Source organism: Rhinoderma darwinii, chromosome 5 (assembly GCF_050947455.1).
Source record: "Rhinoderma darwinii isolate aRhiDar2 chromosome 5, aRhiDar2.hap1, whole genome shotgun sequence".
NCBI lineage: Eukaryota > Metazoa > Chordata > Amphibia > Anura > Rhinodermatidae > Rhinoderma > Rhinoderma darwinii.
Window position 1 is genome coordinate 115290609 of NC_134691.1, and position 72089 is coordinate 115362697.

General features: G+C 42.7%; 1 protein-coding gene across 1 annotated transcript; it reads left to right on the forward strand.

Moving 5' to 3' along the window:
• The first annotated feature begins 2707 nt into the window (after positions 1–2707).
• On the forward strand, positions 2708–48020 carry VAPA (VAMP associated protein A). Its single transcript, XM_075826431.1, has 6 exons — positions 2708–2827; positions 23455–23607; positions 26813–26916; positions 29140–29220; positions 32513–32659; positions 41548–48020. Exons 1-6 carry the CDS (start codon positions 2746–2748, stop codon positions 41662–41664), a joined length of 684 nt encoding a protein of 227 aa, XP_075682546.1. The 5' UTR covers positions 2708–2745; the 3' UTR covers positions 41665–48020.
• Positions 48021–72089: the final 24069 nt, after the last annotated feature.

Sequence of the window (72089 nt, forward strand, 5' to 3'; positions counted from 1 at the left end):
AAGAATCTCAAAGACCTCTTAACTAAAAGTCACTATGTACCCAAATATGTCAATCCCTTTAGTACGAGAGAACCCAAAGTTGGATGCTACCCATGTGGTGACTGCAGTGCCTGCTCCAACATCAGCAGAGCAAGTGATTTTGCAACTGTAGATGGAACACGTACCTTTAAGATCAGGGATTACATCTCCTGTAGTACTACGCATGTAGTATACTATGCACTCTGCGGTTGTCCTAAAGTCTACGTAGGTTTGACCTCTAGACAATTAAGGATACACACTAGAGAGCATGTTCGTGACATCGCTGGAGCCAACGCAATCAGCGATCCCACACTACTTAAAACACTGCCAAGACATTTTAAACAGTACCATGGATGTAATCCAAATTCCCTTAAAATTCGTGGAATAGAACGTATTCACTGTGGCATCAGAGGGGGAAATTTGAAGAAGACCTTGGCCCAAAAAGAGTGTATGTGGATCGTCAAATTGGGATCCCTGACTCCAAATGGCCTAAATGAGCAACTAAATTTTGCCTCTTTTCTTTAAAGTCTCCACTAATACATACCCTACCTCCATATGTTTTTATTTTTCTTTTAACCCTGTGTCTTTTGTTTATGGTATATAGGTGTTCGATGCACTATTTATATCCTCCCTCGAATAAACGTATGAATTGCAAGACTGGAATACCCCTGAAGTATCGAGAGAAGATGCATACATAGATAGATGTACATGATACATGTTGTTGCGTGTTAATTATCCTTTTTAGAAATTATGTATACATTGTCTTAATATATGCTTTTATTCTTTTAGTGTCACCCTTGTGTGTGTTTTTTACACAACTCATGTTCCATGATCTGTATTCGTAATGATTCTATGACGACATGGTACATGTTGTATCACCTTTGGGGTACTCATACTAGGCACCCCTGTTCTATTAAATGTGTTCAATCATATCTTTTTATGCACCTTGTTCGTCTTTGGGAGCTTATCCTCTCCCCTTATCTAATCTTGCGGTCTTGTACCGCGATATTAGTCATATTCTATGTTGTACTGTTTTTATTATTATTTGTTTTTTCACTTTCTGATATCAATAAATCGCCTTTATATATTTCCTGGCGTGTACCACACATTGTCATATTGGACCTTAATAACATAGATGTTTATTGTTTCCTGGCACGCACATCTTTGTTTAAATTCCTTGCTCTATCCCCCTTTTTAATATATGGATAATTTCTGTATATCAATATTGATTGCCGATCACTATGTACGCTACATGCCAAATACTTACCTTTGTGTATTCCTGTTTGCTCCATGCCCAATGAGGTGCGCGCCTCCTCTGTACGTCACCGATCTGTGCCTGGCCCGGTCCACGCGCTCTTTAGCGCACTGCGCATGCCCGGGATCCCTGTACGCGTCGGGGATCCTGGGTGTGCGCTACGGCGCTGGAGGCTGGAAGTGGGGCTTGCCACACTTACGGTTTTGACGGAAGATGCGCGCCAACAAACTCCTGGCATCTAACAAACACCTATGACAGCTGCTGCCTTGTGTATTATTTGACACTACAAACCCCTTGAGGAAGCACAACTGCGAAACGCGCGTTGGGGTCCTGTACACGATTGCCAGACTGTACTAGCAGCTATTTATGGGTAAGAGACTCTGTTTGTAATAGAGTATTGAAACGTTTTGGCTTGTTCTGATCACTTTCTTGACCTATTTACTCTGTAACATACTAGTTCTTTCCCTGCACACTGCTTTGCATTACTGGCATTTTGCCATGATTGGAAAACTAGAGCTGTTTATATGAATATCGGCCATTCTCTATAGTCACATCTTTGAAGTCTCTGATGTCACTTACTTGTACCATTATACAGTCTGCCAACACGTGCATTTTCAACTGTAATTGTAATAGTGTCCTCCAGTCCTTTTTGTACCTGTTTTTAATACATTGCGTGTAAGTGTTAATAAAGTTATATTTTATTGTATAGGCTCGTGTTCTCCTTTTCTTTCTTCTGTGTTTAAACATATTATTTATAGCGACCGGTAAACAACAAAAAAATAAATCCAAAAGGAACACTTGTCTTCCTTAAGAATGTTTATAAGAGTTATTCAATACATTATACTTACTCCAAAAGAGTGGCATTAAAAAAAAACACAACTCATTCCGCACAAAAATAAGCCCAATACGGCTACGCTGACAGAAAAATAAAAAAAGTCAGGCTTTCCTAATGCAGAGATGAAAAAAATTAACAAAATTGCTGTGTTCTTCAGGGGTTAAAATACCTTATAACGTGATTATGTATAATGCTGGTTATATCACAGTGATGTGTGGATTATTTTATTAAATAGTAATAAAGTTTTATAATAAAAAAAAAAAAAGTGACGTGTAAACTAGGGCGTGGTTCCATAGAGTAGGGCGGGGCTACAGGTGGGCAGTGAGGCTCTGAGTTACGTGCTGACGTCACGTGTTCCTGTCACTACCGGCGCTGACGTGCACTCTGCTACCATTGTGCGGTTGCCGCAACTGTGTTGTGTGTTGAGTCAGCGGTGACCTGGAGCGCAGGGGGTGGAGCAGCGAGCACCGACCCTGCTGTCTTTACAGCCCGCCAGCCCCCCTTCCTCGGTGTCTCACTTACCCACCCGGCCTGGTGGCGTTATCTGCCGGGCCTCGCTCCATTACCCCAAACCGGAGGCCTCTTCCCGCATCTCCTCTCCCCGCATCTCCTCTCCCGTGTCCCAGCTGCGAGGTGCATGTGTGCCGCCGGAGGAGCAAACATGTCCAAGCACGAGCAGATCCTGGTCCTCGACCCGCCACACGAGCTCAAATTTAAAGGTAACGCTAGCCGAGGCATGACTATTTCATATGGCTTGTGATGTGGCTGCGAGCAGGACACCGCAGTGCACTCCTCCCAGTGCCCGCTGCCTTCTCTGTCTTGTATGTAATCGGGCACATAAAGTCTTGTACCCGGGAGATGCCCGGTGTAGATCTGCTGTCACTGTGGATTGCATGTGCACGTAGTAGACGATCTGCTTGTATGTATGACATGGGGCAGTCACACAAATACGGCGATCTTCTGCTATAACTCTGGATGTATGTGATCTTTATTGACTGACGCACAACATGGAGACCCAAAGCAAAATGATCGGAGACATTGAATGTTTGCCAAAATTGTGCGTGCCCGAGTAAAAGCCTGGTGGAAATTGTCACATGTGCCATGCAGTGGTGTAACTACAAGGTGCAGACGGTGCGATTGCTATTCTTAGGGGTGTCCTAGAATGAATAAAGCACTGACAGGCGCAGTGACATCTTGTGTACCTCATTCACCCTACTCTGAAGTCATTGGAGAGATTTATGAAAAGGTGCAAAGGAAAGTGGTGCAAAGTGGTGTTTTTGCCTATAGCAACCAATCAGGTTACACCTTTTTATTTCTCAGAGGCCCTTTGAAAATTAAAAGCAGCCACCTAATTGGTTGCCATGAGCAACTACATTTGTTGTGATACATCTCACTCATTGTAAACAATGGCATGTGACTGGCAACAGGGCCCGGTTATGTAATATGCATTGTGGTACCAGAACTGCTGGCAATACATTTGGTGCCATGCACTAGTGCAAGCTGGCAGGCTACAATGTTGACAATGTGATTGAACAATCCTTAGACATTTTGCCTTTGGCACCTAATTTTTTGGCTTATTTTCTTTTGCGTCTATGGAAGTTGTTGTTGCTGGGGTGCTAGATAATCTAACCTGGTACCCGGCTCATGAAGTTCACACAATGATGGTGGTGTTGACATGTTGGTTGTGTGAGCGGCCTGGCATCACTGGACGCCACACGGAATGCAGATCTGTATTCAGCTTCTAGTAGTTCCGGCCCTGGTTGTGCTGAGCGCAGATCTGGGACAACACGCTCCGAGACTCTCCCTGTTTGCTTACATGTCTGTGTCCCTGTATATTGCACGTAGTATTTCCCCTTTAAGACCCTATGCATTTACTTTACATTTTTCTTGGATTTGCGGTACAAATCCCCTAATATCTTCTAGTAAATATTTTTTTCATGTCTGTTTGTTAATAATAATAATAATAATAATAATAATATTTATTTGGTCCCGAAGTCCTCAGTCCTAAAACACTTTTCAAATGGAATCAATTCTTGTTCCTTATATAGCACCAACATAGTCTGCAGCGCTGTACACAGGTCGTAATCTCTCCACAGCCCGTGTCCTCACAATCGCGTTTCTTTATGAACCACGCTTTTCGGTGAGTCGGAGTAAACCCATACAAGCGCAGAGAAAACATTCAACTTCCATGCAGATGTTGCCCCTGATTTTAGCCCTGAGCCCCATGATAAGAAGTAAGCCAGTGTAGTACCCGTTCTAATCATTTTGTATAATGGGCTAGTTTACAGCCTTGCCTCATGTGATAGGAGGTGGGCATGCCACATGATCACGCTGTAAGAGCTCCATTATAAGCCTGGGTTATACTGGGATATACGGTTGGTAACACTTCAATGATTGTGACAGACTGTCACTGGCGTCTCTTACGCTTGTAAGTGTTAACATCTTAAATGGTCATATAATATTTCATAGTATGATTTATAGCTTATAGTCTTTAGGTCTTATTCACACAAGCGTGTCTGATTTGCGTCTGCAAAAAAAATAAGTTTTTCATCCTTATGAATGTTCGTGGGGTTTCCGTGTGTCGTCCGTTTTTCTCGTCCATGTTTCTCCTCTGCGAGCACTTTCTGGTTTCGCTTTTTTTTTTTCTGCATTTCTTTTGCAAATGATCCATGAAAAACTAACAGCGCATGTATGTCGTCCATTTGCTGTTAGTTTTTCCATGCACCCATAGACTTTAAAGGGGTTTTCCCATGAAGGACATTTATGACATAGCCACAGGATTAGAGATGTCACGATACCAGAGTTTGGACTTAGATACCGATACTTCGTTTAGTATTGCGATTTCGATACTTTGCCAACAGTAATAAAAAAAAAAGAGAAAAGTTCTTCCATTTTCTGATGTGAGGCGCGTGGTGATGATGAATTTAACCTCCATGTGCCTCACATTAATAGTAATTAACCCCATGTTTCTCAGTCATAATTGGTTAATGTGTAAGGTACATGATGGGGTTAATTACTATTAGGCCCCATTCACACGACCGTGCCCGCAATCACGGCCTGCAATTGCGGGCACGACTGGTCGCCGACTGACAGACGCATTTTCGGGCCGTGCTCCCATACAAAGTATGGGAGCACGGCCCGCAAAATGCAAAAGAACGGACATGTTCCATAATTCCCGGAACATTTCCACGGCACGGACACCCTTCCGTAGTGCTACGGAAAGGTGTCCGCGTTCAATGAAAGTGAATGGGTACATTTTTGCCCACCGCAATTGCGGTCCACAAAAACGGAGGTTTTTTACGGTCGTGTGCATGGGGCCTTAATGTGAGGCACATGGAGGTTAAATTCATCACACCTCGCGCCTCACAATAAGTGATAGAAAGCAGTTTTTATTGTATTTTTTTTTTATAGCGTACACATCATAAATGATGCAAAAAAATAGTTGTGCAGGTTATTACGGCAGCGCCAATACCGGATGTGTGTATATTTTATGTGCTGAGACTTATTTATTGTAAAAAAGGTGTATGTGTATTTTTTTTATTTTTCTTTAACATTATTTATGTTTTTACTTTTTTAAACTTCAAATGTTCTGGCATATATCTATATTACAGTACATTAGTCTGTACTGGTAGTACACAGGCAGTTGTTAGGACATACCTAAGTATGCCCTAACAACAGGAAATATGGTAGGACAGCCCTGGGGTCCTTCAATGGACCCTGGGCTGTCTGCCCATATATGGTATGGCCCTCATTCACGTCACAGGAATTCCCTGTGACGCAATCCAAGGGGCATCTCCCCTTCTCACTTTTCTCCTGAATGCTGCAGTGGCGGTCAGCTTTGATTGCAGCATTCACGATAATAACGGCGGAGATGAGAGGTTTCTCTGATCTCCGTCAGTGGGTCTGCGGCTGTGCAATACAAACATTACCCAGTTCCTGACAGGAAGTGCGTGCGCGGTCAGCATGAGGAGATGCGGCGGTTCAGGCACGGAGGACATAACATGGGGGTGTTATGCAGTGCGCCCGCCATGTTCTGTTTTCATTGCCGCCACTCATTAGTGCAGCGCCGGCCGCATCGCATCACCCTGACCCCGCGCGGGCACTTGTCAGGACTCGGGATCGCAGCAATGACTGTATTACACAGCCGCAGCCCCGCTCTCATACATTTATATATTACTATACTGAGCTGTGCGGCCGCGCAGCTAAGTATCGAAATACATGAAATAACGGTATCGAACAGTTTGGGGATGCAGAGTATCGAAACAGTATCGAAGTTTCGATGCATCGTTCATCCCTACACAGGATATGTCATAAGTGTCAGATGGATGCGGGTCCCACCCCTGTGACCCGCACCCATCTCTAGAATGGGGCCCCATATTCCTCGTTCTAGCTTTTTGTGCTCACTCTGACTCCTGGCAACTTCCTAATTACATGGTCGGGAGTTATGGAAACAGCGTAACTCGCTGAGATATGCTGTTTCTGTAACTCCCATAGTAGGACTGAATGGCAGTTATGGAAACAGCGTAGCTCAGCGAGTTACGGAAACAGCATAACTCCCGACCATGTAATTAGGAAGTGGCCGGGAGTCAGTGAGCACAAAAAGCTAGAACGGGGTTTAGGGGACCCCATTCTAGAGATAGGTGGGACCTGCATCTATCTGACATTTATGACATATCCTGTGGGTGTGTCATAAATGTCCCTTATGGGAAAACCCCTTTAATGGACGTGTCTGGTCTGCAAAAATAGACCAGAATAGGGAAAGCTGTGTGTTTCTCGCAACGGACACACGGTCTGTGAGAAAACGGATGTGTGACTAGCCCCATTGAATTGCATGGGTCAGTAAAGAAACCCCACATGGGTGAGAAATGTTTGTGTGAATAAGGCCTTAGATGTAATGTCATGCCTTCACTTATGATTTCTTAACTTGTTTTTGCCATGTTGGGCCACTTGGAAACTAAGATTGTAGGAAAGGATGTAGATCCTGAGCGCACGTTTACATGCAGCGTTGTAGAAAATGGCGTCCACTGTGGGACGGGTAGTCTTCACACCACAGACAACCACTCGTGATATGAACTGGATGCAGCATAATGGTTCCTGGTCATTAGGGAGAAGGTGCAGGTATTTAATATATAGGGCTAGAAGTAATCTACTAACAGCACAGGTCAGCGCCCCGGGAGGAAGGCTTTAATACTGAGCGGTCTGCTGATGCCCTTCTGTTTCACAATGCAGCTGTACCTGTGGAGCCAGTTTATGCATAGCTTCACCTACAGGACAGAAACAACAAAGCACTCTGCGCTGTGAGTTCCTGCTTTCTGCGTGAATAAAGACCTCTCGAGCCTTGTTGTGACGGATCATTCATGTCTTCTGTAAGGTGTCAGTCACTTTCATTGCTGTGCAGGCGCTCATCAGGTGTATTCACGTCTAAGTTGGTAGCTCCGTTAGGAACCTCCAACGCAGATTGCATAAAAACTAAGACAAAATAGTGCAGCATGCAGAACGGTTTTGTCCAGTACAATGGCGTACATCATGACTGAAGCCCGAGAGACCCCATTATAGTCAATGGGATCCATATGGCGCCATTGGTATTTGTCAAGCGCAGAATCCATCACTGACATTTTCATTGTTCTACTCCTATGTCGGAACAGAACACTGGAAATGAAGAATGCCGATGTGAACAGAGCCTAATGTACCAGTCAGGGCCAGGAAAACTTCCATTTTAAATGGGTTGTTCCATTAGGACACTCCCTAGCCATATCGCCCTTTAGGGAAAAAGGACACCATAGAGGTGCTACCCTCCCAGGACTCCCCCCTACATGTTTTTCTGCAGGAGAACTGTATGTCCAGCTGCACATTGAGTTGTACCTGCTGCAGGGGAAATGTAGTATTAGATGGCGGACTTCAGCTGGCTCCATTGTTAGATGGGGTTTCCTGTTGAGACAAGCCCTTTGAAGAACCTGATCTCAGTAGCTTAAACATGTTCAATACTTGGCATTCCATGTATAACGTAAAAAGCGGCATCAAATGTGGGACCTTTTTATTGGTTTGGGACATTTTTATTTTTTTTCGTCTTTTATAATTGTCTAACCAGCACAGGTCTGATGTAAAGTGGACAATTTCCTGACCTTGTGACATCATGAAACAATCCTTAGGCGGGATTCACACGAACGGGTCGTTCCTGAGCCCGAGTGTCGGCCGGTAAAATCGGCCATTTTGCCCGGCCGGTTTGTATTAAGTTTTGCATCCGTGCCGGGCCGGGCAGATCCGGACAGTGACATCAGCGGCAACTCCTGAAGGGGAATCCCCATTTGTTCGGGGATTCCGCTTCAGGAGTTTCCCCTGATGTCACTGCCCAGATATGGACAGAGACATCAAGCCCTCTGTCCAGGAGCGGATTCCCCGCGGGGACACACGGGGATTCCGCTCCTTCAAGGAGCTAAAGTGCGGCTAGCACTACCTCCCCGCTCTGCTATATTGGCGTCGCTACAGTAGTAGCTGCAGCTGCTAGCGGCGCCATCGAAGGTGTCGCCGGGCCAGGGTGCTTTTCAAGCAGGGGAAGGGAGCCAGCGCAGCGCTCCCTTCCACCTGCTGTACACCCCGGCCCTGCCACACAGTGTACAGCGATGCCATTCGTCAGAATGGCATCAACTCCTCCTCCTCACATGCACTCTGCGCTGTGAGGAGGAGGAGATGGAGCGCAAGCTCCGGAAAACCCGGCCATCACTCGGGACACATCCCGGTGATGGCCGGGTATTACCCGGCCCCATAGACTGCTATGGGGGCCGGGTACCCGGGCGAAGATAGAGCATGTCCTATTTTTTGACGGCCGGTTTTCCCGGCCGTCAAGAAATCGGTCGTGTGAATAGCCCCATTAGGGGTCTATTATTCCTAATGCAGCCGGGTGCCGGCCGATTTATGAACGGCCGGGAAACCCTGCCGTGTGAATGAGGCCTTAGACTAAGGTCACTGCCACAGGGCCATATTTTCGTTTAGTATTTTGCATCAGTGTTTGGAAACCAAAACCAGGAGTGGGTCCAAAATACGGTAGAGGTACAAAATGATCCATTATACTACTTCTCTGTGTTTTGGACCTACTCTTGGTTTTGGTTTCCAAACACTGATGCAAAATACTAATGAAAATACTGCAGTATAAGGCTATGTTCACACTGAGTTTTTTTACGTGGAAACCGCGCCGCAAAACTCGTCAAAAACGGCCCGAAAATGCCTCCCATTGATTTCAATGGGAGCCGAAGGCGTCTTTTTTTCCCACGAGTGGTAAAACTGGCTCGCGGGAAAAAGGGGCATGTCCTATCTTCGGGCGTTTACGCCTCTGACCTCCCATTGACATCAATGGGAGGCAGAGAAAGCGTATTTCGGTGTTTTATGCCCGCGGCGCTCAATGGCCGTGGGCGGAAAAACCAGCGAAAATCGGCGTGCATGCAGAGGAAAATCTGCCTCAAACTTCCAAACGGAAGTTACGGTGTTCTGTTCCCACGAGCCTTAATTTTACGCTTCGCTGTCAAAATACGGTGCGAAAATGACGGCTCGTCAAAAGAAGTGCAGGACACTTCTTGGGACGTTTTTGGAGGCGTTTTTCATTGACTCCATTGAAAAACAGCTCCAAAAACGGCCGTGAAAACACGAGTAGTTACAAAAACGCCTGAAAACAGCGCCGTATTTTCAGACTTTTTTTAGTCACTGCGTGTGAACATAGCTTTAAGCTGTGCAAGTTTGTATTATTAGGGTGTTCTAGGCATCATTGCATCTATTTTGGTGTAAATGAGTTTCTATGGGCTAGCAATGAGCGACGATACAATCACACATGACTTTGTGTTTCACTGTCCTGACGTGCAGCTATATACCTTAGGACATAAAATATATTTTGGCTTCCGTGCGCCTCAACCCCTTACTGTGTACTCCAATCTTTCAAGGGACTGTTGCGCTTGGATGTATCTGTAGCGCACATATTCCAAATCCGACGCTGGTTATTGGTCCATAATGTATTTCCGCGTGCCTCCGATTTTACATCTCATGCCTTATTATGGAGTTATTCCACGAAAGAAAACGTTGCCTCATGAAGACGCCATGTGGCGTCACATTTGTATTCAGTGTTTGCATGCTTTCAACTATACATCTTCTAGTTTTGGATAAAAAAAAAGGTGCAAAAACAGTTTAGAAAAACAAAAATGCAATGTGTACTTGACCTAACAATGATAATTAGCAGGTTAATCATTTTCGTAAAATGTGTAATTATCTTACAATTGTGATGGGGGTACTTATTCCCCCTTAACCAGGGAAGCCTAACAGTACTACACAAGAGCTGTGCGACCAGTCCTCCCGCCATGTGTTTATACATTGAGTTTGGGTTTAGCTGCTGTTGTACGTGTGCCATACTGTCTATAGCACACGTCTAGATTGTTTTGGCCATATATACTGGTCTGTCTATCTTTGTACTTTTTTTTTTTTTTCTAATGTGGACAATGATCAAACATGCGGTGTATTTGAAATATGGACATATGAATAAATGCATTGACAAACATTAGCACTGTATTCAGGACCTCCAAGAGAATGGGGCTGTGTTGCGGTACCTGCGCAGGACATGCGTTTGAGGTCCACACTTCACTTTTATGTACATGACATCCAGTGAATATAGTTGGTGATTTCCTTTATTTCGTGCAGTATTGAAAACCTAGAGTTCCTCCAAGACCGCTGCACGAGGATGAACCCTGGACCCAGATGGAACTCGGCATATTCTATGTTCTATACATGTTGTATGGTGTCTAATAGCATTGATGATTGCCATGATACATGGGAATTGGTCAACCTTCCTTTACCAAGTAGACCTGAGGGTTGTGACCGTGGAGTACAATAGCAAATGATAGTGTGAGTTCCCGGCAGTGGGACCCCTGTAATCAGCTGATCATCAGGGGCGACCTTTCAGGTGAATGGAGGTTGTCTAAACCAGACAGCCCCATTAAGAAGCTGAGCACCTTTCTGAGTAGCATTTCATCAAGATTTAAACCTCTGAATGTAAACGAGAATTATTTCAGTCACAGACGGCAAGCAGAGATCTTGAAAACCGGAGGTGAATCACAAATTATATTAGGAGGTTTCCGAATTTTTTCAATATGCAATAAATAATTTATTTACGTATAAATGGAAAACCCCTTTGTTTGTTTTTTTTAAATTTTTGGGGGAATGTGCACGCTACAGCTCTTCCGATTTAGAACACTTGAATAATGTTTTTAGAAATCCTTTCACCTTGATGTGTTTTGTAGAAAAAAAACTGCCAAGATCCTGCACATGTGAATATGTTGTATTTCTATTTCTCTTCAGCAGCTTGCAGTGCGATGCTTTATTTTGTACGCCTTTTTTTTTTTTTACCCTTTCGTTAGTTTGACATTAGCCAGAGCTACAGGATGTCATTGGAACGGTATTTGGTGACATACGGATCACAGGAGTTTTGTTATGGAACATTCATGTTGATGTCTGGCTTTATTAGTGGTCTTAATTAGTCAGGAACATTTTAATTGCCTTAATTACAGCATATGATTAGTTACTGTTTTTGGCAAGTTTGTTCTGGTCTTGAAGAAGCGATGCAATAGCTTCAGCGCATCTTCGCTGTACACATAGCATTGCTGCAAATTGAGAAGGTTGCCTAATGGCTAAAATTAGATCACTGTAAAATGCTTCCTTGCAATCCTAGTTTGTTGCCAAAATTGGCTGAGACATTTGCCTCCCTATATGTGTGGGATGGCACTCCTTATATGAGATGTGGATCTGTTGCAGTAGTCCGGTCAGGTTTACGTTGGTCTGTTTATGGCCTCCACCCGTCCTGTTCTACAGCTTGAAGGGGGAAGTGGATTCAGGTTCTCTATCTTGTTTTGGAAATTTGAATATATCTCGTCCAAAAACTATATTTTTTCATATATATATATATATATATATATATATATATATAAATTTTGTGTTGAATTTATTTTTTTTATATAAATGAACGTGTAATTATTACCACTGCCATGACGTTGGCACTATACGATATAAGCGTGAAAACCAACCTATAGTGTCCTCATTATTTGGCAGAATTGTTGAAGCGAGGATACAAAGAATGAGTTCCATTAATTTTTATAATATAATTTAATAACAATTCTAGAACATATTTTCTGAGAACTCTGCACTGCGCCGTTCCTGTTATTTCTCTTAGCAGTTTATGAATAAATTGACAACTGGGTGTAACTGGTCAAAGGGGCGTGTCATTATACAGTCTCACTCTGTCAGCACTGATTGGACAGTCTCAGTCAGTATAGGAACACCTCCCCCAACTGGTAACACCCAATTGTCAATTTATTCATTCATTTCTAGGAGAAATTTTGCTCCAGAATTGTTTCATTGGGAATGAAAGTATTTACTAAAACAGATGTCAGGAGAGGTGACAGATCCTCCTTAATCGCTAATGTGCAGTATTTTTGCCATAACATTAAAACCACTGACCGGTGAAGTGAATAACATTAATGTTTTAGTTTACAGTTGCACCCGTCAAGAGTTGGGATATATTAGGCGGCAAGTGAACAGTCAGTTCTTGAAGTTAATGTGTTGTAAGCAGGAAAAATGGGCAAGTGTAAGGATTGGAACGACTGACAAGGGCCAAATTGTGATGGCTGGATGGTCAGGGCATCTCCAAAATGTCAGGTCTTGTGTGGTCGTCCTGGTATTCGTTATTTAGTATCTATCCACAGCGGTCCAATGAAGGACAATTGATGAACTAGTGACAGGGTCACAGGCACCCAAGGCTCATTGCATATGGGAAGCGAAGGCTATCCTGTCTGGTCCGATCCCACAGAAGTACTGTAGCGCATATTGCTGAAAAAGTTGTTGCTGGCTATGATAGAAAGGGGTCAGGACACAGTGCATTGTAGCTGTGTAGCCCATGCTGACTCCTGTCCACTGCCAAAAGCACCTTCAATGGGCACGTGAGCATCAGAACTGGCCATTGGAGCAGTGAAAGAAGGTGGCCTGGTCGTCTGAATCATGTTTTCTTTTACATCATGAGGATAGCCGTGTGCGTTGCTTACCTGGGGAAGAGATAGCACCTGAATGCACTGTGAACAAGACAAGCCAGCGAATGCAGTGTGATGCTCTGACCAATGTTAAGCTGGAAACTTTGGGTCCTGGCATTCATGTGGATGTTATTTTGACACGTACCACCTCCCTAAACATTGTTGCAGACCAAGTACACCTCTTCATGGCAATGGTATACCCTAATGGCATTGGCCTATTTAAGCAGGATATTGTGCCATGCCACACTGCAAGAATTGGTCAGGAATGGTTTGAGGAGCATGACAAGGAGTTCAAGATATTGACTTGGCCTCCAAATTTGAGCATCTGTGGGATGTTCTGGAAAAACATGCCCGATCCATGGAGACCCCACCTCACAAGATTTAAAGGGATCTGCTGCTAACATCTTAGAAGTTTTGTGGAGCCCATGCCACAAGCGGTCAGAGCTCTTTTGGAGGCATGAGGGGGATTTACACAATATTAAAGAGGCTCTGTCACCAGAATAAAAAGGCTCTATCTCCTACATCAGTTTATCGGCGCTGGAATGTAGTTACTAGCAATGTGTTTTTATTTTAAAAACGATGTTTTTTAACAAAGTTATGGCGTTTAGAACATTTATGCAAATGTGGTCCTTAATGCCCAACTGGGCGTTTTTGAATTTTCAACCAAGTGGGCGTATGACAAAGAGGTGTATGACGCTGGCCAATCCGCATCATACACCTCTTGCCTTACACCCAAGCTAGATTCACTGAGCAGCGTGATCTCGCGAGACCGCGCTGTGACGTCACTTCCGCCCACAGGTCCTTCATCCCTGCGTCTGAAGACATCTTTCGTCTCTCTCCAGGCCGATGAGAAGTCCCAGTCGTCGGATCGGTAGTAGCAGCAGCAGCCTGGAGGGAGACGAAAGATGTTGTCTTCAGACGCAGGGATGAAGGACCTGTGGGCGGAAGTGACATCACAGCGTGGTCTCGCGAGATCACGCTGCTCAGTGAATCTAGCTTGGGTGTAAGGCAGAGAGGTGTATGATGCAGATTGGCCAGCGTCATACACCTCTTTGTCATACGCCCACTTTGTTGAAAATTAAAAAACGCCCAGTTGGGCATTAAGGACCTAATTTGCATAAATGTTCTAAACGCCATAACTTTGTTAAATATCGTTTTTAAAATAAAAACACATTGCTAGTAACTACATTCCAGCGCCGATAAACTGATGTAGGAGATAGAGGCTCTGTCACCAGAATAAAAATGTTCTAAGTTGGAAAGGTGGTTTTAAAGAGGCTCTGTCACCAGATTTTCAAACCCCTATCTCGTATTGCAGCAGATCGGCGCTGCAATGTAGATTACAGTAACGTTTTTTTTTCAAAAACCAGCATTTTTGGCCAAGTTATAAGCATTTTTATATTTATGCAAATGAGCCTTAAGTACAACTGGGTGTGTATTGTGTGTACATCTGGGCGTTTTTACTTGTTTTACTAGCTGGGCGTTGTGAATAGAAGTGTATGATGCTGACGAATCAGCATCATCCACTTCTCCGTCAACACCCAGCTTCTGGCAGTGCACAGACACAGCGTGTTCTCGAGAGATCACGCTGTGACGTCACTTCCTGCCCCAGGTCCTGCATCGTGTCGGACGAGCGAGGACACATCGGCACCAGGCGACAGAGGCTACATCGACTTACCTGCAAACGCTGATGCTGCTGCAGAATCAACTGTAGCCTCTGGTGCCGATGTGTCCTCGCTCGTCCGACACGATGCAGGACCTGGGGCAGGAAGTGATGTCACAGCGTGATCTCTCGAGAACACGCTGTGTGTCTGTGCACTGCCAGAAGCTGGGTGTTGACGAAGAGAAGTGGATGATGCTGATTCGTCAGCATCATACACTTCTATTCACAACGCCCAGCTAGTAAAACAAGTAAAAACGCCCAGATGTACACACAATACACGCCCACTTGTACTTAACTTTAAACACGCCCAGTTGTACTTAAGAAAGGCTCATTTGCATAAATATAAAAATGCTTATAACTTGGCCAAAAATGCTCGTTTTTAAAAAAAAAACCAAAACGTTACTGTAATCTACATTTCAGCGCCGATCTGCTGCAATACGAGATAGGGGTTTTAAAATCTGGTGACAGAGCGTCTTTAAGAGAATCCGGCATGTCTAACGTGCAGTCCCATCTTCAGACTGCATATTAAAGAATGGGGAACGGAACAGACTAAAATATAGTTATGTGAGAAAAGCTAATTGATAACCTCTGATTTATGGTTTTAAATACCTGCTTACTCTAGGCTTAAGAGTCCAGTGGGCGGTCCTACTCCGTGATTGGCAGCTATGTCTGTATTCACACTCATTCTGGGAAGGTCTGTCAATGACTGAGACTCTAGCCCACAGTGAGCAGGGATTTAAATAAATAAATTACATCTTATCCTGAATCTTTTGTCACATAACTAGATAGAAGTCTGATCAGCTCCTCCTGCTCAATAACCTAATACCTGCAGATAGGACAGCGCGTTCAACATGACAAGTTCCCTTTCATTTTATGGCTGAATAGTGTAAGTTCAGTTCATCTGCCCTTACGACTGCCTAAAACTTAGGCAGAACAAACAAATGTGAACAAATTCAAATCACCACCTACGTCAATAATTATTTGGCTTGAATAATAGCTAAAATTTATGTGTACGGATTATTATGTGAAGGCTGGTTTGGATCCACACAAAATCTGACACTTGACAAATAGAAATCAGAACAGGAAACGTCTATGAAACCTAAGTGCAATCCTTAAAGGGGTCGTGCCATGATCGACATTTATCACCTATCCACGTGGTAGGTGATAAGTGTCTGATCGATGGGGCCCCCGAGTCCCCTGTTCTTCCTCCCCACAAGACTAAAGTGAAGTGGAGTTTGAATGCAGCAGCGGTCGAGCATGTGCACTGTGGCTCAATTCAAAATCTATAGGACTGACTGAGATAGTCGGCTATATGCCATAATACTCAGTTTTAGCTTAAGGCTATGTTCACACGGGGTATTTTGCCGAGTTTTTTGACGCGGAAACCGCGTCGCAAAACTCGGCAGAAACGGCCCGAGAACGCCTCCCATTGATTTCAATGGGAGGCGTCGGCGTCTTTTTCCCACGAGCAGTAAAACTGCCTCGCGGGAAAAAGAAGCGACATGCCCTATCTTCGGGCGCTTCTGCCTCCGACCTCCCATTGACTAAAATGGGAGGCAGGAGAAAGCGTATATCTCGCTGTTTTATGCCCGCGGCGCTCAATGGCCACGGGCGAAAAACGGCGCGATAATTGCCGCGAAAATCGGCGTGCAGGGGGAGGAATATCTGCCTCAAAGTTCCAAACGGAATTTTGAGGCAGATATTCCTCCCCCAAAATACTCAGTGTGAACATAGCCTAAGGCTATGTTCACACGGGGTCTTTTGCCGAGTTTTTTGACGCGGAAACCGCGTCGCAAAACTCTGCAGAAACGGCCCGAGAACGCCTCCCATTGATTTCAATTGGAGGCGTCGGCGTCTTTTTCCCGCGAGCAGTAAAACTGCCTCGCGGGAAAAAGAAGCGACATGCCCTATCTTCGGGCGCTTCCGCCTCCGACCTCCCATTGACTTCAATGGGAGGCAGGAGAAAGCGTGTTTTATGCCCGCGGCGCTCAATGGCCGCGGGCGAAAAACGGCGCGATAATTGCTGTTCACACGGAGTATTTTGGGGGAGGAATATCTGCCTCAAAATTCCGTTTGGAACTTTGAGGCAGATATTCCTCCCCCAAAATACTCCGTGTGAACACAGCCTAAAGGTTACATTTTCACAAGGACTATAGGAAAAAAAACACCACAATATTTGTAAAGCAATTTTTTTCAAGTACAACAATACTTCATATGTGATTATAAACTGCTGTTTGGACACACGGCAGAGCTCAGAAGTGAAGGAGCACCACTTGTCTTTTAGAGTGCAGACTTAGCTGGATTGGTTTCTGGGTGCCATGTTGCATTTGCAAAGCCCCTTAGGTACCAGTACAGTGGAAGTCCCCAGATGTGACCCCATTTTGGAAACATACTCGTCAAGGCATTCACCTAGAGGTTCAGTGAGCATTTTGACCCAACCGGTGTTTTATAGATTGTATTAGAATTGGGCCATGAAATTTTAAAAAAGCAAACGTTTTTTTTCCAATAATATGTAGTTTTAGCTACATTTTTCATTTTCACAAGGAATACAGAAGAAAAAGTAGCTAGGCGTGTAATACTATATTATATATTGAGAAGATTTGTAAAATTTAACTTGTTTCCTTTTAGAATCCTTGCAGGAACTTACCTGCTGTCACTATAAGGCTATGTTCACACAAGGCGGATACGCTGCGTAATCGCCCACAGCGTATCCGCCCTGGGCGTTGCAGGGAATTCCGGCCAAAAAAACGCAACAAATTGTGGTGCAGTTTTTCAGCTGGAATGTTCGTTGAGAAAAAAGAATAAAAAAAAAAAGGTTTGTTACTTACATAGCCATGGCGACGCGTCCATCTGCCGTCCTGCAGGGCGGCCTCCTGGGATGATGTTTTATCCCATGTGACCACTGCAGCCTGTGATTGGCTGCAGCGTTCACATGGGATGAAACGTCATCCCAGGAGGCCGGCTTGGATGAAGAAACACAGAATTGTGGGTAAGCTACTTTTCTGCCGCATAAAACGCAACATCTGCTGTTTGTTGTGGGTTTCAATAGGGAAAACCTGCAACAAATAAGCAGCGGTTACGCAAATACAATTGACGTGCTGTGGATTAAAAAACCCGCACCGCAAGTCAATTTCTGGGCGTTTCTTCCGTTCAACATTTACGCGGCTTGCGGGTGGATGAGATTTGTTCAAATTTCATCCATTGCTACTGTATTATGCTGCGGAGCTTCTACAGCAAAATCCATTGTGGCATATCTGCAGTATTTACGCTACGTGTGAAATGACCCTAGTACCTTTTGTGCTTCTATTGTAGTTATCCATTTAAAAACAATACACTGCTGTTTTGCAGAAACTACCACGCTTAAAATGCAAGATTCTCTTCTTAAAGAAATCAGAAAATGACAGTTTTTATCTTAAACCTATTTTTGATATATCCTATCCATCCTTTCGATCATCTCTGTGCACTGAGCCACATAATAGACTGATCGTTCCTCTTCTGTAAAGATCGCTTGTCATCTCATCACAGGCAGGATGGCAATGACCAGTAACACCTTTACTATTAGGGGGTATTGACACGGGGCAGGTTTTGTTCAGGGATTTTTTTTTAATGCAGCTTTTTAAGCCAAAAAAACCAGGAGTAGCTTCCAAAGGGGGATCTGTAGTATATGACCTTTAGGCTATGTTCACACGGAGTATTTTGACGAGTTATTTGACGCGGAAACCGCGCCCAAAAACTCGTCAAAAACGGCCCGAAAATTCCTCCCGTCGATTTCAATGGGAGGCGGGGCCTATCTTCGGGCGTTTCCGCCTCTGACCTCCCATTGACTTCAATGGGAGGCAGAGAAAGCGTATTTCGCGGCGTTTTATGCCGCAGTGCCCAATGACCTCGGGCGAAAAACGCCGCAAAAAACGCGGCGAAAATCGACGTGCAGGGAGAGGAAAATCTGCCTCAAACTTCCAAACTGAATTTTGAGGCAGAAATTCTGCCTGCAAAATACTCCGTGTGAACATAGCCTTATACTTTATCTCCCTTTTATGATCCACACCTGGTTTTGACTTCAAGAACTGCATTAAAAAATCTGACCAAAACCTGCACACAGGATGGAAAGGTCAGTGTTTAAGGGTATGTGCACACACACTAATTACGTCCGTAATTGACGGACGTATTTCGGCCGCAAGTACCGGACCGAACACAGTGCAGGGAGCCGGGCTCCTAGCATCATACTTATGTACGATGCTAGGAGTCCCTGCCTCTCCGTGGAACTACTGTCCCGTACTGAAAACATGATTACAGTAAGGGACAGTTGTCCTGCAGCGAGGCAGGGACTCCTAGCATCGTACATAAGTATGATGCTAGGAGCCCGGCTCCCTGCACTGTGTTCGGTCCGGGACTTGCGCCCGAAATACGTCCGTCAATTACGGACGTAATTAGTGTGTGTGCACATACCCTAACAGTGAAAATTGCCGCGCAGTGTGGATTCTAAATCTGTAGCACGTCCATTTAACCTGTTAGTGACCGGCCCATCGTGTTTCTACGTCGGTCACTAACGGGCCTTATTCCGATGCCATAGACTTTTTACGTCGCGGCATCTGAATAAGTAAACAGAGCAGGGAGCTGTCAAATCTCCCTGCTCTCAGCTGCTAGAGGCAGATGAGGGCTGGGAGCGTCCCTGCTCTGCCGGGTGGGATCGATATTAGTATCGATCTCACACGTTTAACCCCTCAGATGCGGTGCTCAATAGCGTGCATCGCATCTGAGTGGTTTTGGAGAGAGGGAGGGAGCTCCCTCTCTCTCCCACCGACACCCGGCGATACGATCGCCGAGTGTCTGTCTCTAATGGCAGCCGGGGGTCTAATAAAGGCCCCCAGGTCTGCCTGGAGTGAATGCCTGCTAGATCATGCCGCAGGCATGACCTAGCAGATGCCTGTCCGTGTTAAACGGACAGGCATAATACACTGCAATACAAAAGTATTGCAGTGTATTATAAATGCGATCGCAGAATCGCATATTATAGTCCCCTAGTGGGACTAGTAAAAAAGTGAAAAAAAAGTTTAATAAAGTTAATTAGAAAAAAATTTTAAAAAAATGAAAAGCCCAGCTTTTCCCCTTACAAACTGCTTTACTATTAAAAAAACCAAAATAAAGTTAAAAAGTTACACATATTTGGTATCGCCGCGTCCGTAACGACCCAGACTATAAATCTATTACATTCTTTAACCCGCACGGTGAACGCCGTAAAAACATTAATAAAAAACTATGGAAAAATTGCTGTTTTCTGTGAATCCTGACTTGAAAAAAATGTGATAAAAAGTGATCAAAAAGTCGCATCTACTCCAAAATGGTACCAATAAAAACTACAAGTCGCCCCGCAAAAAAAAGCCCTCACACAACCGCATCGGCGAAAAAATAAAAACGTTACGGCTCTTCAAATATGGAGACACAAAAACAAATCATTTAGAAAAAAAAGCGTTTTTACTTTGTAAAAGTAGTAAAACATACAAAAACGATACAAATTTGGTATCGTTGCAATCGTAACAACCCGCTGAATAAAGTTATTGTGTTATTTATACCACACGGTAAACGGCGTAGATTTAGGACGCAAAAAAGAGTGGCGAAATTTCAGATTTTTTTCTATTCCCCCCCCCCCCCCCCAAAACAAAGTTAATAAAAGTTATTCAATAAATAATATGTACCTAAAAATGGTGCTATTAAAAAATACAACTTGTCCCGCAAAAAACAAGACCTTTATACAGCTATGTCGACGCAAAAACAAAAAGGTTATAGCTCTTGGAATGCGACCATTGAAAAACGTAAAAAATAGCTTGGTCATTAAGGTCCAAAATAGGCTGGTCATTAACTAGCGTAAGTGTTGTGGAATTTCTGCATGGAAATTCCACCGCATTTCCGTCCCGTGTGCAGGAGGCAAACAATACCGGATCCACAATTGACTATAGGTGATGGACCTGCATAGTAACCTCTGCACACGTCGCTAAGCATGCCTCAAACTCCATTAACTTCTCCAGTCTACAAGTCCTATGGTCAATGTGATATAAAGCATATCTTATAAACTCTGTTAACTGCAGCTCAAGAAAAATTGCTCCCCCCTTAATACTGTACATATAAACGATACACTCCCTCCTAACCCATTCACGCAAGCGGCCGTTTAACCCTTATATACCGCGGTCAATGGTGACCTAACCTCATCCTCTGACCCTTTTAGTCAGAGTTTTTGACATCCACAGGGTCCCCTTTCGCTGGATGTTTTGCCTCGATCACGCTATTGTCATTATACTTTAGACACCGTTGCACAAAGCCCCATAATGGAATTTTTTTAAATACTGGCCCCGGCTAGTCTAGCACCGATAACATGCCTCGTTCAAAGTCACTCAGATTGCTCAATTTTACCATTCTAATGGGGATTTACACTGAAACTGATCCACGGACAACTTGCTCACTTGATTTATCCTGCACTCTGTGGTCAACAGGTCTAATTTCCATACAGGGAAGCACCAAACACGAGAGGGCAGGCGTCTCTAATAAAGTGCTGAGTGTAGGTTGACTGTCCATTTTAGGGTGTAATCGCACTATACGGTTTTGCTGTGTATTTTTGGTGCATGGCCGAAAACCGCACCAAAACCACGTAATTATGGAAAAGTAGTGATACATATTCATTGTATTCGTGCATTATCTATACCCACACGGTAAATGATGTCAATTTAAAACTCAAACAATAATAGAATTGCTGGATTGTCCTCGGACCCCCATCAATCCAAACTTCTGACATGTCAGAAGTTTGTCAAACGTTTAGCTACACTTTTAAATAGTCTTGATAATTCTTGCAATTATGAGGGCTTTCTATTCGTTTCGGTGAAAGATGCTACCAGGCAAATAATTTTTAAGTAATAGAAGCCTATGGGTGACATGTACCACTTTATATCTATACTGACCTATACCTCCAATGCCTCAAAAGTTCTGTAAACGGAGGTTTTTCTCCTAGTAAAGGTTTTTGTGAAATATACTACACCTGAAGAAATGATGGAATCCTCATTAATAATAATTTTTATTTGCTGATTCTTTATTGCAGAAATGAAAGATAAGCCTATTTTCAGATCTCTCTGCTCACTATTGGAAGTATGCCCAAATCTGTTAATCTGAGATTCATGGTTCCTGGTAAAAGCTTTAAATCCTCTTAATCTGCATTCCATTGTACCGGCCTAGCTAGTTCAGGGCACACAAAGGGGAAACGGCGTCATATCTTCCTTCTAGGTCAATTGCAGTAGACCTGACGGTATATTTGCCCCACTCCCAGCTCAGTTGTGGTGTAAGCACTTTGGTAACTACAACAAACCAATGACATTTACAGGGAACATTTAAATAAATGTTCCCGAATCCTTGAAAATCCCTAGAAACCGCCACCTGAATGTAATAGTTTGCATGCAAGAAAATGAGGTCGGGCACGATTGGGCTCTGTTCATTTGTTGCGGTCACAACACGTTTTTTTTTACCACGCTACCGTGGCACTTTTTTTAATAGCATTATGCGAATTCAGCCTAATGGCTTATACATACGAGCATTGTTAAACTAGTCTGGCTACATGCACAAAATCATTTGTATTTTGCATCCCGTAAACACCTGATCCATTTTTGCGGACCCTGTGTCATCAGTGTGTCCTCTTCATCTGTTTTGTATGTCCGCAAACACGGTCCGTACTGCATCGGTGTGTCATCAGTATTCACAGATCCGCAAAAAAAAGTCGGGACGAGCTATTGACAAGTTCCCAAGTCCCTGAGAAGATCACATGACCCTCGTCGCCTAGCACATCTCTGCAAAACACGGATGGCACGCTGCATCTGTTTCTTCTGCGATTGCCTTAAGTTTTTTTATGTCTGGATGGCATCAATTATCTCCATCCTCTGTTCACCCCCCACCCAGGATGGTCACATGGCCTCACAAACACCATTATCATAGAGCGCATTGTGAAATAAATTTTGTGAATCTTTTTGGCTTCCGACCATGTTTTTATTCAGGACCACACTTCTCTGGCTTTTTTTTTTTTAAGTTTAAGTGTCTCCAGGCAACCATCCGCGTGGCCTTTATCACGCAGAACCATTAACTTCTGTGGTCCGTGATAAAAAAAAACAACCTGACTTGTCAGTCGGCCCATTAACGATAATGGGTCAGTCTTCAGTCCAAGTGCTGTTCGTTCTACACCGGGACAGCACCCGGATGTGAAGATCGTTGCGACTATCAATCAACTTTTTTCAAGTTAAATTAATTCGGCTTTTGCTATACAGTAAAGTTTAGCATTTTCTTTTAAAATAACGAAGATCCGATCACTGGGAGAAAAGAACAAGTTCTGCTCTGTTCTTTTATCCAGTAACTCGGTTAATCCAGAAGCATACTAAAGAGATACGATATTAAACTGAATTACTTGTGATCAGTCATGTGGTAAACAATTTTTTGCTCTACTATTTTGATGTCTTATAATGTCATGCAATAATTTCTCTATAAACGGTCATATTCGCACCCACCTCCTCCTTCAGTTCACTCAAAAAAGAACATAGTGGGATTGTATTTTCTGAACATGGGTGTCCTCCATGGGACTTTAACTACTGTGCTTTTATATTTATAGGTCCATTTACAGATGTTGTCACCACAAACCTTAAACTGCGGAATCCGTCTGAAAAGAAAGTATGTTTTAAAGTTAAAACTACGGCACCGCGACGCTACTGCGTAAGGCCAAACAGCGGCACTATTGATCCTGGAGCCACAGTAACCGTTTCAGGTATTTGATTATAATGTGAATATAGATATATGGATATGCAGGCGTTTGGAAACAAGAGAGCATTTTATTTGTCTTTAACGTGTGTTCTGTACTTTTATATTAAGCAGGACAGTGGCAAACAAGTCAAATGCATAGAATAGGCTGCTTTTATCTATCCAGATGCAGATGTCTGATGGGCTTAGGCTATGTTCACATCACATTTTCTGGCCTATGTTTGATGTGTGTATGTCGGGAGCTTTCCTGGCATACACAATAAACGTAGGGGGGAAACGTCATCTGAACAGGGTGTTAGTAAGAGCATATATTAGTTGCTCTTACAGGAAATGTTATGGCACCCCTGAGTCGTCCTTTTTCAGGGTGCCGGTTTAATATGTCCGCTTCCTCACTGATAACTTGGGGCGCTGTACAACAGGTGTAATAGCATCCACTGATGTATATTTCCTATAGAACGTCTTATACCTGTACTTGTTATTTAAAGAGGCTCTGTCACCAGATTTTGCAACCCCTATCTGCTATTGCTACAGATCGGCGCTGCAATGTAGATTACAGTAACGTTTTGTTTTTTTTTTAAAACTAGCATTTTTGGCCAAGTTATGACCATTTTTATATTTATGCAAATGAGGCTTTCTAAAGTACAACTGGGCGTGTATTATGTGCGTACATCTGGGCGTTTTTACTTGTTTTACTAGCACTGCCAGAAGCTGGGTGTTAACGAAGAGAAGTGGATGATGCTGATTCGTCAGCATCATACACTCCCATTCACAACGCCCAGCTAGCAAAAGAAGTAAAAACGCCCCGATGTACGCACATAATACACGCCCACTTGTACTTTTACTTTAAACACGCCCAGTTGTACTTTAGAAAGCCTCATTTGCATAAATATATAAATGGTCATAACTTGGCCAAAAATGCTCGTTTTTTAAAAATAAAAAAAAACGTTACTGTAATCCACATTGCAGCGCCGATCTGCTGCAATAGCAGATAAGGGTTGCAAAATCTGGTGACAGAGCCTCTTTAAAGAAGTCCTTTATGGTGACCGATTCCCTTAAATGTTGTTCCTCTCCTAGGCACATTTTAATATGTAGACTTTGTGCTGTTGTAGAGTAGTTCGTTGAGTCACATGAAATTCATAAGGAAGGAAACTGCATTAATGCCATGAAATGTAATAACCTGCTGCATAAATTTACAGAGAAATGTCATGGGAAACAGATCATCTTCTAATAAAATAATTTGTCATCTTGCAGAACAATTTACCTTTCTGTGTAAATTTTACCCACTGACTGTTTTTTATTGTGTCTTTTTGTTTTGTTTTTTTCCTATGCCCACAATACTCACAATTCTCAGTTTAATTGCTTTAGATCAGAGTGTTATCTCGACACCGTGCCTTTTGTGGTTATTGTGCGTCTGTGCTTAGGGAGTAGACGTCATATATAAGGAATCAATTGACACATACAAGGCTCCATTTGTTCCAAAATTGATTCCGTAGTGTCAGGAGAAGTGTAGGCAGAATATCATTATAAGAAAACGTGACATGGGAAAGGAGATGTTCTTAGAAGTATGTATTTATGCCCTTTTGTTTGGCTTTACTTTGGACAAAAGCCACAAGAATGTTGCAAGATTTCCAGTCTCGGGGAAAGTCACCATCGGAGCAGAAGAAAACGTTCCAATAGTAGATTGCTCATGTTCCCTATCTCATTCTAAAATCTAAAGTTTGGATGAAAGTCTTTTTAGACTTGGTTACTTCTAACTTCCGCTTGTTGTTGCTCCCTGTTATTCAGGAACCTGTCAATGTAACAGCCCAGTTCCTTTATGGTAGCTCTTGCCGTAGACTGCTGACCAAAAAAAAACTTTGCTTCAGTGTCAAATGAATGTCCATGTGTGTAAAGTAGTTAACTTATGGCGCTCCATAATAATCTGATCACTGATGATTGCTCAGGGTTGGGAGTTTTACTTAAGCCTTAGTCACACAGTGCAGTTTCGGTGCAGGTTGTTATGTTAAAGCCGCATCCAGGAGGGGATTGTAAAGGGAAGGGAATTGTATAGAAAAGATTGTACTTCTCTTCCTTTTTTTTTTTTTTTTTTTTTTTTTAAATCCACTCCTGGTTGTGGCTTCAAAAACAGCACTGTCTGAATATACTCTAGAAAGAAGTTTAACCTAATTGTTATTTGTTTGGCTCTTAGTATTACGCTATTTTATCTATAATGTGCAAAGCACTGGCAAAATGCTTGGGTTTTAGAATGTGCTCATTTACAGGATACAATCTGTCCGCTAAAATCTGTGTACAAAGTGATAATGGGACATTTAAGAATGCACAGTCCATTATATTTTGTCGCGAGACCCGATCCACCCAGGTCAGATAAAGGCAAGGTCAGTGGTTGTCCGGTAAATAGTCAAATAGTTTTGGAAATTAAATTGCCCTGAGAGGTCAAAGTAGAATAGTTAGACGTTTTTGGAGCAGATTTTTGCAAGTGTTTTAGAGGTGTATTATCAAAGCATTTTTTTTTAAAGTGTCCGTAGGAAAGATCCACTTTCAAAACACCTCAAGAAGAGACGTCGCTTCTTTTTTACGAAGCATATTTTTACGAATAGTTTTTAAATTCAACCGCTTAAAAATACATATGAACTACACACCGTATTTCCCCCTGAAAACTTTTGGGTTCTATACAGCATTCTGCAGCGCTCTTTTGTTTAAGGGTATGTGCACACACACTAATTACGTCCGTAATTGACGGACGTATTTCGGCCGCAAGTCCCGGACCGAACACACTGCAGGGAGCCGGGCTCCTAGCATCATACATATGTACGATGCTAGGAGTCCCTGCCTCGCTGCAGGACAACTGTCCCGTACTGTAAACATGATTACAGTACGGGACAGTTGTCCTGCAGCGAGGCAGGGACTCCTAGCATCGTACATAACTATGATGCTAGGAGCCCGGCTCCCTGCACTGTGTTCGGTCCGGTACTTGCGGCCGAAATACGTCCGTCAATTACGGACGTAATTAGTGTGTGTGCACATACCCTAACAATCAACCTGGTGAACCATGGCCAATGGGACCCTGTTATGTCCTGGTGGCGGGTGAGAAGATATCATTCAAGAAAAAGAGCTATTTATTAATGAGATGCCATTTCTTTAATCACTAGTAGTAGAAATTTGTAATGGATTTTCTATAGTTAACTTGTGTTTTGTTTTTGGGTTTTTTACAGTTATGTTACAGCCATTTGACTATGATCCAAATGAAAAGAGTAAGCACAAGTTCATGGTGCAGACAATTTTTGCCCCATCAAATATAACAGACATGGAAACAGTGGTAAGTTTTAAAAAAAAATTATTGCAATATAAATACAAAAGGCTAGTCACAATTTAGGAAATTTTGTCTTAGAAGGTTGCAGTAATCCTACCTGCTTCTCTAGGACCTGGTGCTTTTTGCAAATTTTTTGTTCACAATTGTAAATCATGAGCCCTCAATAAGAATGCTTTGGGGCTTAGATTTACTAGTGAGATCAGTGAAATATCACTATCTTTTCAGGATCTGAAGAGCGTCAAAACGATGGCAGGCAAAATACGGTCCATCGTAAGGATACTGCCACCAATGGAACAGCTGTCATCCATATCCTCTTAAGTGTGGGAATCCTAGGGGTCAATTCCTCAGGGTTCGCCGCAATTGCAGCTTTGAGGGTTTCGAGGCACAATCCTATGATTTGGGAAAGATTTAAGGAGAGCGGTTTTCTCAAAAGGATACTAGATAGTGCACGCAAAGCTGTGAAAGGATCAGAGAGATCGGATTTACTGGTACTTAGGCTAAAAGAGGAGGCCAGTGCCACTAGCTTGATAGGCACTTTTGATTCCAAACAACCGGAGGTAATGGAGATTCTTACGAAGTATTGGTGTATCCTAAGTGCAGATAGGGAGATGGCAGATAGGATCACGAGGAAACCTTCTGTCACTTTTCAAAGGATATAAAATATTCTTGACATGGTGATCAGTAGCTGTTTAGACCCAATACCACATGTGTGAATATGGCTGGACCGTAAGCTGCCAGATATGCATAGATGTTGGAGCTGTAGAGCCTGCAACTTTATTGGAGAAAACAAAAGATTTTGAAGTGTGAACACAGGTAAAATACAATATTCGAGACTTTGTGAATTACTGAACGATGGGTGTTATATATTTGATTACCTGTCCATGCCCACTAAATTATGTGGGGAAAACAATCCGACAGTTTTGTAGCCGAATCAGAGACTGTGGGTGACATTGTAAAGAAAAGACTCCTATTTCCAAACATGTACACGAAGGGAAAGCAGAATGCTTACGTTTTCAAGCAATTGAATGGTTACGTCCACCAAAGAGGGGTGGTGACTGGGACAATTTGATCCTAGGAAACGAGGCACAGTGGATTTGTAGAATGGCCTGTATGCAGCCGGATGGTTTGAATGACCAGGTCAACTATACGTGCTTCATATGGGACTTTCCCCTGTGCCGGTTTGGACATGGCCATCTTTTTTATAAATACAATAATTCTCATTGTACTGAGTAGTAGCAGCTCTATGGAAATCCTGCAGCTCCTACATCTGTGTTTTATCGTTTTGCTGATGATCCAAATAAATGATTTAAATAAACCACTTGATTCTGCATTTATGCCAGGGTGGTACGGACTGGCAAGAAGTAACTCTAGTTATATAATGGGGTTGGTGTAGCCATTGCATACCACAGCTAATGGTTATAAAAGAGGGGAGGCGTGTCATCTATATGATCAGATGTGAGCACGACTCTGCATGTACAAACAAATGTACTTCAATGTATAGGGTGATATCCGCAGCAAGATCTGTGGTTGAAACTTTTCTGCTACATCTGGACGTAGCCTCCGGATCCTCTGTCAGGTTTACGTTGCGCTTTGTCGGCCAGAATAGCAGTCTTATGAGCTATTCTTTTCTGTAATAAGAAGCCTGACAAACACATTATAATTTATTGGGATCTGTTATGTCCATCATGGCTTTGGTAATAACGGAGTGCGCTAGTCTTGTAGGGAATATTTGGTTAAACTGATAACTTATTGCACGTTCCTAGGATATGCCATTACTCTTTGGTCCAACCGCTGGGACCCGTTAGGGGGGAGGGGAGGGGGGAATATATAAAGGCAATCTACGCTAGTTGTCTGGCGTAGAAAAAACGCTATATGCTCCCAAACTGAGTTTTTGAACAAATATTTTTCTACGCTTGCATTTTTATGCAGCTTCATGGGCAGGGTTAGCTGGAGGGAGTGGACCCATCCGTGGCCCGACATATAAACTATAATACACACCAGCAGCTGGCGTAAATGATAGCAGAACTCTACGCAAGCTCGTAGCTGGTATAGATTTCTCCTTCTGGTGCATTGACAGAGTAAAGTAGGTGCATTTTGCTCCAGCACTATTTATATGACGACTGGCGCGTAAAACTCCAGTCCTTCTGTTCTTTTAGAATGGTGGGGCTGTGGCCCCTTCTGCTTTTTCTATACAATTGGGTTTCTAATCTGCTTATTTTATTCTTGCAGTGGAAAGAAGCGAAACCTGATGATCTAATGGATTCTAAATTAAAATGTGTATTTGACATGCCACATGAACATGAGAAGCCGGTAAGTAAGCATCCGAAGTATTAACACATCTATGTTTCTATGTGTATCTCCTTGATTGTCACATAGAAATAAAGAGAGAATGTGCAGAAAGGCACAACACGGAGAAGAGTTTATCATGGAATGAGATTAGGATCCAATCGGTGGAATAGCTTCTCCAGCCTGCAGGCCTCTATGTTCAAGACTGCAAACTAACCAGCCAATGAGAGCTAAAAAGCCGGGATTAATCGGACACTAGCCGCAGCTCATGGATCCATAGATCCTTGATACCCCGTCCACCCACCGCTGATTGGCAGCTTTGTCCTTATACGTTTTTTAATGTGTAAGAATTTGCTCATGATTTATTTTTATATTTTTTTTGTGCCGTACTTTAGGGGTTTATTTTTAAACCAGATATTGTCCCACTAGGGAATCACTGGCACTTCATACTTATTTTGATTTTACAGTAGAGCTGGGCATTTCTGACCTAAATCAAAATCACGGTTGATTGAACATGTAACATTAATTACGATTGATGAACTATTTAGACCACACCCCTTTTTGCCATTGAATTAATATTTATCTCTTGAGCCAGCTGTATACTACTGCATATAATATACCCCTGACACTGCCCCTACACAGTATATTGCCCCTATAGTGCTCTCCACACAGTATAATGCCCCCCATAACTGACATCTACACTATATAATGCCCCTCATAACTGCCCTCCATACTGTATAATGCCCCTCATAACTGCCTTCCACACTGTATTATGCCCCTAAAACTGTCTTCCACCCAGTATAATGCCCCCTATAGCTACCCTCCACACTGTATAAAGTCCCCCATATTTGCCCCCACGCTGTATAATGCCCCCATAGGTGCCCTCCCCACAGTTTAATGCCCCATAGCTTCCCCCACACAGCCCAAATAGTGCCTGATAAAAATAATAATATACTTACTCGCCTATCCACATTCAAACATCGAGTGGGGGAGATCCCTATGCTCCTCCGGTCAGCGCAGACCGGCGTGATTACGTCACTGCCTTGCGTTCAGCTTTACATAGTGAATGGTAGAGCATGAACCTTAGGTCCCCCTGCTCTACCATTGGATTTAAATGTATCTGCATCCTGAAGATGAAAAGAAAATTGAAAAAAAACGAAATGCGTAAGATGACGTCGGTTAATAGTGCTGAATTTTGTTTTTATTTAATTGGACAGCCTTACTTTACAACATATATATCTGCTACTTGTGCACTTTATAACCATTGACTTTATAGTGTAGCTGTGACCACCACCTCAGTCTATTTTTTTTTAATGAGATTTTAAGTTTTTGATGAGACATCTGTTCTATATTTTGTCTCCTCTAATAAAGGTATATTATATCTATTGTGTTTTGAATATTATAAAGGATTATGGTATACAACTATAGGTACCAAGTTAGTCAAACAGAGATCAGGCTTTTGCGATACCTCCCCTAACCTAAAAATAACAGGCTCACCCTCCCCTTATCTTCTGTAGTGATGCGTTCTTGCTGGCCTCCTGAGACAATATCGTTTTTTAAATGTACTCTTCGCCCCATTTTTTTCACAAAATTCTAAAATGGCACCCACCATTTTGCGGATTCGTGTTCTGCAAACCTTAAGTTTCGGATTTTAGCAAATCTGAAACTTTAGGGATATTACATTTTGTGCTGAATCGGTTCACTCATCTCTAATCAGAATTTTTTTCTCTCTATTGGGGTTCACAATCCAAATTGGCTTCAATAGAGCAGAGTTGCAATACCACACGCAGTTTGTGGACAGAGGGGCCCTGTTTTGAAAGAAAGCAGCCATATTTTTCTAATCTTGGACAACCCCTTTTAAGTGGAGGGACAGAATTTAAAGAAGAAATAGAATAAGTGGCTTAACTTTTCATTATTTAAGGCCAATGGGCAGCTTTTATTGCAAACTGGCCAAAGGGGTATTCCCTGTCAGACGTTTGTCATAGCCACTGATTAGGAAGAGATGTGCGTGCTCCTGCGTATATGAGTATATGGGAATAGTCTTTCATCAAACTATACTGACCTAATATGAGGGCAGCATAGTATGGGGACAAGTCCGCTCTCCTATTAACCAAAACGACAAAAAACATTATGCAGTTTGGTAAACAGAAGCTGTCAAAGGATACATCAGACTCCTAGTTACGTGTCCAGTGTATACATCAGGGAAGCGCCTCTCCTGACCCTCACCGTGATTGGCTGCTGTTCATGCAGATACACAGCAGCCAGCTGCCAATCATTGCCGAGACCAACGGGGTTTGAGGAGCGCTCCTATTAACCAAATGGCACAATATTTTGGCTAATAGTGTTGGGGGACAGGTGCGCTGTCCTATTCTGAACTTTATATAGGGCAAAATAGTCTGACAGATCCGCTTTAAAGAGGCTCTGTCACCAGATTTTGCAACCCCTATCTGCTATTGCAGCAGATAGGCGCTGCAATGTAGATTACAGTAACGTTTTTATTTTTAAAAAACGAGCATTTTTGGCCAAGTTATGACCATTTTCGTATTTATGCAAATGAGGCTTGCAAAAGTACAACTGGGCGTGTTTAAAAGTAAAAGTACAACTGGGCGTGTATTATGTGCGTACATCGGGGCGTGTTTACTACTTTTACTAGCTGGGCTTTCTGATGAGAAGTATCATCCACTTCTCTTCAGAACGCCCAGCTTCTGGCAGTGCAGATCTGTGACGTCACTTCCCCAGGTCCTGCATCGTGTCAGACGAGCCGGCACCAGAGGCTACAGATGATTCTGCAGCAGCATCGGCGTTTGCAGGTAAGTCGATGTAGCTACTTACCTGCAAATGCTGATGCTGCTGCAGAATCAACTGTAGCCTCTGGTGCCGACACGATGCAGGACCTGTGAGTGACGTCACAGATCTGCACTGCCAGAAGCTGGGCGTTCTGAAGAGAAGTGGATGATACTTCTCATCAGAAAGCCCAGCTAGTAAAAGTAGTAAACACTCCCCGATGTACGCACATAATACACGCCCAGTTGGACTTTTACTTTTCAACACGCCCAGTTGTACTTTAGCAAGCCTCATTTGCATAAATACGAAAATGGTCATAACTTGGCCAAAAATGCTCGTTTTTTAAAAATAAAAACGTTACTGTAATCTACATTGCAGCGCCTATCTGCTGCAATGGCAGATAGGGGCTGCAAAATCTGGTGACAGAGCCTCTTTAAGTTTAATATTTGCATTGACATCTGTATTTGTATTCTACTTCTACCGGTTTTGTATAGCATTGTATAAATAATCCTTTCCTTTGTATGTTTTGTAGACGCATGAATCTACCAAATTGTTTACTTGTCTGCCTGCAAAAGGTAGTGCTTCAATGGATGACACCGAAACACGGAAGCTCATGGAGGAGTGTAAGAGACTTCAGTCTGAGATGATAAAGCTGTCAGATGAAAATCACCTGCTGAAAGTGAGAAACTCTTGATTTTTCTAACAACTTAATTTGTTTGAAAGAAATTTGACACTGTATAAGAAAACTATTATTATCGAGCAGCCTTCATGTGTCTTTCTGCCTGTGCTTCATTATAGGGAAGCTCACATCAGGTTTCAGCTCCTACTTGTCATTGAGCTCATAGACGCTATAGTCTTCTTATATCTAATGTCCCATGCCTCATTTAAGAATTGTTTCCAATACGTGAAACTGTATTGTCAAAACTGTGGCTTGTTTGAGTACTTTTATAAGGAAATAGGTAACTTCAATATTTGAAATTAATTTTAGGTACAATAATCCAGCTGTCCCACATCCACATGATATTCTTCCTTTGCCAGCAGTGATGACAGGCCAATGATGCGCGAGACATCCATCACCATATGGTCCAAGACCAAATACTACTAGTCCTGCGATATCCAGCCCATGTCTGTTTTTGGGGGAGATATTGTAGGAGGCCGAACTCAGGCGGCCGTAGTATACATCCGTGAGACGGCCGTTAAAACAACGGCTGTCACACGCCAGTTGATTCCACAGGACCGTGTGAAGGGTCCGTTGAAAAATAGAACCTGTCCTATTTTGTTCCGTTTTCACGGATCCCTCTATAGACACCAGTCCATGGGGATCCGTGAAAACGGGACCTGCGTGGAGGCAACTGATGTGAAAAACGGCAGTTTTTCATGTCCTAGTTTCCCCACGTTGGTCTAAATTCGGCCGGAAGTAGACTAATTGCCTGTAGTGACTTATTGGGCTGCAGATTTTCCTAATGACTTCTGTAAAATAACATATGGGATAACTTCACCAGTTTTCCCTTACAATAGTTTTGTTAAATCTTTCAATGTCCCCATGACCTTGCTGGGCGTCCAGAGCACACCGATAAAAGTTTTATCATAAGAAAAAGAAAGACCTTGCCTGTTTCATTCATTATTAATGATACAAAGAAACTTTATAAGTAAAAAAAGATTTGAGTTACCGCACGCCGTTGTGCTATTAGGCCACATGCTCAAGACGCGTTTTACGTGTGGATTTGCTACATGGATTCTTCTGTGGCAAATCTGCAGCCTTGTACAGTACCAGCATAATAAGGTTTCAAGTAATGTCATCCGCACGTAAACCGGCAGTGCGTATTTTAAAATCTGCAGCACGTCAATTTATCTGGCGTTTCAGTCTCTGAATTGTATCTGACTAGTTTATAAATAAATGCATCATAATCGACAGTATAAAATCCGCGCCTGTTTCTGCATTAAAGTACGCATTTAAAAACGCAATAATAAGTGCAGACTTTACCTGCAGAATTACCTGTTTAGTGCTTACCTGCGGTTTTGATTAGGGTTTTCCGCATCAAATGGCACAATGTGTGGATGTAGCCTTAGTGCTGAGATCACATAGCTGCAGCAGTTGCATCTTCATAAGTAGGAAACGGCCGTCTGTCTCCGCTTTGGGGCAATCCCTACCATTAACTCTGAATGTCCTATTACAGTATTTGAAAATGGATTTTCTAGCCCAGTCAACCTGTTAGGCAATGACCATCACAGTTGTAAAGAACTTCTGCATGCTCAAAAATCGATGCCGTGTGTTCATTTATGATCGTCAAACAGAACAAAGTTCTTTCCATTTCTAAATGGTGTGTAGTAAATAAGATCACTTCCACTTAATATCATGGCTAATGACAAAATGTTACCTAGAAATCCTATTATCAATGTTTAGATCCTCGCTTGCTCACACATATCTTTATAGAGTGAAGAAAACTGTAAATCGTAAGGCCGTATTCACACGAGCATGTTCGGTCCGTGATATACGGTCCGCACATCGGCCGCATTTCCCGGACCAAACCCTCTACAGGCAGCCGGGCTCCTAGCATCCGTTATCTATGACGCTAGGTGTTCCTGCCTCCCCGCAGAACTACTCTCCCGTACTGAAAACATGGTTACAGTACGGGACAGATTTGCCGCAGCGCGGCAGGGACTCCTAGAGTCATAGATAACGATGATGCTAGGAGCCCGGCTCCCTGCAGTGTATTCGGTCCGGGAAATGCAGCCAATATGCGGACCGTATATCACGGACCAAACACGCTCGTTTGAATCCGGCCTAAGACCCAATAAAGCTGAAATAATAAAAAATAAATACAGAACACCTATATTCAAATCCTAACTAGCAAGGAAGCTATGGTGACTTTTTAGATAAAGCTGCATGTACAAGAGGAATAACAATATTTGTGGACATATATGACTTATATGCTGCATTTTTTTATTGCAGTTTTCCCCTCTATTGGCTTGAACTTTAATTCTCAGTTTTCTCTGAGCTAGCAGTTGGAGTCTAAGGCCTCAGGCACACAACCGTAGCCATGTGCACGGCCGTGATTTTCGGGTTGGCCAGCAGCGGAGTGTCACCCGCGAGCCGCCCACAAATCGCGGGTCGTGCACATGGCCGCGTTCATTATTTTCTATGCGCCTGGACCGCAGAACACGGCCGTAATAAGACATGCCCATTCTTTCTGCTGTCCGGGCTCCTGGACCATGCACTGCTACCATGTCTTCTATTCACAACACACATAGGGGAGTAGGATTTTCCTCTTCTATGTTTTTATCACAGATCAGCCACAGTTGGCATCAGCACCAAAAGACGGCTGAAATCAAGCCCTCCCCTTTGATTTCAATGGGGGACAAAGGTGTTTCTTTGTTCTTTTCTTTTCCTAGGTGGCTTTTGGCTGCTCACAGAAAAAAATTAAACTGTTTCCGACCGTTTTTTGCCTGCAATCCTTGCATCAGCTTCAATGGCCGTGGGTGAAAAAGCGCAGGCAGTTTAAAATACGCCTAAAAAAATTCCAGAAGGAATTCTGTGTCATTTTTTTTCTGCTCGCAAAAAACGTAGTGAACAGGGCCTTTTGACTTCGTTCACATCTGCGCTAGGAACCCTGACAGACAACGGAAACCATAGGTTTCCGTTTCCATCACCATTGATTTCAATGGTGACGGATCCAGTCCCAATGGTTTCCGTTTGTCTCAGTTGTGCAAGGGTTCTGTCAATTTGACGGAATCAATAGCAGTCAACTATGGAACATCGGAACGGGACCCTGGCGCAGATGTGAACGAAGCCTTAAATAGTTTTGAGTAATGAAGCCCATTGTTTCAGAACGTGATAAGCAAAAGAGATCCTCCACTCATGCAGCAGACATCAGATTGTCAGTATGTGTCAGATCCTCATGTTTATCTAGCCACTTAAAGGGAATGTGTCGCTAGAAGTTTTTTTTTTTTTTTTTTTTCAGTTAAACAGTTAGTGTATAAATGATTAAACATTTGTTCTAATTTTTTTAATTTTTTCACGAGTCAGGAAATATTATAAATTATATTCTAATTTATAACATTTCCCTGTGCTGGTCACTAGAGGGAGCAATTCCCAAAATTGCAGCATTGGCATGTGGTAAAGCAACCACATTGCTTTATGCTGCAAAATTTGAGAAGACACACTCGCTCTAGTGAGCTCACAGAATCCCCCCTCCCTTATCCTGGCTAGTGCCAGGAGAAAGGAGGGGATTGAATGTTTTTTGAGCGAATACACAGTGTAGTAGGCTTACATACAGTGGTAATCACACAGTAAAACACGAACATACACAGACATAACGTACCTGCTCCTGCCGCCGCCGCTCCCTCAGGTCTGTCCGCTCCATCTACTCCCTCCACTCCTAGTGCTTGCTTCAGAATACATGTTCCGGAAGCCGCGACCGGAAGTAGTAATCTTACAGTCCGGCCGCGGCTTCCGGTCCACAAGAAAATGGCGCCGGATGTCGCTCGGCCGAAGACCTTCCATTTGGACTGTGTGGGAGCGGCGCACGCGCCGTTCCCACACAGACGGCGTACATCATAGTGTACCGTATTCCATGTCTGTGTCGTTAATCAACACATACAGAGATGAAAAAAAAAATGGCAGCCCCCATGGACAAGAAAAAGTTAGAAAATAAAAAAAAGAAACACAAACACACAAATAAATTATATTTTTTTTTTTAATAAAACACTAAAAGCAAATTGATCTAAATATTTTTTTTTCGCGACACCCTTCCTTTAGGGCCCTTTTACACGGGCCAACCATCGGGGATATGAGCGTTTATATGATCGCTTGGTCCCAATCATTGCCCTGTGTAAATAGGGCAACATTCAGTCGCTGAACGAGCAAATGCACGTTCATTGGATGATAGTATAGCTTATGCAGCATAAAATATTATTGTCGGCAGCACATCCCCCTGTGTAAACAGGGAGATGTGCTGCCGACATGATGGAAACGAATGGGGACGAACGATTGTAGTAACAAGTCGGGCCGTGTAAGAGGACCCTTTCATTGTGTGCACCAAGGATTTCTCCTCTACTCGGACACTGGTAGTGTTTCAACTATAGGGAACATACACGCAAGCCTTTTTAATGGGGTTGTTTTTGCAATTTAGTAACTCACTATAACAAATATGTAACAAGCATATCTAGCCACAGTAGCCGCTTCTTCTTTTTTAAAATAAATTAATAATTCTATTTGTGGAATTTAGTTTTGCGTGATCGAACAGAGAAATGTAATATTAAATCGGGGACAACCCTTTTAACTTTCAACTCGATTGTAGCTCTGCTACTGCCGGGAACCAATTTACAGTTAGTGACCAGCTTTAGGTATATTAATATCTCTCCATGTATATGGTATGTAATACCTTGGAATGCTCTGCTCTGACAGCACATCGATGTCTAAATATACTATGCTTGACTAATAAGATATACTTCTTAAAGGGTTTCCATTAGAATTTTTTGGCCCTGTTCACACCGTTTTTTGCAGGCGAAAAAAATTTTGAGCCAGATTTTCACCAGCCTGCACACTCTGCCACGTTCTTTGGCCGTGGCCATTGAACGCTGCGGGCAAAAACCGCTGCAAAAACCGCTTTCTATGGGCGTTTCAGTCACTGACCTCCCATTGACATCAATGGGAGGTCAGTGACGGAAACACCCATAGAAAGGGCATGACGCTTTCTCCCGCCAGTGTGTTGTTTTTTCTTTTGTTTTTTTTTCCCGCTTTCGGGCAAAAAAAAAAAGCCTATGCCTCCCATTGAAATCAATGGGAGGCGGTTTTAGCCCTTTTAGGCATGGTTTCCGTGTGGAAAAAAAACAGCCAAAAAACTCAGTGTAAACACCCCCTTTTGGCTTTCACTGATACAATGTGCAAGGAGTAGCTTTACAACAGTATAAGCGTATATTAGTTTGCGTAACTATATTTATGATTCAATTTTATCTTATTCTGCTTATGGTGGTTTTAATTTAGTATTTCTTATTATTTAACATTTTTTAACATCTACACATGCTGCCAGGGTCAGGGAGGACTGAAACGTTGAGTATAGGATATCACATTTTTAGATAGTTGTCCACAGAACATGCGTTCAACCAAGAGCTATCTTCCATGACTTCCCAAAACATGCGTGCTTGGCCGATTGTGCATGTAGAAAAGCCACTGACAGACACTAGTTTTCAGTAGATCCTCTTAAAGGAATATTAAACCTAGAAGTGAATGATAAAAGTAAACAGGAGATATATTTGCCCTTGGCTATTTGCAGGATTTTCTACATGTTTCTGAAGCAAGCAGTCTTGTAGAAATCCTGCAGAGAACAGAGGGCTTAGTCTTCTGCTGATCTATTGCATTTTCGGCTGGGGCTTAGCCAAGAGGGTGGGGCTTGATAATAATTTTGTTCTACTGCTGACAGGACAGAGGGGGGGGGGGTCTCCTGCTCCAGCCAGTTGCCTTACAGAAATACACAGGATGGTTAGGAGTAGAAGGGGGTCATGGCTGAGCTCCTGAGACACACACAAAAGATTTCTTTGTTTCTTCGATTTAACTGTAATATGAGACACATGGGCTCAAAGGAGAGGAGAAGATAAATAGAGGAAGTGCTGGGTTATATTTTTTTTTTGTGCATTTTTTTATGCTTAGTGTTCCTTTAAATTTATAGTGTCTTTAGCTAGCTACAGTTTCATTATACAAAACTACACAAACAGGACTTGTGTCTCGCCTCTGTTTTTAAGAATAACAAATACATGAACTTTTCATTAACACAGACTTTCCGCATTGCAGAACGAATTTGCGGCATTGCGGATTAATTGTTATCTTAGGTTACATTCACACGACTGAAAAACGGCCATGTGACAGCTGTTTTTGTAATGGCCGTCACACGGCCGTTTTCAGAACAATACAGTTCTATGGGTGTACTCACACAGCCGGTTTTGTTAACTGCCCGTGAACGCTGGCCATCAAAAAAATAGGACATGTCCTATTTTCGGCTGTTTTGATGGCCCCACGGCTCCTATAGAAGGAAACGAGCCTTGTAACGGCTGGTAAAAACTGATCATGGCCGAGGTTTTCCTGTATACATCTGCTTTGAGCACTGAGCCCAGGGAAGCCCCTTACAGCACTGTCCATATATGGACAGTTATGTTGGGCTTTCAACTATGGAGCCCCGGCCAGAGCATCGCAAGTTCTCTGGCCGGGGACTCCAATCTTGTAGATGGCACACCCGTGCCTGAAGATAGCAACACCCCCATCCCTGGAGATTGCGCCACTGTAGCTCCCTGTAGGCGTGGAAATCCCAGCCCTCTCTGGCAGGGGATTCCGCTCCTGGTGACTCCACCTGGCATCACTATCCATATATGGACAGTGAGGTCAAGGAGTTACTCTTGGAGCAGAATCCCCGGCCCGCTCTGGCAGGGGATTCCGCTCTCCTAACGTCACGGTCCATATATGGACAGACACGTCAGGGGCTCCGTCTATGAGCGGAATACTCTGTCTTGGGAAAACCCTTGACGTCCCTGCCCATATGTGGACAGTGAAGCCAGCAGCTACCTCTAGGAGTGGGATTCCTCTCCTACACGGAGCTACAGTAGCGCTATCTACATGGGCGTAGTTGCAGTCTACAGCAGGGCGTAGTTGCCGTCTACAGCAGGGCGTAGGTGCTGTCACTAGGTGGGCACTGGCACTATATCTACAGTGGGCACTGGTGTTTTCAGAGGGTTTGGACAATAAAACCAACAAATTTAAATCCATCAGTTTTATTTAACGGACATTAAAAACGGACAGACGGACTGGAAATGGATGAAAATTTGGAGACGCACGGATGCAAAATGGCCATGAAAAACTGACCGTTCGGTTTTTAATGTCCGTTTTGTTCACTGTCGTGTGAATGTAGCCTTAGGCCTTATTCACACGGCCGTTTACAGAACAATGATGTACTATGGGTGTGTGACGTCATCTCGCCACCGTAGCAGATCCCGTGAAGACGAGAGACGACACCTGAAGACGAGCTATATCGGTGAGTATCATCACGTTGCCGCAGATCCCAAGAAGACGAGAGGCCTTACCTGAAGAAGACAGCGCTGCATCGGTGAGCATGTAGGGCATTCATGTCGTGCTGTGTGGCATCATCTACATCGGGCTGGGTGGCGTATGCAGACGGGGCTGGGTGGCGTATGCAGACTTTTTTTTAGATACAGCTAACTATAAAGTTACACCAACCACACTGACTGACCTGTTTATTAAAAGAAAAATAAAGCTTAAAGGGTAACTAAGCATTCAACAAACTTCTGACTTGTCAGAAGTTTTGATTGGTGGGGATCCGAGCACTGAGACCCACTCCAATCGCTAAAACGAAGCTGCAGAAGTGCTCGTGTGCGCGCTGAGCCGCTTCGTTTCTATTCGGCTTTTTCCAGAATGCCGATGTAGCGGAGTACAAGTTCATAGACATTCTATTGAGCATGTACTCCGATACATTGATTTGCAGAAAAAGCCGAACAGAAACGAAGCGGCTCACATGAGCACTTCTGCCACTTTTTTTCAAGCGATTGGTAGGGGTCTCAGTGCTACATGTCACTGACATGTCAAATTTGTTTAACGTTTTAGTTACACTTTAATTTTTAAAAATTGGATACCTTTTGAGTATTAGTGTAGATATAAGGTGTAGCTAATGCTAAGGTACACATATTTGGTATCACTACAATAGTAATGATCTATATACTTGCTTGTGAACTTGCTTATGGAGTTTGACTGTAGAAAAAAAAAATTTTGGGATTTTTCTCTAATACAAATCACATGCAAATACTGATGTACCACAAATTATTACCTAAAATGTGTAAAGTTCCTGTTACATGGTCTGATATGGGCCGTGAAAACGAACGCCAATCAACGAGACAGCTCGTTGATCGGCACTCCTTTCACACAAAGCAATGCATGGGGACGAGCAATCGTTAATGAGCGCTCGTCCCCATACATTTCCATCATGTCAGCAATAATATTCTATGTTGCATAAACTATATGATCAGCCGATGAATGTGCATTTGCTCATTCATCGGCTGATCATTGCCTTGTTTTCGTAGGGTTTAGGGCAATGATCGGGAACGAGAGTTCACATGAAAGCATGTTTGCCCGATCATTGGCCCGTGTAATAGGACATTTAGGCTCTGTTTACAGTGGTGTTTGGTAAGTAAAGAACAACTCATGGGCTTCTGCTAAAAGCCCATTAACACGGGCCAATGATTGGACGAATAAGTGTTGCCCATCATTGTCCTGTGTAAACAGGGCAACGATCAGCCGATGAATTAACAAATGGTCGCATCTTTTATGCAACCCTAAAAATCATCTTTGTGGATAGCACAAATCCTTATGTAAACGGGATGTGCTGCCGACAGACTGTATGGGGCCCCAAAGATCCTTCGCCCCCATGCAGTTTGCATCAGCCCTTTTTAAAGGGCCTTTAAACAAGCAACAATCGACCCGTTATTGGCGCTCATTATGGTGGGCAGAAATCTGCTCGTGTAAACCAGTCTTTAGAGTGGGAATTGATCACTATTTCTTTCTTTCAGGACGAGAGGAGGAAGGGCAGAGGAATGCTGAAAGATCAAGGCAACCCCATCCCATCACTTCTTGTCGTTATTGCAGCAATTTTCATTGGTTTCTTTTTAGGAAAATTCATCTTGTAAATTAAGGCATGAAGTGCTTTCATTTTTTATTATTTTCCTTCTTTTTCCTCCCTTTCCCGCCAGAAAGTTGTTTAGCTGCCATGTCCGTTTGTGTACAGCAGCATATGGGCATCACCCGTCTCACAATTCAAATGAAAAGTTTAATAACAAAAAAACTGTTTGGCGATGGGACTAAAGTGTGTGTTCATACGTCGGCACCAAGACTCTTGTCACACATTCAGTCCTTTTATGAGGAAGAAAACTGTAATCAAATCTATTTGTGGTTTTAATAAGTTTGAAGATCCTGTTTTGTATGTTATTTTAATTGTTTTAAATTTTCTGTTTACTTTCTGCAACAAGGGTTCCTTAGATTGCTAATCTCATTCAGGTATAAGATCGAGGTATCCTGGGATGGTGTCTTTTCAATGTAAATGCTAAATCCTTTATTTTGCAATGTATATGTGATGGCAGTTCAAATTCTCTGTGTGAGGCAGTTTTCCTTTTGTCTCCTCCACTGAACGTTATCAAAAATCGGAGAAAAAAAATCTTACGTTTTCTATTCTACAGACATGTAAACGCTATCCAGCAGAAAGACAGTTCAGTGGATTGCGCTGATTTTGGTACTTGTAACAACTGGCTTTCTTTGTGTCTATGACCGTCACTTCTATAGGTGCAATGAAAGCTTGTGAAGAGCCGATCAGTATTAAATCGGGTACGCTGTTCCCACCCCTTCTCATTCTACACGTACAGGAAGCTATTCTCCATAGGTTGCACCTGCATGATTTGGGGTAATTTTTAGCAGGTATTTACATAGCCATATGGATTATAGGGCACCTGTCACTATGAAAGACGGTTTTTTTTTTAAACCAAACTTTTGAGGCCTATTGATAGGATATGCCATAAATGCTTAATGGGTTTGGGTCCAAGCAAATCCTGACAACAGGGGTCCCATGTCCCCAAATTGCAGAGGAGAACTGGCTGCACAGGCACTCTCCATTATACTCAGCATGCTCCGCTGTTTTGATATCTCCAATAAAAATATAACAGAGACGGCTCATGCATGCACAGCTATCGCTCCACTGTAAACAAGGAATATAGGACCCCTGTTCTTGGGATTGCCAGTGGTCCTAATGATTAGACCCCAAATCGTTCACGCTTTTATTGACCTATCCAATCAATATGCCATCAAAGTTTGTGGTGGGGAAAAAAACCCTATTGATATAGGACATCTGTAAGACGTTCATAAAGGCAAACTAGATGTTTCATTTATACACCCCTCTCGGTACTTCAGATTGGCTGACAGAGAAGTCACATATAATCTCTTCCTTGCCCTAGAGTAGAATTGGGACTGGCTGGGAGCTCTCTGAAAGGCAACACACAATGTCCATATAGCGCACACAAAATTTGAGACGCTCCTATCGGCACTCTATTGTAAGGGGTTTGTCCTAGTGATAGATACCCTGTGGTATTTGTAATTTCAGAATCTCCCTACTCTGAATCTCTTTGACATGGAACAAATCCGTCTGGTCAGATATAGTCTAAATGGAGTTGTGTGATGTTCCTTTAACATTTTTAGTTTTTTTTTTTTTCTATAGTCTGAAAACTGCTGCAATATTTCTTGTATGGTGAATGAGTTCTGTTCTCACTGATTTTTATATGTTTATCGATGCACATGTTAATTTGAAGAAAGGATAATGACATCACCAATTAGAAAGTTAGAAACACTACAACTCCTTCTTGCCTCTGTAATCCAGTGTTTTGTTTGTTTTTTTACTTTGTAACTCTACATGCTGCTTATTAAGTTTCCTGGCCTAATTTTGACTTCTTATTGTGTGGGGTATGTGCCTTTTTTCCCCTTTTTGTCCAGCTGTTTCCCTTCATGTTGTGTATCTTAAGAAATATTGCGTAGTAAACATTTCTCCTGGAGAATACAGTGAGTCATCTGCAAATGGGAACATGAAGGTTTCAAGCTGGTTGTTTTTTTTTTTTTGTATCATTTTGTTTTATATACTTTTTACCCTTTCATGTACACTAACCTATGGACATCACATTTCAGGAGATGGTGTTTCCTGCCATTTTCAGCTAATTGTGCATTTTTGATAGATTAATAGCAAATGGACCAGGCGAGCTAAAGAAATAGATGACGTCTACAGCAGTTATTGTTAAGCATACAGTTGTTTAGCAGAGTTTAAGTCTAAATGTTTGCAGCAAACTATTTAATAAAAGGTTTGATACAGAATTTCAGACTTTGCTTTGATGTCCTTCACATTTATGAAAGCCTCTGCCTACTATATATATTTGACTGTTATAAATGCTGGTAAGCTAAAATCCAGCTGGCCAAGTGTATCCTCAATAATATCATTGTCCCTTATTAGGCCCGTGGTGGGTAACTGGCGGACCAGGGGACCTTGAAAGCTGTCACTGAAGTTCTCGGCTTCCCTTATTCATTTGTGTGGTATACAGTACACGGCTCTGTCGTACATACACTGTTGTGTCCTACCTACCCATACATTGCTCTTTAAAACAATGCTTTTTACATCCAGGATGTCTTGTTTTTTTGGGGGTTTTTTTATGGACATTATCAATGCGGAGTTTAAATGGTGGAAATCCAATTATAGACTTAACCTAACAAGATATGGAAAAATATGACTACACCCCCTCAGCTGTGTCTATTTGTTCCATAGACTGCAGTGGAGCCTGACCCCATATATGCAACCACCTCCCTACTGAGTACGGGCAATATTCAGTGTAACCCTTAGATGAAGTCAAGCGCTGCACCTGTGATAGCGTTGACCCGCTACTCTTTAAGGCATTGGAATAGTCCTTCCAGTTGTATTGAATTATACTTTCTGATGGGAATCCTCTTGATCAAAAAAATCTTTGCCCACAGAAAAATTTTCTTTCCATAAAGCCAAATAAATGTATGTAAGTGCAATATGAATAATCTGCTGTCTTTCGTGGCGTGCATGCACATAGTAGTCTTCCAAATTAGTAAGCAATTATTTGTTCTTTTGTTAGGAGGATTAAACAAATCCTTTTTTTTTTTTTTGGTCCCTCTTCTCCGTGCAGATTTTATCCATATATGAGGGGGAGCAACTTAAATAGAATACCTCGTTCTGCTTCTAGTAACTTTTTCGCAACCAATGTGTTTTTTTTATTGCCTCTGTTTTGACGTTCCCTGTTTACGCACAATTAGCTGGGATTTGTTTTCTTTTACTTTAGCTATTAAAACGGTTTGGCCCTTCGGTACAGAATCAAGACATTTCATATTTCATCTGATGATTTCTTCGTTTTGGTACATTTAGCCACAAAATCTTGGATTATTGGAAACTTTTAAAATACATGAGATAAATTGGAAATCTCATAAGTCCATATCTTTAAGGTAAAGAATGGAATAGTGGCATGTGGGAAAATAGAAATATTGAAGTGTCTTATGACTAAACTACGCTCATTTCAACACCATTTTAATTGAAGTAAATTCAAAATTTAATTTCTAAAATTCAAGTATTTTCTGTTGAACGCATTTATTCAAATCACTCAAGAGCCAAGGAAGGTGAGATTGGGAAGTTGTTTGGGGTCTTCACAATGAACAGTTGTACCTTAGCTGTTCCAACCTGCTATCGAGGGAACACTGGTCAGAGTAGCTACTTTAACATGGGGCAGACACCGGTAACCACAGTATTTCATCCATGTCATAGTGGGGAAAGGGACAGTTCTACACTGGGGATATACAAAGCTCACCAATCTCTTCTTCTTGGACCATTGTAACTTGTGAGTTGGATATTGGGGTTAAAGACCTCCATTCCTCATATCTATTTTTTTTATTTTATTTTTTTTGAGCTTTGAGTAAAGTTGATCTGTGAAGGGCATTGTCAGTTTGTTCATGAAAAACCAAAACTGTAAAAATGATCAAATATTGATGTTCTGCACATTAAATGTTGAAATTTGTAGTTTTAAAGCGATCTGGATAGCAATCACTCTATTTTTTATTGCTGCATTGTTTTTATTCTAAATGGCCTACTTAAGCCACTTTTAGTCTTTTACAAATAATATTACTGTCAACGAATTTCTCGGTTTTTGGCACGACCGATAATCCATTCTGACAAGATATATAATACGCCTATCCCTAGTTGATCCTATTGTTACCTACCAGACCCCTAATGATTAGCAGTGCCAGAGGTATCTGGCAGCAGCTACTCCATAGAAATTGACAGCACCTTTTGGTGGAGCCAAACATGCATGTTGGTATGAGGGATCTGGGGTGATATTTGCTGACCCTATACAATGTGTATAGTGAACTTTAACGTCTTTAAAGGGAATGTGTCGCTAGATTTTTTTTTTATTTTTAGTTTTAACAGTTCGTATATACATGATTAGACATTGTCTTATTTTTTTTTATTTTTTCACAAGTCAGGAAATATAAATTAGATTCTAATTTATAACATTTCCCTTTGCTGGTCACTAGAGGGAGCTATCTCCAAAATTGCAGCATTGGCATGTGGTAAAGCAACCACATTGCTTTATGCTGCAAAATTGGTGTAGACACACACGCTCTAGTGAGCTCACAGAATCCCCCCTCCCTTAGCCTGGCTAGTGCCAGGAGAAAGGATGGGATTGAATATTCAAACCTACTACACTGTGTGCCGCCATTTTTTGAGCGAATGCACAGTGTAGTAGGCTTACATACAGTGGTAATCACACAGTGAAACACAAACAAATACAGACATAACTTACCTGCTCCTGCCGCCGCCGCTCCCTTCGCTCCGTCCGCTCACTCCGCTCCTAGTACTTGCTTCTAATCACATGTCCGGAAGCCGCGACCGGAAGTAGTCATCTTACTGTCCGGCCGCGGCTTCCGGTCCACATGAAAATGGCGCCGGATGTCGCTCGGCCGAAGACCTTCCTTTTGGACTGTGTGGGAGCGGCGCATGCGCCGTTCCCACACAGACGGCGTACACCATAGTGAATGGAACGGCTCCCGTACGCATTCTCTATGGGGATGTATGTGCCGTATTCCATCTCTGTATGTGTCGTTAATCGACACATACAGAGATGAAAAAAAAAATTGCAGTCCCCATAGTGAAGTAAAAGTTAGAAAAAATAAAGTAAAACACAAACACAACAAAATAAATTTTAATAACACACTAAAATCCAATTTATATATAAAAAAAAAATAATTTGCGACACCCGTTCTTTAAAGTAACGTTGGGAAGTTGTTTTTAAATTCTAACAATTCGAAAGGATCTGTCGACAATCTAAAGTGTTATGTGGGAAGCCCATAACTGGATTTTAATCCCTTGTTTCCCTGCTAGGTGTATGCGAGATACCTGGTTCTGCTAGTCTCACTCCCCCTATTGAAACAATATGCCCATTTTGCAAAGCTGAAGGGGCATTTTTATAGGTCGAGGAGGATAGCTGTTGGTCCATTGACCATCCAACCAACTGCAATCTTTTCTGGATGGCCAGCTGGTAATGAAGATGCCTCGATGAAGTAGAAGTGCATGTACTATAAGAACATAAGGCAAATCCTTATAAAATTATTTCATAATTTAACAGACATTCAATCCTGTCTGTGTAATTACTTAGTCCTTACTTTCAGAAGAATGTTCTTTTACCCACCTACTACTAAGAAGCCTCTGCGGTCTTGTACTCCACTGCAGACAACTTCTAATCATACATGTTGGAAATATAGGTGCCCTTGTGATCATTGAGGGGAATTGCGCTTTACTGTAGATATTTTGTGCAGAGAAAAGCCAGCTGAGGGATAGTGACAAGTGTAAATGCATTTGAGTAGCAAGGATGAATTCTATATTGGTTGACCGTTTAAATTGAACACCACACCGTCCACGCTGCATAGTACCATGTTCATATGTGTGCTGTAAAAGGAAGCGTTGCTGCTAGGACACAGTGTTCATCCATGTGGCTTCTCTTTTTTTATTTAATTTTTTCCCTTTTATGTAAATAACCAAACTGGCAGCCCTACTATATTATAGACTTCTGGTCTTACTATCATACCTTAAAGAAGAACCATTTCACAGAGCAATGGAAGACTTTGTCTTAAAATATGTATTGTAATGATTTACGTATTTCCATTTATTTGCCATTTCAGGAATACTGTCGTATGCACAATTTGGTTTACTGATTTGTTATCATCCCTGCGGTCCCATGTGGGGATTTTGCTTAAATTTAGTGCAAAATTGCATCAGTCTTTCATTGGGTGCTGTCAAATTTTGGACTGTTCCTTGAGTCATAGTGGTCCTCTTTAATGTTGTATATAAAATGTAATGCTCAGAATATTTTGCTATCAGCAGTGTCTTTGGAAGAAGTCAACCGTACTAAATTATGAAATCTGGATTAAACTGTCTTTGTTCCTTCAATGTCTTCCTTTGTCTTATTTCTTGTTTAGTAATATAACATTTCAGTAGGACATCATTATCTAGGAGACCTTGGCTTCGTTTTTATTTTCTGATTGCATTTGCTTTTTGTATGGTGTTCTATAGCCGAGTTCCTAAACTCCGGCACTCTTGTACCTCCAGCAGGTCATGTTTTCTGGATTTCCTTAAAGGGAACCTGTCACATTGAGCATGTTGTGCTATTTTCAGGCAGCATGTTAAAGTGCAGGAGGAGCTGAACCGATTGATATATAGTTGTGTGAGAAAAAATGGAGTATTAGAATTTATCCATTTAAATTCCTGTTTACCGTGGGCTAAAGACTTCAGGGGGCGGTCCAACTTAACGATTGAATGACCGCCTTCCCTGCAATTAGTGTCCATAAAGAAGTAGTTGTCAATCACTAAGACTGCCCACTGGACTCTTTAGTTCACATTGAGCAGCGATTTAAATAAACAAATTACAGGATATCCTGAACCATAGATCAATCTGTTCCGTTCCACCTGCTCTATAACATGCCTGCAGATTGGACTGCATGTGACAGGTTCTCTTTAATATTGCATAAGTATCAAGCATGAGAGGCTCACAATGAGCCGAAATGTTGCATGTGGCATTAAACAGAATAATTTTTTCACTCATTTGGTTGTACTGCACTTTCCTCTATCTACGTTAAAGGGTCATTGGACTGATCTAGGAAGTGTGCACCCACCCCAGTTGTGTCCAGTGCTGCTGATCTATACCTATGCCCCTGATATGCAGTTTTCAAACTTTCCCCTGTGGGTATGACCCTTCCAGTAATACATGCTGGATATGAGTGCTATGTGTTTAGGATGCTTCTGTCTTTACGAGCTCTCATGTACAAGCACAGCTTCATTCTTAGGCTGGGTTCACACGAGCACATTAACGTCCGTAATGGACGGAGGTATTTCGGCCGGAAGTCCCGGACCGAACTCAGTGCAGGGAGCCGGGCTCCTAGCATCGTAGTTATGTACGACGCTAGGAGTCCCTGCCTCTCCGTGGAACTACTGTCCCGTACTGAAAACATGATTACAGTACGGGACAGTAGTTCCATGGAGAGGCCGGGACTCCTAGCGTCGTACATAACTACGATGCTAGGAGCCCGGCTCCCTGCACTGAGTTCGGTCCGGGACTTCCGGCCGAAATACGTCCGTCCATTACGGACGTTAATGTGCTCCTGTGAACCCAGCCTTATACTGCTTTCCCCTTCTAGAGGTGCTTATACAGCCCACGTGTGATATTCTCTCCTGCGCAAATATGTGCAGTCATTGATGCAGCTTCTGTGATTAACCCCTCACTAACCTTATATCTACTGGGTTCTATCCTCCATGATACAGTTTACTCTGATGTGTACAACCTTCTCTCCTATCTGGAGAGTAAAGGGTGAAAGCAGATGATGCCTGGACAGGAGCCGTATAGTTGTCCTATCTACAGTAGTGTTAAAAAAAAAATAATAGCAGTCCAACATCATTAACCTGATAAATCAATGTTTTTGGTAGAAGTGAAATTTCCCCATACAAGTAAATTATTTGCCAAGTGTAGTAGAAAACAACCATAGCCATCAATTAAACCATGCCAGTCATTCTGAGCAACTGAAAGGGGCTTGTTCAAAATAATAGCAGTGAGCAGTTATGTTGGTGAAGTCATTCATTCTGTGGAATAACAGGTGTCAATTTTAGCCTTTATTTAAGGTAGGAGGGTGGCAAATGTTGCACATGTTGGTTATAGTGCATTTCATTCTGAAATACTGGGAAAAAATCGGTCGTTCCAGACATTGTTCTGATGAAAAATGTACTTTGATTAGAGAGGGAAAAACATAGAGAAGTCCAGCAAATTACAGCTCCGCTAAAATGATCTCAAATGCCTTGAAGTGGCAACCAAAGCCGGAAGGAAGTGGGGAACTAGTGTTCGAATGGATTGAAGAATAGTCAAAATGGCAAAGTTTCATCCAATGATTACCTCCAGATAGATCAAAGAAGATCTGAAGTTACCAGTGAGAACTTCTACAATCAGAAGACGATTAAGTGAAGTTAAGTTACCAGCAAGTACTCCCCGCAAAGTCCAATTGTTGAAAAACAGACCTGTACATAGGGCTGAGACCTGAATCCATCAGGTCAGCAGCACTGACGTGTTTAGTGTCAGCGGGTCCTGTGTGTCTGACATGCAGGATCCACCTGTTATGAACTTAGATGTAATTGGTAACAGCTCTGACCAGATGTCACTGAACCCGTCAGTGCTGCTGATATGACAGATACATGCTTCAGTGCTAGATACAGCTTCTCTGTATACAGTATACAAAGCCACTGTATCTCAAAGTAAATAGAATTTTTAATAAAATGTAATTAGAAAGTTGCTCCAAACAGATATACATTTATTTTAAACTCGTTTTATTGAAAATAAAATAAGTCCATTCCACAGATCCATCAGAATAATATGTATCCAGTATTCCATAAGACTTTAACGAACAGCAGCCACTAGGCATACAAAATAACACTATATAAAACAACTGTTCAACATACACACATCTGTATAGAGAAATACAAAATCAAAGTAAGCAAATGCATCAGAATTTTTTCAGCAGATACATATGGCATGAACCGTACACCCCGTACATTGGTCTGTATGTATGTTTCCCAGAGAATACATGTCATCCAGCCAATATGCCTTAACCAAGCCCAAGAATAGCATTCGCCAAAGAATCGGCCAATCCTTGAATTGTACAGTGAGTGAGATTCGAGGAGCACCGACCACCCCAAATTCAATGAAACTTAGCCGGACGACCACGATGTTTATATACAATTTTCTCGTATGGAAGGATGTCGTTTATCAAATTACGCCATTGAGCTAAGGTTGGCCCCTTATCAGCCATCCATCTTATAGCCACCGCCTTCCTTGCTATGAAAAGTGACTCCCTAAGAAAAATTCTCTCATGCACCGACCACTGTTCCTCCGACATCAACCCCAGCAAGCACATTTCCGTCTTGAGTTGAACCTCTTTCCCTGACACTTCGGTCAGTAACGCTACTACCTCTTCCCAAAAAGTAGAGATCAATCGACATTGCCACATTCAATGTATAAAGTCAGCCCTATCCTCACCGCATCTATGGCAACTAGGGGATGCCCTCCTTCCCATGTGTCTCAATCTGATTGGTGTCAAGTAACATTGATGTATTATATATAATTGCACCAATTTATTATTAGCAGGAGAGACTACCAAATGGCATCTCTGGGCCTCTCCGATCCTCGTCGGACATCGAGGGGATTAATTCCTTCCATTTACTTTCTACTACCATGGGTTCTAGTCGCATTTTAGTATCCATGAAATAAGAGTAAATTAGGACTACGTACACTTTCCTTGTTTGGGTGGGTGCCTGAAAGTGTCACTAGAGGATAACTAGAGAATGTTGTGGAGGCTGGTGGAAACTGGTGGAAACTGGTTAGCCACTGCATGATGAAGTTGCATACAATGTAATGTATACCCTTGAGGTATTTTAACCCCTTCTTGCCGCAGCCCTTTTTCAGATTTTCATTTTCGTTTATTACTCCCCACCTTCCAAAAGCCATAACGTCTTTATTTTTCCGTCAATATAGTACTTTGAGGGCTTGACTTTTGCGGGACGAGTTGTAGTTTTTCATAGCACCATTTATTTTGCCATATAATGTACTAGGAAACGGAAAAAAAATTATTTGTGGGGTAGAAAATGAAAAAAAACCAGCGATTCCTCCATTTTTTTTTGTGCTCCGTTTTTACGGAATTCACTGTGCAATTAAAACAACATGTTAACTTTATTCTGTGGGTCAATACGATTACGGCGATACCAAATATATATAGTTTTTTATATATTTTACTACTTTTACAAGTAAAAACCGAAGTGTAAAAAACAATTTATTTTATGTCGCCAAATTCCGAGAGCCATAACTTTTTTTATTTTTCCATCGATTAAGTGGTATGAGGGCTTATTTTTTGTGGGATAAGCTGTAGTTTTTAATAATACCATTTTGGTGTACATGCGACGTTTTGATCACTTTTTATTACATTTTTGGTGGGATTTTAGGTCACCAAAAAATAGAGATTCTGGTGTTTACATTTTTAAATAATGCTTGTTAAATAATGCTTGTTAAATAATGATATATTGTAATAGTTTAGACTTTTACGGTCGCGGCGATACCAATTATGTTTATTTATTTTTTTACTATGCTCTAGGGGGAAAATGGGAAAAGGTTTTTTTTTTTAACTTTTGAATAAAAAAAAAATTTTGACACAAAAAAAACCTTTAACTTATTAACTCATTTTTACTTTTTTATTAGTCCCCCTAGGGGACTTCAACCAGCGATCGTTAGATCGCTTGCACGATATACTGTAATACTAATGTATTGCAGTATATCGTGATTCTGACAGGCGGACCTTCATTAGGCCCTCAGGCAGCCATCGCAACCATCGCCCCCCCCGGGGCGCGTTGAACTGTTAGAGGGAGTCGCCCCCCTCTTTCTAACGATTTAAATCCTGCGGTCGCTATTGACGGCAGCATTTAACTAGTTAAACAAGCCGATGCCGCTCGTTACTCTGAAGTGTCGGCTGTAACAAACAGCCGACACCCGCATCGTATGGAGCGAGTTCACTCCGTGAGCCCGCTCCATACTAGCCCTACCCGACTTTGGCGTATGGATACGTCAAATGTCAGGAAGGGGTTAAAGGCCTCCCAAATCTCACTTACCGACATGACAGTGTTATCTGCTTTAATTAATTGTAACATGGTATGTATGTCTCTAGAGATCCAGTAGGTTTTCCCAGGTAAACCCAGGAGGTGGGAGAATCTTGGATTATCCCAAAGCGGGACATCAGCCATTACCCCATCAAATCCAATTACAGACTTCGCTTGATGCCAAATCTGTCTTTCCAATTTGTGTAAGGGTAGCAAATGGCAGTGGCTAAAGTTATGTGGTTCCAACACTGGCTACAAAGTTTTTAAGCCCAGCACATGAGCTAGGTGAAGTTCAGCATTAGAAGTCAAGGGAGGAGAGACCCAAGTCACCAGGTATCGAAGCTGGCCCGCCAGATAATACAGAAATACATCCGTCAGCACAGCTCCAGCCTCATCTTTAGGTCTTTGAAGAGTTGAAAGTTTAAACTTGGATCTCCCCCCAACCCCACACAAACGGCACAAACAGTGAGTTAACCATTTTGAAAAAACATTTAGGTACAATCACATCTACATGTTCCAGTATATACAACAGCTTGGGTACGACAATCATTTTCAATAGATTTAGTCGTCCTGCCACCGACAGAGGCAGAAGTTTCCACGCTTGGAATTTATCCTTAAGGTATTTCAGTAAAGGCGTGACATTTAAAGAGGCTCTGTCACCAGATTTTGCAACCCCTATCTGCTATTGCAGCAGATAGGCGCTGCAATGTAGATTACAGTAACGTTTTTATTTTAAAAAAACGAGCATTTTTGGCCAAGTTATGACCATTTTTGTAGTTATGCAAATGAGGCTTGCAAAAGTCCAAGTGGGTGTGTTTAAAAGTAAAAGTCCAAGTGGGTGTGTATTATGTGCGTACATCGGGGCGTTTTTAATACTTTCACTAGCTGGGCGCTCTGATGAGAAGTAACATCCTCTTCTCTTCAGAACGCCCAGCTTGTGACAGTGCAGATCTGTGACGTCACTCACAGGTCCTGCATCGTGACGGCCACATCGGCACCAGAGGCTACAGTTGATTCTGCAGCAGCATCAGCGTTTGCAGGTAACGCTGGTTTTTCTCAGGTTTTAATAAAACTACTATGGTTGCATCGCATATCGAGTCGGGAAGAGCAGATTCCTGAAAGCTATATTCAAAAAAGGTCAACAGTTGAGGAACTAACAATTCCTCATACTGTAGATAAACCTCAAGTGGGATCCCATCCGGACCAGATGCCTGCCCTTTAGACATCGATGCCATCCCTCCCAATATCTCCTCCACTGTAAAAAGGGGCATCCAACATTTGCACATGCTCTGACGTCAATACAGGGAAAGACACACCATCCAAATATGACTCCAGCTCATTATAAACCCGAGAGGAATATAGGTGACCATAAAATAGTGCAAATTGATTAAGAATGTCTTCCAGGGACGTAACTAACCTATTATCTAATTACCTAATACTAATTGTTTTGCTTTTTTACATGTTACTAATTTTTTTCGTGTGTTTGTGTTTTTTTACAGGTTTTGTTGTTGGACTACTTCGGATTTGAGGACTACTTCAATAACGTTTTTTTTTAAATTCTCAATGGGCTTAATGTTCGACATGAAGAGGCTAACACTAACCCCCATTATTACCCCAGTACCCACTGCCACCAAGAAGAGCTGGGTACGATCCAGTACCCAACCATCTGTAGTGATGGTTGTGCACTGGCGTGGCCGCAGGCTGGTATTATTAGGCTGGGAAAGCCCAAAAACAGTGGCCCTTCCCACCCTGCTAATGCTAGCCTGCTGCTGCTGTGTTGTATCTGGTGGGTTATAAAAATGGGGGCACCCCACATCGTTCTTTCCGATTATGATTATTATTATTATTATTTTTTTTTAAATGACGTGGAGTCCCCCCCATTTTTCATAACCAGCCAGATACAACACAGCAGCAGCAGCAGCAGCAGCAGCAGGCTAGCATTACCAGGATGAGAAGCGCCACTTTGTTTGGCCTTTCCCAGCCTCCTAATAATACCAGCCTGTGGCCGCCCCAGTGCCCGGCCATCACTACAGATGGTCGGGTACTGGTTTGTACCCGGCTATTCCTGGCACCCCTGGTGGCGGTGGGTACCGGGGTAATAATGGGGGAAAGTGTTAGCATTTTCACTGGCTAACACTAAGCCCCGTCTTAATAATGGATGCTGTCAATCAGCCAGCAGCTATTAATAAGGCGGTAGTAATAAAGTTTAAAAAAAATACAAAGACATAGAAAAAACAGGTTTATTGAAATAAAAAAAAACCCACACAACACTCATTAACCATTTTATTCACAATAAAAAAAAGCCGTCATCGAAGTAGTCCTCGAATCCGACGTATTCCAACGATCGAACCTGTAAAAAAAACAAAAACACAAAAAAAATGCATTAGTGAGGGCCTGTTCACATCACCGCTGCTCTTCCGTCTGAGGTTTCCGTCGGGTAACCCCTCAATGGAAAGGCAAACAGAAACCTCAGCTTTCATTACCCTCACCATTGATTGGTTTAGTGAAAAATAATGCACGTTCTACATCCGCAACTCGGAGTCTAGCAGGATATGCCATTGAATATGGGATCTGCAAGTCCCGAAGTCATAGTTTATTCTGAGCATAGGACGCTCTTTGACATTGCAGGTCAGGTGAGAAATCAGGATAGATGGATACTGAAGTATTGTCAAACCGGATTCCTCCAGTCTTGCAGGCCTCCAAGAGAGCTGTATCACGATCCTTACAGTTAAGCAGGCGGGCTACCAGGTTTCTCGGGGGGACTCCCGGAATGAGAGGTCTAGCTGGTACGTGATGCACCCTCTCCCCTGCAAACACCATCGAAAACGAGGCTTCAAGGAAGGTTTCCCTAACCCATTTTCCCACAAGTTCCCCAGGGTGTTGCCCCTCTGCCCTCTCCGGCAATCACACAATCCGGAGATTATTTTGCCGCAACCTATTTTCCATGTATATCAGCCGGCATGCCCTCAGTGCGGTCTTCCAGGGAGGATACTTGGCCCTCCGCCTCAGTCACCTGCTCTCTCAAAGTTTGAAGGTCTTGGCGCAGCAGGCCCACATCAACCCTCACCTCATCAATCTTAGAGGTGAGCGATGTTCGGGTATCTAGAATGACGGTTAAGAGCTTCTCTGATGCCTCTTGTAGTGTCATCTCTTTATCTGAGGCGGCAGTTGTAGGATCTTCTACTACAGCCGTTGCCTTTGCGGATGTCTGCATAGAGGAGCTCCGCCGGCGCCATCTTGGTTCACGCGGGCATAAGATTTAAGTTTTTCCGTAGCATGTGTTGCCTTAGTGGGTCCCATCTTTCTGTTGGGAGATTTCCTTCCCTTCTTTCGCAGTAGGTATGGAATTTTGGCAGGATTTACAGTCTCAGGATGAGATTAAGCAGGATGCTGGCCCGGAGCTACCGCCGCACACGTCCTCTCACATCAGCAGTTGGCCACGCCCCCCCTGATACACATTTTTTATTTATAAAAACAAAACACATTTTCAAAGGTGTACATAGCCTATAACCTATCAATAATTCACTTGTTGAATGCACTAGCACAAGAACTAATGTACGTACTTCTAAATCATGCAGCTGCATATTCACGTCTTAACCAGTATTTATGGTCTAGTTATAATATTAGTTCTGATAGCTGTTTTAGACACAACGTTTTGTTCCAGTATGTGCACTTTTTGACTTAAAAGAATTGTCACATAAAACAGTCCTATTCCTTATGCCTTATAGATGTAGTAGAGGGTGGTCCCCTCCTCACGACCCCCTTCTATTAGCCAGAGTGGATAGCCAGTGCAAACAGCAGCTCTGAACTTGGCTGACCTAGTCTGTCCATGTATTACAGGAACAGCCATTTATTTGAATGGCAGGCATGTAGTTTCTGTAAATTTATGCCAGCCGAAGCTTCTTTGGGTTTCTGAGCTCTTATGTGTGGTGAACAACTGATCGCCAGGCCGACTTCAATATAAAAAGGGGTTGGCCAATTTTCTGTAAAATGTAAGCTATTTGTCCTAAGGCTGGGTTCACACGACCTATTTTCAGACGTAAACGAGGTGTATTATGCCTCGTTTTACGTCTGAAAATAGGGCTACAATACGTCGGCAAACATCTGCCAATTCATTTGAATGGGTTTGCCGACGTACTGTGCAGACGACCTGTCATTTACGCGTCGTCGTTTGACAGCTGTCAAACGACGACGCGTAAATTGACTGCCTCGGCAAAGAAGTGCAGGACACTTATATACATTATATGCAGGACACTTATATACATTATATGCAGGGCACTTCTTTGCAACGTAATTTGAGCCGTTCTTCATTGAAGTCAATGAAGAGCAGCTCAAGATTACAGGCGTCAAAGACGCCTCGCATAATACGAGGAGCAGCATTTACGTCTGAAACGACGCAGCTGTTTTCTCCTGAAAACAGTCTGTCTTTTCAGACGTAAAAGCCTCTCATCGTGTGCACATACCCTTAAATAGCAATGTCAAATAGGAATAGTATTTTGTTGTTTTATCTGTCTCTATGGAGCTGAAGTGTGGGCTCGCATGTAAACTGTGCGGTCAGTTGAGATGACAGTAGAGGTCATGTGACTGCTTTGCCTATAGCTACCTCGTCCTGCACAGGCGGTCCTGCACAGGCGGTCCTGCACAGGCGGTCCTGCATAGTCCTTGTGCAGGTTACAGGTCACGTTGTAGAACGAATTCAATGTAAATGTGCAAATAAAGCAACTATGAATGAAACCGTTACGTGATTGCTTCTATGCCTTAACCTTTTAAGCACGCGGCCTATTTTGGCCTTCAGGATGCTGCAGCTTTTTTTTCATTTTGTCATTCCATGAGCCATAATATTTTTTCATTTATGTAGCTGTATCAGGGCTTGTTTTTTGCAGGACAAGTTGTATTTTTTAATGGTGCCATATATCTCATGGATTAACTTGTATTTATTTTTTGGGGAGGAGGAAAAGAAATAAAACAATTCTGCCATTTTTTTTGTTTTATTTTGTTTCTACGTTGTTCATCGTACGGTATATATAATATTTTAACTTTATTCTATGGGTCCTTAATTTTACGCCGATACCAGATATGCATCTTTTTTTTTATATTTCACTACTTTTTTATAATAAAAGCATTTTTCATAGAAAAAAATAGTTTTTGCATCATATTCCGAGAGCCATATCTTTTTAATTTTTCCATTGAAAAGTTCCATCAAGGTTCATTTTGTATTTGTACCATTTGGGGTACGTATTAAAGTTTATAAAAACTTTTTTTTAGGGGTGGTTCATGGAAAAAAATATGCCATTGTTTTTTACATTTTTCTTTTTGCCTTGTGCGCCATGCAGTATAAATATTAAAGGGTAACTAAACATTCAACAAATTTATGACATGTCTTAGTGACACGTCAGAAGTTTTGATTGGTGGGGGTCCGATCACTGAGACGCCCACCAATCGCTAAAACGAAGCTGCAGAAGCGCTCGTGTAAGCGCTCAGTCGATTCTTTTCTGTTAAGCTTTTTCTGGAAATCAATGTATCTGAGTACGGGCTCCAATACATTGGCTTTCCGGAAAAAGCCGAAAAGAAACAAAATGGCTGAGCGCTCACACGAGCGCTTCTGTAGCTTTGATTTAGCGATTGATGGGGGTCTCAGTACTTGGATCCCCACCAATCAAAACTTCTGACATGTCACTAAGACATGTCATAAATTTGTTGAACATTTATTTACCCTTTAATTTTACTTTATTATATGGGTTATTATGAATGCAGTGATACCAATATGTATATATTTTTTTTACGTTTTACTTGTTTTGCCTTATAAATGAATTTTTAATGGAGAAAAATATATTTGTAACTTTTTTTTTTTTAACTTTTAACCCTTTTCCCGCCAAGGACACCCAGGCCGGGAGGCACCTCCAATGCCATATCTGATAGATCCTTGCTTTTAAGTCTTGTTTTAAGCTAAGATTCTTGCTCTAGCTGTGATCTAGCCTTTGTTAGAGGTTGCGGGTCGAAGTGGGAGCTGCATATATATATTTCCACCCGTGTGGAAAGGAGGATAGAGGGGGCTAGCAGGGGACGTGCAGGCAGTGTGAAAGGAGAAGAGGAGTAGCCAGGGGCGTAACTAGGAAAGACTGGGCCCCATAGCAAACTTTTGACTGGGGCCCCCCCTCTGCTGGGTAACACACAACCCCACCTTGTAGATAGTGCCTCCCTATAGATTCCACCACACAACGCCCCCCTATAGATAGCACCATACACAGCCCCCTGTAGATAACGCCTTACAGGCCCCCTGTAGATAACGTCTTACAGCCCCAAATCCCCCCTGTAGATATCGCCATACAGCCCCCTGTAGATAACGCCATACAGCCCCCCTGTAGATAACGGCATACATCCCCCTGTAGATAACGCCATACAGCCCCCCTGTAGATAATGCCATACAGTCCCCCCTGTAGATAACGCCATGCAGACCCCCCCTGTAGATAACCTCATACAGACCCCCCCCTGTAGGTAACGCCATACAGACACCCCCTGTAGATAAGGCCATACAGACCCCCCTGTAGATATCGTCATACAGACTCCCCTGTAAATAACGCCATACAGAACCACCCCCTGTAGATAACGCCATACAGACCCCCTGTAGATAACGCCATACTGAACCCCCCTGTAAATAACGCCATACATCCCCCCTGTAGATAACGCCATATAGCCCCCCCCCCAAAAAAAAACGGCCTATAGTTTGTTCTACAAAAGACATGCATCCCCTATCCACAGGATAGGGGATACATGTGTGATCGCTGGCAGCAATAAGGAGAACGGGGGACCGAAAGTCCCCCGAAGTTCTCCATGACAAACCTCGGACTTCCGACGTCTGCGCAGTTCAATAAAAATGAAAGGTGCGCTGGTCACGCATGCGCAGAAGCGCGAGCAGTGCACAATTCATTTCTATGGAGCTGCAGAGAGACCCCGGAAGTCCGAGGTTTGTCATGGAGAACTTCGGGGGACTTTCGGTTCCCCGTTCTCCTTATCGCTGGGCGTCCCAGCGATCACACATGTGTCCCCTCTCCTGTGGATAGGGGATGCATGTCTTTTGTAGGAACCATCCCTTTCATCGGCGCGCGCTGTAGCAGCCATAGTAGCTGCTAGCGGAGCCTCCGGCCATGGGGGGGGGGGCCCGTGCCGGCGGGTGGCGCGGGCCCCCTCATGCTGCGGGCCCCGTAGCAGCTGCTACGGCTGCTATGGCGGTAGTTACACCACTGATGCTAGGAGTCCCTGATTCCCCACGAAACTGGTGTTCCGTACTGAACAAAATTAAATCCGGCCAACGCATGGACCGTTTTCCATGGCCTGATCTCAGTCGTGTGACAGAGCTTTTAGGTGCTACAGTCGCTATTGACTGAAGCATCGAAGATGTTAGACCCCCCCTCCCCCGGGTTACAGTAACATACTGTGATCTTTCTTTCTGCTCTCACTTGCAGCTTCGCCCTCCCACCTTTACCTTACATGGAGATGGAACCAGAAGGATTACTTTTCATCCTGCCCCCCAACATACCTATATTTTACTGCCAATTGTTTAGAATCATGATGTATTACATAAGTCCCTGGCAGTGAAAGAGTTAAACAGAAATTGCTATGTGACATGATTTGTTATTTTAGGGCCAATTAGCTTAATTTATAGACAACCCATTTATGTTTTAAAGATCCATTTAAAGTTGCAAAGTATGGGACAGAAGTTTTGTTGACCAAGGCTGATTAGTTAGTTAAGCCACTAGATGGCAGTATTGTCCTAGTTTTGCTTGTGTGATTTTGTTTCAGAGTTTTTCATGCACAGTGGAATTTTGAGATTTATCACAATAGTCATTTAAGAGATTTGATATTTACATGTTTTAATTCTGTTACTGCACTTTTTTTTATTACATGATTGTAAACAATAAAAAAAAACCACTATTACATAAAACAGAAGAAATAAAGCGTCTGTCTTTGAATATGAAGATCCAGTTACAGATTATGAAACAGCCACTTGTGAAATTAATCTAATATTGGTTCAGACATCTGTATAAGGTTAAGCAGGGACATAGTAAGGGGGGGAGGCAGGGCATATGCCCCGGGCACAACTTAGAGGGGGGCGCCAGCGCCACCCCCTCCTGCACTATAATTGTACCAGCGTCTATAGGACACAGGTACAATTAGAAGCAATGAATGGCCGGGTACGTTTCGTGCCCGGCCATTCAGCGCCTTTCCACGAGTGAAGTGGCGTGATACTTTGCGCCGCTTGCGTCATTGAAAGGCACTGAATGACAGGGAAAGTCATTCTGCGCAGCCAATCAGCGGCTTTCATAGACGCTTCGTTCAACCCCAGGAGACCTGCGCAGAAGGGAGCAGGTCTCCATTGCTGCCAGACAAGATTAAGGTGAGTTTAAATAGTTTGTTATTTTATTGTAATAAAAAAGTGTGTGGCTTTATCTACGGGGGGGGGGGGGGGGCTATATCTACAGGGGGGGCTATATACAGGGGTGGGCTATCTATAGAGCACTATATACAGGGGTGGGCTATATCTACAGGGGGGGCTATATACAGGGGTGGGCTATCTGTGGAGCACTATATACAGGGGTGGACTATATGTGGAGAACTATATACAGGTGTGAGCTATATACAGGGGTGGGCTATCCGTGGAGCACTATATACAGGGGTGGGCTATATCTACAGGGGGGCTATATACAGGCGTGGGCTATCTGTGGAGCACTATAGGGGGAGCTATTTGTGGGACACTATATACATGGGTGGACTATATGAGGGCACTATCTACAGGGGGCTCTATGGGTGGCACTATCTACAGGGGGCTCTATGGCAGGCACTATCTACAGGGGGCACGGTGTGTGTGTGTGTGTGTGTGTGTGTGTGTGTGCGTGTGTGGGGGACACAGTGTATGGTGTATGGTACGCTATTATATTTAGGGGAGTAGTATGTGGTATAATGAGAACTTTATCTTTGTTTATAGGTGTAGAAATGTTGGAAAAGTGAGAAGCTGAAGACATCTGAGCGGCAAACTGCAGAAATGGTCTGTGACCGGGAGAAATCATAGAGGACTGGACCGGATGGAGAAAAAGAACTAGAATCTGAGGCGTCACCCGTGAGTCACTTAATGTAAATGTTCATTCTGAGCAGTACTGTAGTCACTGTATGATATGCAGCGAGATGATTATGATATGATTTATTTTTTGGGAAACAGCATCTCCCAGCATATCCTTACCATTGTTTGAACCATGCTGGGAGCTGAAAACAATTTAGTGTGAATCTATATGTCAGGGGTTGCACTAAATTGAGCTGTATTTGTGCTGGTGCTGTATTTATGTACTGAGTTTGGTTCTGGTGTTGTATATATGTACTGAGCTTGGTTCTGGTGTTGTGTATAGAACTACATCGCTTGTAAAATGTACAAATGTTTTTATGCTTGAGTTACATAAAAAAAAAATGTGTAAAAGAAATGACACGTCATTGATTGTTAGGGTATGTTCACACGGCGGGGGTCCGTAACGGCTGAAATTACGGGGATGTTTCAGCCTGAAAACATCCCCGTAAATTCCGCCGTACCGGCATGTGCAGGCGCTTGAACGCCGCGTCAATTACGGCCGTAATTAGCGCTGCTATTCATTGGAGTCAATGAATAGCGGCTCCAAATACGGCCAAAGAAGTGACAGGTCACTTCTTCTACGCGGGCGTCTATTTACGCGCCGTCATTTGACAGCGGCGCGTAAATATACGCCTCGTGTGAACAGACAAACGTCTGCCCATTGCTTTCAATGGGCAGATGTTTGTCAGCGCTATTGAGGCGCTATTTTCAGATGTAATTCGGGGCAAAAACGCCCGAATTACGTCCGTAAATAGGCCGTGTGAACATACCCTTAGAGAAGATTGACATGGCGAGGGGGAAGGAGATGTCGGGAAAGAGGTTGTGGGGGGGGGGGGGGTTGCCAAACTGAATCTTTGCCCCGGGTGCTGGAGAACCTAGCTACGCCTCTAGGTTAAGAGATATATCTCTGTAAAACCGTACATGCTCACACGCCTCAGTATACTTGCACACCAGTCATGACAAATCACCGTGCCTAGATTATCTAGACCAAGATCTTTGCTTGCTGTCATTCAATAGGAACCTTCATTGATACTTCCAGTGGATATAAATGTGTCCGGGTCATGTGGTGGACACACAGGTGCAAAAAGACAGACCTGTGATTACTGTACTGTAACTGTCATCAGTCCTGCACCTGTGTCATCACATGATTTTTATCCACTGGAAGTAAACAATGAAGGTTCCTATTAACCCGTTAAGAACTTAGGCAATTTTGCCCTTGAGAACCAGAACAATTTATTTTTGCATTTATCCTTTTGCATTCATCAATTTTTTATTTTTTGATCAACGTAGCTGTATGAGACTGTTTTTGCGGGACGAATTGTACTTTATATAGGTGCATATTACTTTATTCCGTTTAATTTATATTTTATTTGGCAAAAATGCAGAAAAAAAAGTAGTTCCGCTGCAGTTTTTATCTAATTATTTTTACAGCATAAACTGATCATCATAAATGATGCTATAAAATTGTTGTGCAGGTTGTTAATGACGTGACGGATATGATGATACAAAATATATAATTTTATGTTTTGGGACTTATTTCTAATACAGTTTATTTATTATAAAAAAATGCATTTGTATATATTTTTGATACCGATTTTTTTTAACATTGCTTTTTTGTATTCATTTAACTTTTTTTATTTTAATTTTTAACAATAATATTCTGGCTTATATTTATAGGGCAGTACTAAATTAGCCTGTGAACCAGTGGCGGAACTACCGCTTTAGCAGCCATAGCGGCTGCTACGGGGCCCGCGGTTTGAGGGGGCCTGTGCCGCCCGGCCCATAATGCACCCTGCTCTGGTATTCAATAGGCTACAGGCCTCGTTATGCCTGCAGCCTATAAGGTGCTGGAACAGAATCCCTGCGCAGGCCGGCGTGATGATGATACTGAATCACGCCGGCTTACGCAAGGGTCCCGCCTCGGCTTTCACAGGCTGCTGAGGAGGCTGTGAAGCAGCTCCATTCGTCGTGGGAACGGGGCTAGGTGAGTACAATTTTTTTTATTTGTTTGGGGGCACTATCTACAAGGGGGGCTGTGTGGCACTTTTTACAAGGGGGGCTGTGTGGCATTATTTACAGGGGGGCTGTGTGGCACTATCTACAAGGGGGGTTGTGGGGACATTATCTACAAAGGGAGCTATGTGGCACTATTTACAAAGGGGGCTGTGTGGCACTAGCTACAAGGTGGGGTTGTGTGGCACGATCTAAAAGGGAGGCTATGGGGCACTATCTACAAGGGGAGCTATGCAGCACTATTTACAAAGGGGGCTGTGTGGCACTAGCTACAAACTGGGGTTGTGTGGCACGATCTACAAGGGAGACTGGGGCACTATCTACAAGGGGGTCTGTGTGGCACGATCTACAAGGGGGGCTGTGTGGCACATTCTACAAGAAGGGGCTGGGTGGCACTATCTACAAAGGGGCTGGGTGGCACTATCTACAAGGGAGGACTGTGTGGCACTATCTACAAGGGGGGTGGCACTATTGGTAAGGGGGGGCTGTGTGTGGCACTATCTACAGGAGGGCTGTGGGATCATTATTAATGGGATCTCATAAAAAAGGAGGGGTAGATGATCTAGGCCTAGCTGTATTTTTACATTGCACACAGAACTCATAAATATTCATTGTCGGGAGGGTGGGGCATTGGTTGTGGGGGAGGGGGCACTCAAAAGTTTGCTATGGGGCCCAGTCTTACCTAGTTACACCCCTGCTGTGTACTGATACAGGAAATGTGGTCAGACAGTCCTGGGGTCCTTCAATGTACCCTGGGCTGTCTGCCCATAGAAGGTATGTTCCTTAATCGTGTCGCAGGGATTCCCTGTGACCCAATCAAGGTGGGGTTCCACCTCCCTCTTTCTATTTTAATGCCTCAAGTTGAAGCCTGTGTGGAATTGATACAGAAAGTATACTGGAAAATGTTATAACTTTTCATTTTATAAAGAATTACATTTATTTCTTGCTAAAACGACATTACCCCTTTTGCAGCGTTTTTTGGGGTTTTTGAAAAACGCATGTAAAAAACTGTTCAAAAAAGCGTGTTTTAGTACCTACGTTTTTATATGCGTTTTTTTGTGTGCCATTTTCACATGTACTCATGATCTTTGAATCACAATTTGCAAAGATTCCTAAAAAACGCCATAAAAAGACACATTTACACATGCGTTTTTTTGATTAGGCAAAAAACACCAATAGAGGTCTAATGGAAAAAAAAGACCACCAACTGGCTGAAAAAACGCCAAACCAACCACATGCTACGATTACAATAAAAGACACTGAGACAAAAGACACAAGAAAAAAAACCACAAACAAAATACACTGTTATGAATTTAACATTTCCGTATTGACTTCCAACTAACATCTGGTCGCATAGTTTTGGCATAAAAACGCATTGTGTGAAGGCACCCTTAAGGCCTAATTCACACAAGCATGTTTGGGTCGTGATATACAAACCGTATTTCGGCAGTATTTCCCAGACTGAACACACTTCAACGAGCTGGGCTCCTATCGTCATAGTTATCTATGACTCTAGGAATCCCTGCCTCGCTGCGGAAAACTGTCCCGTACCGAAAGCATTATTACGGTACGGGACAGTTTTCCAGCAGCAAAAAACGCAAAAAAAAAATGTTATACATACCCATAATTTTAGGTCCCTCCTGGGATGACGTTTCATCCAATGTGACCGCTGCAGCCAATCACAGGCTGCAGCGGTCACATGGGATGGTTCATCATCCCAGGAGACTGGGCTGCAGGACGACAGCGGGACGCGTCGCCATGGCTATGTAATTATGAAACTTTTTTTTAAGTGCAGTTTTCCGCAGCTGACATTTTGGCAGAAAAACTGCACAATTTGGTGCGTTTTTTTTAGTCCGGAATTCCCTGCAGTGTATGCTGTGTGCTTTTACCCTGTGTGAACATACCAATATGACGTGTGTGTATGCCTACCCCTTGTCCTGGCCCTCACTTAACATGAGTGGAGTCAGGTGCAGAAGTTCCATAACTGAGTCGACAAAGCCTCCATTTACCCCAGATTCCCCTGGTAATATCAACTAATCGCTGGGAATTTCAGAAGCCAGACTTATGGTGTTGAACTAATTGCTGGGTTACTTTCCTTCTGAAAAGGGGCAATACAGTTAGGACAAAGGCTTTGAAAATGTTAAGACCCCAGTAGATCCGTAAACCCTTCAACTATTCAGACAGCTGCTCCCCCATAGAAGTCAATGGAGAGGTGGCCGTGCACATTTCTATTGAAAACTATAAAAATCACGGAGCACTGCTTGCTTAGCTCTTTCTGTAATTCCTATAGATCTCTTCATTGACATATGGGGAGATGTGCATGCTTGAGTCCGCAAATGGTGGGTCATAGGTCCCCATTCTGCCGGTAGGTGAGGGTCTCAGGGGTAGGACCTGCACCAATTAAGCATTTATGGCATATCCTGTGTATATGGCATAATTGTTTATGATGGCAGTATGCCTTTAAATAAAGTAGTAATTCCCAAACTGTTATATTTTTACTCTGGTTTCCTTTGTTTAATATTACATTTCATTTAAAAGGTTATTCCCATCTTATACATGTATGGTATATCCATGGCATATACAACAAATGTCTTATAGATTCGATTTTCAGCCATGGGAATCGCACCTATGCTGAGAATGGGGGTCTCCCGACCCTCATCCTACCTGATGATGTGGCCACATGCCGCCGCATCCAGATGGAGAATAAATGGAGAGGTGGCTGCACGGCCCTCCCCATTCACTTCTATGGGTGTTACGGAAATAGCTGAGGAGGCTATTTCCATAACTCCCATTGAACAGAATGGTGAGCCCAGTTCTTGACATAGGTGCGGGTGTGAGAGCTGAGACTCGAATATATCACACATTTATGGCATATCCTATGGATATGCCCTTAATATCTTAGATGGGAATAACACTTTAAATATCAGAATCCAATCAATGGGGCGCATATTCAATAATTAGGGACATCTAGAAGGGAGGAGACAAATACATTTTACAATACCATACAGTACATATAGTAAACACAGTACAGTAACACCCGCAGTTGCTCACAATATGGACTGGATGAAGATTTGTTTCATCAGATACATTGACATCAATGTAACTTATTTTTACCAAATTAGATGTGGAGTCATAGGATAGTGAAAAGTAGTATTACTTTGGGGTTCCGTCATACACTTCTCATGGAGCGTTTTACTGATAATCATCTGGAATGTTGCATCATTACTGTTCACTGATGTTGACATGATTTGGAGGAATGAAGTAATGTAAAGTACAGGCTGGGACTATATACAGTAGATTATTTTGCAATGTTTCTGTCCACAGGTTAGAGCATGAGTGTGTGATCATCCAACTGGTCTTGACTTGCAATTGAAACATATAAGAAGCTATGTTGTCTCTAGGGGAACTAGAAACGTCTTTAAAGGTGTTGTTAGTGATAATCTTATAATGAACATATTGTTTTATTTATGTGAAAATAAAGCACTATCGCTACTTGATAGAAGGCTCCCTCGACAATAAGCTGGCAAAAATGTGCCCTTTTTTTAAAGTTAGATCCTTTGTTTCCGTGTCAGTGCCAAATGGGGATATAGACAGAATATAGCAAGTGATACTACAAATTTTAAATATGAGAATGTTTTACTTTTCCGATTTATTTTCCAGCAATACGTATATGTTACAATTAGTTTGTACCATAAAGAGATGTAAAATGTAGATGAAGCCATGAGGTATAAATATTAGTAGTAAACTTCAAATATATAGCTAACAAAGATCATTAGAACTTTTTCATTCCAGAAAGAATAACCACTAATAGTAGAATAGTTAACAGTGTGCTCCAAGAACAGCCTTGGGAAATCACATTATGGCGTGACTTTATGGCGTTATGGGACTACTGGTCCTGCTGACAGTAAAGTATCATGAACACAGCCTTATTACGGCTCTATACAAAACAGAGCTTTAATACAGCCATGTGCATGAGGCCGTACTGTCAGCAGAACCAGTTAACAGTATTATGGCTTCCATAGAAGTTCATGAGCCTTCTCCTATACCTCCATATGCCTACGATTTCATACAGAGGTTCTTCCTGCCGGATTTCGTTTGTTTCCAATAGAAAAAAAAAATGGTGGCATGCTCCATTGAATTCCATATGTACGAATGTATTCTCCCCCAGTAGCAGGATAGCTCCATACATAGGACACCCAATGGAACCCATGCAGCGTCTGTGTACTGCTGTACGGGCTCCGTGAATTCTGTTAATGAGGATGTGTTAGGAAACTGAAGATAATTCCCTAATATATAAGTCCAGCTACCTACAAATAAATGACATCAATAATCAGAACATTAGTTGTACAACTATTTGACTTTAAAAAATAAAAACATTAAATTTAGGGCCTTTTGTTCTGTGCCAATAAATGAATGTGAAAAAGACATAAACCATGCTGAGGAATGTATTTAAAGCAGAATAGACTGGTTCTCTCTATGTCTTTAGAGACATTCCCCAAATATTGTGATTCAAAACCACTTTTATTAACAGGTTAATCTCATGTAGCTCATTTTATTGGATTAAAGTAAAAATAATAGTGAGCTGTTTTATTGCAAAAGATTCCAAACCTAGAAAAAACTCCTCTCTTTAGATGTGCTTATCTCCGTCACATCTGGACTGGAGACCTCTTGAGCTTTGCAAGCTCAAACATAAAAATACTTACACAATGTTTCATGTTGGCTCAATAAAAGATCACACACTGAAGAAAAATCTCTGTTTGGCACTGAAACAAATCCCACAAGTGGAGGATAACAGCAGCTTAATGGAGTCCCTAAGTAGAGACACATTAGTGACTATGACCGTGTTTGATCTGCCTATAGATTTATATAAGGGTTCTATTGGTGGACAGACATCATAGATCATCTATGGTCATCGAGTGGTCTTTAGGTACTGATTTTTGGCTCTAGAGCTTGTTGTCATATCAAATATAATTTTGTTTCTCTAATTGTTCTACTACAAAAATCAAAGTACAAAATTACATTTTTCATTATAAAGCAACACATAAAATGTGTCACTCTGCTTCCTTCCAAATCCATCTTTAGTTAAATATGGTAGACTAAACTGGCACATATTTTGTAGAATATTCCTGTTTTAATATAGGTTTAACTGGAAATTCACACACACTTCACGCTTCCAAGACTTTTCTCTTATTTCTTTTATTTTTGAGATTCACTAAAATTCACTGATTAAAATAAGAATTTGTCTGCAGTTACAGTCGCTCATATCCCTCTTGAGCTTAAAGGGGTTTTCCAGGAATGTACATGGATTGCCTAGGATACAGGTAGCAGATCAGCAGAACGAGGGACCATGGAGCTCCAGCCGCTTAAGTATTTATCCAGGCACAGTGAGATGCTTGAGAAAGGCTCCTAGTAGCTGAAACATCGCATGGGTGAATAAAATTAGTTCCTTTTTGGATGTGCTGCTTGGATCTCTTTTCTTCATCTTTGTTGGGGACGGTTGGATCCAGTCCTGTTTAGCTTTGCACTCCTATTTTTTGCTAAACTATTCTGGTGCTGTTATTCCTTGTTTGGTATTGGTATCCAGGCACAGTGGCGCATCAGTACTTCCAGCTGTACCTGGTACTGATTCTATTAAATAAAGATGAACTTTGTTCCATTGAACGATGGGAGTCACAGTTGTTGGACCCACACCAATCACGCAATGATGACCTATCCTAAGAAGAAGCTATCAATATACATTGACGAGCCATAATATTAAAACAACTGAGAGGCAAAGTGAATAACATTAAATTATCTCAATACAATGGCAGCTGTCAAGTGGTTGGATAGCAAGTAAACAGTCAGTTTTTGAAGAAGATGTGTTGGAAGCTGGAAAAATGGCCAAACGTATGGATCTGAGCGACTTGACACAGGCAGTATTGGGATGGCTGGACCACTAAGTCAGGGCATCTCCAAGATGGGAGGTCTTGTAGGCTGTTCCTGGTATGCCATGGTTAGTACCTACCAAAAGTGGTCCAAGAAAGTACAACCGGTGAACATGCAACAGGGTCATGGGCACCCAGGGCTCATTGATGCGCATGGGAAGCGAAGGCTAGCTGTCTGGTTCAATCCCACAGAAGAGCTACTGTGGCACAAATTGCTGAAAAGTTACTGCTGGCTATGATAGTAAGGTGTCAGAACACACAGTGCATCATTGCTTGCAGCGTAGCCGCGTAGTGAACAGTATAAGGCAGGTGGTTTTATTGTTTTGGCTGAATGTGTTTATTTTCAGAAAACCCCTTTAGCATTCATCAGATTGTCGGAAAAATATTTTTCTCGCCGTGAGGCTTTATTTCTAGAATATATCTGAATTGATTTTATACATCACAAGTTTTAAAAGTTTTATAGAAATGATTTATAGAGAATAATTTAGTAGTGTGCTGTTTTGGCTTGTTGATTTCAGATATATTGTCTAACTAAATGTTATGGCCGCAGTCGCGAACCGCCGGCATTACTCACCCGACGACGGCTGCCACCGCAGACCCACGAGCTCATGCCGATGTCTCCCTCCTCTGAGGCACCGGCAAACTGTACTGTCCTCGGCTGCTGCTAAGGTGCACGTGCGCGATCGCTCCCGGCCTCAAAGGGCCAGCGCGCACCTATTAAAAGCTCCCCATCCAATCCCTACTCTCCCTGCTGTATAAAATGGACTCTGCCCTATTTCTCCTTGCCTGAGCGTTGTTGTCTACCCATGTTTGTATTGCAAATGGTCCCATAGTTGTATCATGCTCCCAGTGTTCCTGCATCCTGTATCCTGTTGCTGTGTTTGTTCCTGAGCATAAGCCTATTGTTGGAGTCGTGGGTGCCTCATCTGCCACGTCTGGTGTCATTGGCCACATCTGGTGCCATCTGCCACGTCAAGCACCATCTGTGCCACAAACCATCTGCTACATCTTATGTCTGTCTGGACTCTGACAGGTACTCTTGTGCTAAAGAGTTTTGCATAGACTGTTGTTTGGCCAGCTGCCACTCCGCTACGGCAGAGTGGCCTAGTGGGTCCACATACCCCAGGACCGTGACTACTCTCAGGCCATGGCTCCTGCTGGTCAACCTAAAACTGCGATCCAGCTGATGCAAGTGGACATGCGTGACCTCCAGGCACGCCAGTATCAACTCTTACAGGCTGTCAACTCCGTCATCAACTGTTTGGATCGTTCTTCTGTTCCTCCCCTGGCTGCATCCACTACTTCACCACCTGCCTGTCCTGGATCTGTTATTTCTTTGCCTCTACCTCCTCGCTACAACGGGGATCCTAAGACCTGTAGAGGCTTTATCAATCAGTGTACGATCGATTATAAGTTACGTGCTCATCTCTTCCCCTCTGATGAGGCGAAGGTCGCTTTTATTATATTTCTTCTCTTTGGCAAAGCCCTGGCATGGGTGAACCCCTTCTTGGAACAAGAAGTTCCGGAGTTCACTGATTTGCTACCGTTTCTTGAGAATTTTCGGACGGTGTTCGAGGAACCGGGTTTAACATCCTCTGCAGCTGCCTCACTGCTGACCCTCAATCAAACTGTTGGGGAGTTTGCCATCTCCTTTTGCACACTGGCAGCAGAGCTGGCGTGGAATAATTAGGCCTTAGTGGCAACTTTCTGGCAGGGCCTTGCCTCTCATATAAAGAATGAACTGGCGGCTCGAGAGTTTCCTGCTACCTTGGATGCCTCGAATCGATAGGAGGATCCAAGAGCACGCTTGTTAAGTTCGCCGGGAGAAGAGATCTTGTCAATTGGCGTCTAAGTTTCAAAGACCTCTTCTGCCTTCTCCTGTTGTACCCCTGGAGGAGCCAATGCAGTTAGACAGACTCAGACTGTTCAACCAAGATGCAATGCAGACGTACTTCTGGATTGTGTCTATACTGTGGTCACAAGGGACGTTTTGTTCGCCAGTACCCTCTGAAACCGGGAAATCTCCAGCACCTAGGCTTGATTGGAGAGACAACTCTAGATGAATCTACCCCTGCTACTAAATCTTCTCGCAGACTGTCTATTCCTGTGTCTATTGTCACCAGTGAAGGATCGCACAGTGTGCCTGCTTACTTGGATTCCGGAGCGGCTGCAAATTTTATCCAGCAGGATCTGGTAGACGAGCTCCACTTGGCCTCTGTCCCTCTGGCTATCGCTGCAGTTGATGGACAGCCCCTGTCGGATCCTATTCTGTCTGTCACTAAG

Coding starts and splice junctions, on each gene's coding strand:
- VAPA (XM_075826431.1), top strand. CDS start 2,746: ATGTGTGCCGCCGGAGGAGCAAACATGTCCAAGCACGAGCAGATCCTG. Junction 23,608..26,812: donor AGCCACAGTAACCGTTTCAG/GTATTTGATTAT, acceptor GGTTTTTTACAG/TTATGTTACAGCCATTTGAC. Junction 29,221..32,512: donor CACATGAACATGAGAAGCCG/GTAAGTAAGCAT, acceptor TATGTTTTGTAG/ACGCATGAATCTACCAAATT.